The 59,095-nt window shown below is 39.0% G+C and overlaps 1 protein-coding gene across 3 annotated transcripts; it reads right to left on the bottom strand.

The window, feature by feature from the left end:
- Positions 1–1,831: 1,831 nt before the first annotated feature.
- LOC149312799 (glycerophosphocholine cholinephosphodiesterase ENPP6-like) lies at positions 1,832–50,819 on the bottom strand. 3 transcript variants are annotated; one of them, XM_089525388.1, is made up of 8 exons: positions 50,527–50,819; positions 29,135–29,314; positions 22,255–22,366; positions 20,487–20,628; positions 16,383–16,562; positions 14,229–14,366; positions 3,839–3,962; positions 1,832–2,137 (listed from the first exon to the last, which is right to left on the bottom strand). In XM_089525388.1, exons 1-8 carry the CDS (start codon positions 50,765–50,767, stop codon positions 1,932–1,934), a joined length of 1,323 nt encoding a protein of 440 aa, XP_089381514.1. In that variant the 5' UTR covers positions 50,768–50,819; the 3' UTR covers positions 1,832–1,931. The 3 variants fall into 3 exon arrangements, with proteins under 3 accessions (XP_089381514.1, XP_089381517.1, XP_089381516.1); XM_089525391.1 differs by lacking the exon at positions 50,527–50,819 and adding an exon at positions 48,772–48,803; XM_089525390.1 differs by lacking the exon at positions 50,527–50,819 and adding an exon at positions 33,810–34,014.
- Positions 50,820–59,095: the final 8,276 nt, after the last annotated feature.

The raw sequence follows: 59,095 nt of genomic DNA, 5'->3' as shown, positions 1-59,095 counted from the left end.
TTATGATTTATATGTAGTATTGGGCATGTTATGAGAGGTCACAAAGACCTGTGGAATCTAGGGAATTACATGTAAGAAGTCATGCTGACATGAGGACATGCAGAGACCTAGATAGTACAAAAATAAATGCTTAAAGGGTTTTCTGATCACTCTGCCACCCAGGATCTTTGCAATTTTTTCTTGCAATGGAGACAAAGGGAGTCCCATCCCAAAGCAATCAGAGACCATACCCTTCACCTCAACTCAGTCACCTTTCTTGCCCAAACATCAGGGATTGTCTCAAATCTAATAAATGTTTTGTCATTCCAGAACTAAAGCCATCAGCTGTTCTGGATCCCTTTTGTCAATTTCATAAGAAAACTATCAGAGTTTTTGTTACACTGCATGGTAACATCAAGCACCCTGCAAGACATGAAATGGAATATAAATATCCTCCCCAGCCATGCGACTTTGTTCACAGATAGGGGTTCTGTTCACAGACCAAGGATCTTTTCCACTTGCTCTGTGTAACTCTGTGTAACTGAGCCACTCTCTGTTTTCTGTGGGCTTCTTCAGGATTGGTAATTATTGTTCTCATCAGTTCCACTCTATGCATTCTTCCACATCTTTCTTTTTGATAGCCTTGCATGGTTCTCATGGTTGCATTGATTTTTGTATGTTTGCATGCACCCTTGCACATTTCTAAATAAAACCCTCCTATTCACAGAAACTGAAGTATTCTCTGTAGTTACTGTATATACTCATGTATAAGTCTAGAAATTCTAATCAAAAAATTAACCCAAAAATCTGACTCGACAGGTCAATATAAGTTCTGTACTTTAACTCTTATTAAAAGAAGGAAACATCCCCTGACAAAAGGCAAGAGTATAATCTATCCTGGAAACACTGACCCCCTTCCCTACTCTCTTATCCATCCAACCTTTAGTGTGCACACAAACAGTTATGCCTAGTCAAATGTTGTAAGTTCTTTGGCATTGCTTGTCTTTTGATCCTTTGTTATATGCCCCTAAATTTTACCCTTGACTTATCTACGGTCATATAAAAATCCATAATTTTGCCCCCCAACCCTGCCCTTGACTTATACATGAGGTCGACTTATAGTCAAGTATATATGGTAGTACTGATATTTAAAAGTGAAAAGATCAACAAAGGTCCCGAACAGACAGACCAAAATAAAGCTGCTTCAGGTCACTTTGGAAGCATGCTGTTTAAATGATGCATGTGTCCTAAGAGGCCGGAAACCGAGTCAAAGCCACACTTTGGCGCAGCTTCTGGTCTCTTAAGATGTGTGTGTCATTTAAGCAGCACACCTCCAAAGTGACCCGAAGCAGCTTTATTTGGGCCTGTCTGTTCAGGCCCAAAGTTACCCTATTCTTGCAAACCTCCTTTTGAGCTGTAATTTCCCTCAAAATTTTAAGGAGATGCTGACACTTATGGTGGGGACCCCCAACACCTCCATACACACATATTTTAGGGTAACAAGAGAACTAACCTAAACGGAAATCGTTTCCTAGGGAGCATATGGACCTTCCCCAGCCCCATCCTTTATATATACCTAAATGTAAATCTGAAAAATTTGCAAGCAAATGATGAAAACAGTGCCCTTATGACATGTGGCTTATTTGGTTACTGCTTGGAACATTTGCCTGTGTACTTGCAGATTGCTTTTGGACTTTAAATGATGCTGGTGAATGTTTTTGGTCTTTCTGTCTTTGGTAGTGCACACAAGCTGGCCCCTGCCCTCCCCCTAAAGGAGTCCACATTTAGGTTCTTAGGACCCATAAACACTTGACAGTACGCTGGATGTTTGAGAAATCAATTTGTATATTCTTCTCCAGATAGTATTCTATTAATGCTGCTATTCAAGTGATGGATGGAAAACACTGGGTACACTGACTAACATTGTATTGGGACCAGAGTAGCAAAGTCTGTTATACAAACAATGCAAACAGAATTAGTGCCAGCACAGAGCTGCTCCAGTGAAATATCTCTGCCAAATTGGCATTATTTTTTAACATACACTCCACCCTTGACCAGGATCCATTGTTTGGCTTTGGCTGCATCCCTGAAATTTTGCACATAACATTATAAACATCAACCGATCTGATTGGTGCTGCTCTGAAGTTAGTCTTGAAATCTGAAAGAAAATGACAATGAGGCATTTCAGACTTGAGTCATTCATGGTAGCGATGCTTACTAAACAAATAGGACTGTTCTTGGGTTTAATAGTAAGTAAATAACATAGTGCCTGTGTGTTCTGTAAGTTAAAGCAAAACATTTGAGATGAGTGACACCTTTTTATTAGGATGACTAAAGTGTGCCACTTTTGTAATCTTTTAGTGGTTTCATTAATTTTGAAAGATTGTGCCGCTCAGGTGGTCCTAGGAAAAGGTATTACCCACCCTAATTTCTATGGAATTTAATGTTTGGTTTGTTTTTGCATTAGGCCAAGCATTTGATAAAGTGACATAGCAAATAAATACAAAAATAAATTTGGATATTGCCTTCATTTAAGATTTACCTTTTTCCCCCTATGGCTTTTATGAACACTTATACCAATCTACTGTGTGAAGCTGTTTTAAACTTTCTCTGAGCCTGGCACTCTGACATCTGGATCTTGCTAACCTTCACCAGGTACAGATATACTCACAGAGCTATTGTTTAAGCAACAGTTTAATTCTGGATTGTGTCCCTATTCCTTTTAAATATATACCAGGCTCTTCATTTCACTTTTGCCCCTTTAAGCTGTTCTTGCCTCTTCTTCTAGTTTTTCCCACTGGAATCTGAATGCAGTTGGATGGATTCCGAGGTAAGAACTTTGTTTGCTCCCAACTACATTTGAGTCCTTGCTGTGCTGAATCACCATTGGAGAGAATGAGGCCAAAACTTACTTCTGTAAACTAACCTTGGCTTTGTGTCCCACATCTCCTTGTATGGCAGTTGTATGGCAGACAACGTCTAAAATATGGCTCAATATGTATCTTCAGTGACCGTAACCTTCATTTTTGTGGTTTTGTTCAGTAATATTTTATTTCATTTCCTTCTGCTACCTCAAAATATGTCCAATTATGGTCATACAATGAGATACACTATCAGAGCCTCTAAGTATAGTACTACCTATCATCATCTTGGTGTTATATCTTACTTGATAAAGAACTAACAATCTTCCCAATTATAATTAGCAGCTCTGGTTCTTCATACTAGGCAAATCAAACGCAGTTGAATATGCTAACACTACAACTGGTATGGCTCATCTGATTCAATAAACGGGAGATAGTTTGAGATGGATTGTAATACACACAGAATAAAACCTGAGACTTCATTTAAGCCTTGCATTATTCTGAGTTACTCTGGATCTGAGAAAATCAACTCTGTGCACATTGCTGTTACCAGTGACAGATTTAGGATTAAGATTTAAATAATTTAACATTAAAAATTACTCAAGAGTTACCCTTTCTCTGTGTGTGTCCTCTCTAAGAAGTGCATTAAAAGGAAGAGGCTTTATTAGTTATGTACCTTAAGTGGATTGTAATGGCCTGTACCTAGACACATTTATTGATTTAAATATTTATGTCTGGCCCGCTATTATAAGATCTCAAGGCAGCATAAAATGAAATCATTTGAACAAACAGTTTGGACATGATGGTGATATAACAAGATAAATGTTATTTGACCAAACACTTTAAAAGAAGACATAAAAACTACAAGTAGAGTAACTCCATATCTGCTTTCCCAAAATTTTCATCTGCACAGTGAACATTACCCATACGTAATTAACACAGTCCTAGAATTGCAACAGGATAATGGTGGAGGCTTATCTACTTCTCTGAATGCCTACCTGGCCCAAATGCAAGAAAGAATCCTCTCATATCCATGAGTTCATTATCATAGCCGTGCCAACCATTCTGCCAGGCATCCCTTTTTCCAGTGCCATTCTCCCAAAATGGAAGGTTTTCTCTGCTCTGCAAAAGATAGGAGTTCTGTTTACAAGGAGTATTTTACACATGCTCAGACTACAGGTGACTGTACAGTCTACCAGCTAACCATGGAAGCAGAAGAAAAAAGGAAGGAAGAGAGTAGAAGAGGTTTTGTTGTGAAAATATCCTGATGTTCTTGGAAGAACAATTTATAACACTGAATTAAAAAGAAGTACCCAATTGTTTTAACAAAAAGTCACACTGCAACAAATACAGAACACGTGTTACAGTACAATCTTAATTCTTTATCTAGAGCAGCTCCCACTAAGTGTTCTAGGAGATCCAGTCTGGTCTTCAGACCCCCAGAAGATACCCACTTCTGCTTAACTCTCCCTAGAAGGCAAAATGACTGAATTGAGACTGTCATACTTTGGAGGTATGAGAAGACACGATTCATTAGGAAAGACAATAATGTTCAGTAAGAGAAAAGACAGTAGGAAAAGGGAAACGCCACATTACAGGTTGATAGATTCAACTGATGACTGAGGATCTTGGAGGCCTCTCATTCATAGGATTGCCATAAGCCAAAGTTGACTTGATGGCAGTTAACAACAAATGATTTCCATTGACCCACCTTCTATGTAACTGAGAAATGTGACTACTTTTTAGCCCTCTAGCTCACCTGACTGACTGGTGACAAGTTGGTTTGAAAACCTGTAGCATATTTGAATGTATTACATGTGGTCACCTAAAATAAAAGTTGCTGTTTTTTAGACTGCAATCTCAGGATATATCCACATACTGATTCTGTTTATACAATAGTCTGAGCAGGGGTCATTTAATTTCTTGCTTTTGGCACACAGCTAGCTGAGCCAACGTCAACATCTAGTACTGTTGAAAGTTTTAACTTGAGTAATGCCATGCTGGCTCTAGGGTGGTTTTGAAATAGGAAAGCCTTGGCAGGCCGTAATACATTAATGGTAACAAGCATGGTAGGCACTGCCTAATACTGTCCAGACCACTGACAATTAGTTTCCTGGAACTGCATTAAAGAAAACAGCAGCGGAAGGGGCCCGCTGGTAGGAAGATCGTCCATTTTCTCCTTTGCTCATTCTGAGCCCTGTCAGTGTAAATAAACAGAGGAAGGGAAACAGATTTAATTTGTCAGCTAGAATTGTTAAATTATCTAGCACATCTGCTGACAATTAGATACAAAGAAATGTATGGACACTCAAGGGGTTCCTAAGTTTTTAAGGGTTTTTTTTAAAATGAATACAGTGCTGACAGTTTCTAGGCATGGATTCTGGTCATAAATAGAAGCAGAAAGCTAAAAAAAAAAAAAAAAAGAAGTCAAAATAGAGACCAGGACCAATGTATCGTGTTACTGTTTCAAATACACAGATGCTATATATCAGGGGTAGGCAACCTGTGGCCCGTGGGCCGGATGCGGCCTGGCAAGGCCTTGGGACCGGCCCCAGCCTGGTCCTGCCGCTGATTGCCGCCAGAGCCTTTGGCCTCTCACGTGAGGGCGTGGGGCCTTTGGCCTATCAGGAGGAGGCGGGCAAGGGGGGGCAAGCAGCAGGCAAGGGGGGCAAGCGGCGGGTAAGGGGGGTAATTGTCTATAGAAGCCTCCGAAACATACATTTATATTAACATTTTTTTAAAAATCAACAATTTTTTTTGCGTGTCCTCCATTTTTTATAAAAGTATCCTCCATTTGAAATTTTTGTCCTACATTTGACCCGGTTTAATTATTTAATTAATTTTTTAAAAATTTATTTAATTATTTATTTTTTGGCTTCAGCCCCCCAGTTGTCTGAGGGACAGCAACCCGGCCCCCGGCTCAAAAAGTTTGCCTACCCCTGCTATATATTGTAGAGGCATCATTCTTGACTAGAGCCATTAGTCAGTTGTAGAACCGTGCATCATCCATAAAGGGGAATTTGAATAGGCCATCATCAATGGAGGTGGTGGTTGTACGGTATATAACATTTTGATGAAATCATGAATCTTTCCAAAGTACAAATCTTAGATTCAACAGATGAGATAAGGACATATACACTGAGCCCTAGGTGTCCACTGGGATTTAGTCGCAGCCCCCGCCCTCCCCATGGATACCAAACTCTGTGGATGCTCAAGTCCCATTAAATAAAATGACTTTATATTACATGTCTGAGGAGCTCCACTGATAAACAGCAGTGTTTAACTCTACTTTTATGCTAATATGAGTTTCAATTGATCAATAAACATTACTTTCTTGGTCTTCTTTCTCTAGAGGCTGAGTTTGACCAGCAAGATGTAGTGGTTTGAGTGTTGGATTGTGACTCTGGAGATCAGGGTTCAGTTCCCAGCTGAGGTATGAAATCCACTGGATAACCTTGGATACGTCACATGCTCTCAGCCCCAGGGGAAGACGATAGGACACCGCCTGTGAACAAACCTTGCCAAGAAAACTCCATGTAGTTTTGTTTTAGTCTGCCGTTAAGTCGGAAACGACTTGAAGGCACACAACAACAAACCAAGAGCTTCACTAGAATAGTTTAATGTTGTCCTTTCCCCAAACAGTAAACCTGTGGGCTGGCCCAAGTATTTTTGTGATAAATGTCAGCCAAATGTGCTTTGACTCTTAAAAGGAAAGATCTCCCTATCTCTCCAGTGATATATTCAACCTATAGTTTGAAATGACATATAGACAATTATTTGTATGTTATATTAACCCATTTTAACTGGTCATCATCAATTTGGTTTAGAGTACTGGAAGCATGTGTCTCATACTGCTGATATATATTGACTTAATATTTTGAGATGCAAAATATTGAAGTGGGTTATATATACTATAAAGAAATGGTCTAACCTCCATGTTCACCTTTTCCAAAATAATGTGAGGCACTGAGGATTCAAAAACAACTTTAAGCTACTAAAACACTTCCATCAATGATGCTTTTTTAAAAAAGTAAGAAAGCAAATATAATATAGTAATGTTGGCAGCTGTTTGAAGTCATTTTGGTGGGTGAAAATCAAAATTAAATTATTGATTTGCAATTGTGATAACATAAAAATAATTTTTATTTGGTTGATAGTGAGGTTGATAATGAAATAATAATGGGGCTCCAAAAGAAATAACAGCAGGGGAAGACATTCTCAAAAGACAGAAAAAATAAAAATAAAAAATGAGGACACACACACACACAGACTTTCCAACATTTAGAAAATAAACCTTTTCATAAAGTTTGTAAGAAAGATATTGTATTCTGAGCTTGGTAATGCAAATTTTTTAAAGAATAAGGCGCGGTACAGAGCGCCAAAAAGAGGCGCCGGGGAGGCGCCTCTCCTTGCTCCGCAGCAGCACTGTAGCAACCAAATTGCGTGGTGCTGCTGCGCAGCAAAAAAGGAACGTGCGGAAGCGGCTTCTTTTTTGCGGCGCACTTGCACCGTGCCAAAGTGCCAGTGACAGCGCAATGGTGTGGATGCTGCGCTGCTGGCATGTCATCACTGTGCACGCCATCTGAATGTTACCATGCACCTGCGGCACGCCCATGACGTGCTAGGGTTGCGGGGCATGTGCATGCCCTGCCGCTGAGCAACCCTAGCACGTCATGGCCACGCCGCAAAGGGCCCATCTGTACCAGGCCTATAATATGTTAATTAAAATAGAAATATTTACATATTCTGGAATTGAAATGTGATTTCATCTTTTCCCACCAAGGTTGAGGTCCTATATTACCCAGCGCAGAGTTAAAGTTAAACTTCATAGACAGAACTCTGCTATGCCTCCCTGCTGACTACCTCCAAGACTCACAATTTTTCTGCAGTAATCCCCTGAATAGCAATTTTGTGGCAGGTGAAGACCACAGGGGAATTGATAAGGCATCCGGTTATGACTTATAGCCAGAGACAGACCGATAAAAACTTCTACTGAAGATGCATCAGAGTCTTGGGAGACGATGCCATCACTCTGTGTCTGGGCACAGGGCAAAGCTAGCCACATCTCTGATATGCCACACTCTCCACTAGCCACAGAGTAGAAGTTCAGGGGGGCTATCATTAAGAAGCAGAGCCCTCCCTCCAGTCCATCTGCCTTGGGCCAAGCCTCAGAGGGAGAGAAGAACTGCTGGACCTGATCCCTTCCCCACCACCATTCCCTTCTCTTTTTGTGTCATGTCTTTTTTAAATTGTAAGCCTGAGGGCAGAGAAGCATCTAATTAAAAATAATAATAATTGTAAGCCGCTCTGAGAGTAAATAAAATAAATAAATACATAATGTCACAGCAAAACCATTGATCCTGGTGGGGCTTTGGGTGCTGCAGAGGGTAGAAGAGAATGCTCAACCTGTGCAGTGATTTAAAAAAGGGTACTTATGGGTGAAGGTGGACTTACGCATGCAAATGTCACTAATAGGATGCCAGTCTGAGTGTGTATTAACATTTCACGGAGGAGCAGCAGCAGCAGCAGCAGTGAGGGAGAGAGGCAGCGTTTGTGGGGCTTAGCTGGCCCCTGGAATATCCCCCCTCCCACCTGGCAGCCCAGCAGCAGCAACAGAGGCAAGGGCACCGCCCAGGGCCCTTTAAAAAGAGGCCCAGGAACAGCACCCTCGGTGAGGAGCAGCAGCAGCAGCAGCAGTGAGGGAGAGAGGCAGCGTTTGTGGGGCTTAGCTGGCCCCTGGAATATCCCCCCTCCCACCTGGCAGCCCAGCAGCGAGGGAGAGACTGTTTGGTGAAATTACTGATATGGGCAATAAAAAGCGCTGTAGAACAAGCCCAGATACAAATAAGCATAACAAAGCTTCCAAACAGCTTAAAATTGATGACTTACTTGTTAATGAGGAAACTGTGAGTATTCCATCTACATTGGCAAACTCAAACTTAGAATTTACAATTCCAACTGCTAACAACTTTCTTGTGTTGGGAAAAGAAAATGAGCTTTTATCTGAACTTTTAGCATCTTCAGGGAGTGAGCCGGTTAACATTCATGAAGGGGTGTCCCTGGAACTAAATGAGTCCGTATGGGAGAAACTGCCAGATACTGAGAAGGAACAACTCACAAAGCAAAACAAGTTAAATCCTCCTGACTTTGTGACAAAACAATGCCTTTTAACAGCTCATACTGTTATCTCAATTTATGAGCGCTTAGGGAAAATTGTTAATCAGGTAGAGCTTCTCAAACATTCCTTTGAGACTTTCATGCAGAAGCAATTAGTGGCAAAAGAAAATTCAGATTATGTCAATAGAGAAATATCCAGTAAAGTGAGGATTCCCACTACCAACAACCCCAGAGGCAGTCTACCAGTAACTTCTAAGGAGATGGGGGAAAGAAACCATAGCAGGGTTTTACAAGTAAACCAAGTTATGTTGCAAATTGCTTTTAACAGTATAAATAACGGCAGATGGAGGTCCAATGGAACCATTAGATCTTCGCTGAGCCAACTTCTACAGGTGCCCTCCTACGACATTGATATCCTTGCGGTGGAATGGCTTCCTAATATATCAACTTATAAGCGAATCCTGTTAACTTTTGAACAATCTACAATCCCTCTCATGTTGTTAAAAATGAAACCTTTTTTATTCAAGTTCCAAATAATTCCAGCACAGGTTTTTCGTGATCAAATTATATCTCCTCTGTTCCCTAATAAGCATGGTAGTGGGGGGCTTGCAGATCAAAGTAATGCTCACTTGATAATTCCTAAAGGAATCCCTAAAGAGACCTTGAGTAAGACCACACCAAAGCCCAACTTAGTTAAAACCTACAACAGTATGGCAGAGAGGCAACCCACAGAGAAACAGGCCACAGATCCAAGTGACTTAATAATTAATATAGAACAACATGACATCACATCCAGAGTAGAGGACCTTAAAAATATGCTGCTTACCACAAAGGATTTGGCCATACCACTGTGGAATTCAATAACTACTGCTGAGGTCCATGAGGTGGAGAGAGCTTTAGATATGAGTTCTATTGATGCTCTCTTATCAATGAATAAAAAGGACCTTACAACTATAACTACAGTACAACCTTTGGAACCTAAGAGAGTTAACACTGTACCCTCTCTGCATGAAGCATCCAACAAACAAAAGGATCCAGCTCAAACAGAACTCTTGAATATTGATGATGACATGGACTTAACATCAGCTTGACAACTAAGCTTATTATGTTGGAATATCATGGGCTGGGGAAACAAGTTCCATGATGCAGATTTTGCAAATTACCTTCAAACTTTTAAAATTCTATGTTTACAAGAGACATGGGCGCTTGAAACTAATTTGCCATCTCTCTATGGATTTCAAGCATTTTCTGTTCCCGCAGTTAAAAGTTGTACAAGAGGCCGTGGTAGTGGCGGTCTTACAATATTCATATCTGTTGATTTACAGGCGGAGATTCAACCAATAACTTGTGCCTTTCCACATTGGATACAGGTGCTAGTCATCAAGAGCATGTGTTTTGGTTCCTTAATTTGCATAAATGTTTACTTTCCCCCTAACTTAGCAAAGAACGTAGGTCCTAACAATATTTGGGATAGCTTATCTGAAACCATATTTTCTTTGGAGAGTCAATATCCCTCTACAAGGCTTTTACTCTGTGGAGACTTTAATGCTAGAATTGGAAACGACTCAAGGCAGGTGGAGAGTACTAACCAAGGATCAACTGCTTATATTGCACCTGTCCCTAGGGTCTCAAAGGATATAATTACCAACAAAGCTGGCTTTAAGCTTATAGAAATTCTTTCTTTGCATGGCTTGCAGTGCCTTAACGGAACCCATTACGATCTGACATCAGGTCCATATACTTATGTTACCAACAGGGGAACAAGTACAATAGATTATATAATAGTATCTGCAAATCTGGTACCTGATATTTGTAAATTTGAAGTTATTAGTCGTGTTGAAAGTGATCATTTCCCATTGTCATTATTATTTAATACTGGGTCATTTCACCCCCCTTGTACTCCCCAAAATTTAAATTTAAATTTAAATCTAAATGGAATTCATATAGGAGAACAGAGAATACGGTGGTCAATTAATTTGGGCATTTCAGTCCATCAGATACTGGAGAGTATTACCTTTAAGTCCCTACAATCAGCTATTTTAAATTCCACTTCAGATATTTTACATATTTTTCAAACCATCATTCAAATGCTTAGGCCCAAATTGGTGAGTAACAAACAATTTAATCCCAACACGGTAGCAACTAACAAATGGTTTGATTTGGAATGTCGAAATGCTCGGAAAGCACTGATGAAGTGCTCTCGGCAGGCACTTAGAAACAACGACAATATCTCTCCTGACATCTTAGCCTCTATGCGGTCATCCTATAAGGCACTCTTAAAACACAAAAAAGATGAATATATTAGAACACAATGGAAACAACTAGCGCAAGCTGTTACAGAAAAAAATGAGAAACAGTTTTGGGATATTACAGCTTCTGGCATGAATAAGATTAGACCGGTTATTGTTGGGCATATTACATCACAACAATGGTATAGCCATTTTAGTAAACTCTATGGAGTTACAAATGCAGAGCATCACTCTTTTTTTGATTTAAAAACTACCTATCTACCTCAATGGCCCCCAGTTTCAGAATCTGAGATAAAAAAGCTGATTGCAGCTTTGGCATTGAATAAAGCCCCAGGAGAAAATATGATGCCCCCAGAAATATATAAAAACTTTTCTGATTGGTGGGCTCCAATATTAGCTAAGGTGTTTACCCAAATCAATAATACCGGGATAACTCCAGTAGGCTGGAAACAGAGCGTAGTTGTCCCCATATATAAGAAGGGAGATAAGCAAGATCCTAATAACTATCGGCCCATAAGCCTTCTGGACGTGGATTCTAAGCTATATAGTAGATATCTATTAAATAGACTGGAGGATTGGGAATTTAATAACCAGATTATTTATCCTGAACAAGCTGGATTTAGGGAAGGCCAGAGTACTATTGACCACTGTTTGACTCTTTATTATTTAGCCCAGAAAGGAATTGAAGGCCCTACAAAACATCTGTTTGTTGCCTTTATTGATCTAGCAGCAGCCTTTGATTCAATTGATAGAAACTTGTTATGGCATAAATTGGCCAATACTAATATAGACAACCGCTTATTGTTTTTGATTAAGGAACTTTATACCAATACAACAGCAAGGATAAGAGTTGGTACCTCTGGTTCACTAACTGATCCTATTCCTACAAATAAAGGAGTTAAACAAGGATGCCTCTTGGCACCAACACTTTTTAATCTATATTTGAATGACATCATTCCAGCACTTTCTGGCCCAGAATTTTTTCCACCTGCACTTGGACCAAAAAAGATCTCTATTCTGTTATATGCTGATGACATGGTTCTAATTTCACTTACACGTATAGGTCTGAGAAGGTTACTTTCCAAGCTAGAGGCATTTTGCTCCAAGGAAAAGCTTGTTATCAACTATAATAAAACTAAGGTAATGGTTTTTGGGAAAAGACACTCTGATTTTCGTTGTTCTATTAACGGTCATCAGATTGAACAATGCAGAGAATTTAAGTATCTCGGCATTCATTTCACAGAAAACCTCTCTTGGAAGTCCCATATAGAAGCTAGTAGAGCAGTAGCTGTGAGATCAATTGGAGCAATCCTTAGATTCTATAATCAGGCAGGGGGTCATCTAGTTGCACCTACTGTCAAAATATATCAGAGTAAAGTTATAACCCAGATTCTTTATGGTGCTGCCGTGTGGGGCTGGGATGATTCCCAAATGGTCAAACTGGAGGCCATCCAGAATATGTTTCTCAGGAAATTGCTCCTACTTCCACCTGGCACGCCCGCAGCCTTGGTCCGGGCTGAGGTTGGCCTGCCTTCCATTAGAGCTCGCATTTACTTTACTTTACTTAATTACTGGAGATCTGTTAAAGATTCTACGCTTAAGGTTTTTCCTAAGTTGTGTTTTCAATATTTATCAACCTGTAAAGTCTGGAGCTCAAGACATCAGAGGCTGCTTGAATTATATCCTGCTCTAACTGAAAATTCTTCTAGTTTGAATTCAAGAGAGAAGCTCCGTGAATATATTTTTAACCATGATGTGAACCTGGATAGGGTGGCTATTAATAATTCGAAATTTTCCAATTGGTTTAGATTATATAAATTGGACCATCAGATGGCTATGTATCTAGGGAATCTTACATTTCTAAAGCTTAGACAGGCTTTTACAGCTCTTCGCTTCCAAACAATGCCCTCAGCCATGATTGACGGTAGATATTCACATACACCTAAGGATTCCTGTTTATGTATTTGTGGAGCCCCAGAAATCGAGGATTTGCCTCATTATTTGTTTTCTTGCTCACTATATACTGGTCCAAGAACAAAATTTATGGGATCTATTCTGTCCAATTTACAGTCTAATACCATTTCTGAAAAGATTTTTTATCTCTTGTCTGATATTGATTCTAAGGTAACTTATAAGGTTTCATTGTTTGCTTCAGCAGCAAACAAAATTCGGGCAAGGGTAATAGCAGACATTGCAGTTGATTGTCAGGGGGATGACTTTATCTAAACTTTGAAGCTGTTTTTGTTTTTTTTAAAAATGTTTTTAATGATTCTTAGGTGGATGATCTTATCCAAACCTTGAAGTGGTTTTTCTTTTTCTTTTTTTTTCTTTTTTCTTTTAAAGTTGTTTTATTTAATTGATTGGAAGTATATTATGTATTAAATCTGGATGCTATTTGATGCTATTCGATGGAATATTTTATAATTCTGAATTGCTGTTATTGGTTTTATATTTTATCATGCGAATGGCCTTTGGCTTAAGCATTAATAAAGATTGATTGATTGATTGAACATTTCACATTTCATACTGCAGTTAAAATGAGAGGGGGGATTGATAGCCCAGGCAGACTTGTTGCACTGTTACACAGGCCTGCACAACCTGCAGTATACCTGCTAAGACAAACATAGTCCATCAACCATGTGTGCTGGCTCCCTAAAGTTTCCAATAAATTAATTTTGTTGCCAAATAGCAGAGCCAGCCCTAATATTAGGCAGAATGGGATCGGTGCTACATGCAGCAGATTCTGGATGTCATGAAAGGGCAAAATATTTATTGTTATATAGTTCTTAATTGCTATACTTTTTATCTGCTAGAGACAGGGAAAGATGCATGAGGGATCTTCTGTCTCCCATAACCAAACAGCATGGCCACATTTGGGTATATCAGACTCCTTGGATTGTGAAGGTAATATCTACTGCCCTGTGTCAGAAAGCAAAATGTGTTGAGGATTGCCTTCATCATTATGCTTGGTTGTGTTCTGCTGTTGAGCCACAATTGTACAGACTTAGCACAGGTGATGTACCTCTGTGATGAACCAGCCTTCTTCAGCAACAAGTGTCAAAGGAGAGACAAATTTTCCTTTTTTATAATAGAATCTAGCAGGGATATCCTCTTTCATGTAAACTGTCATATGTGGTACATTCTTCAGTTTGCTATATATCTGCAAAGAAATTAAATTTACAAAAATTCAATGGGCATCATTACAACAAGCCAGCATGAATAAGCATTAACTGTTGGTGTAAATTACATTGTCCCATCAACTTTCTCAGGGCAAGAAGAGAGAAAACTCTATAACAGAAAATCCAGTAATGTTCCCATTTGGTTCACATAGTGTGAGAAGACACTAATTAGTTTATATTCTTAGGGCAAACATCACTGAACACTTGAGGGGATCACTGGACATTTTGTAAATGTGTGGATTTAGATGAGATGAATCTTAAGTTGCTTCAGGCCACTTTAGAGATATTTGGGGTTCTTCTGAAGCAAAGAACACTTTGGAAGTCCCTCCAAAGCAATCTGACGAGAATTAGCTTGGACTGTCTTAGACTTTGAAAGGTACCAAAAATATCTGACAGATTGAAGACTTCTTGGTTAAAATGTTACATTACCCTGAGCAAGCTATATGAAGAACCTGGGGTAGTAGAAGGGAGAAGAATTTATCTTTGACTGACAATTATAGCTTCCAACCAAGGGATAACTTTACCAATGCTCTCCTTTTTGCTTTCAGTCACAGTGTTTTGGGGACAGAGATGCGTATTAGTCTGAGGCTTTTCATTTTGTTTTCTCCTTAACAATTATCTATTAATCCTAACTCTCTAAACCATATAGCTAATCTACACTTTGTCAGTTAATTGCCCATGGATGCTATTTTCATGAAAACGAAACAGGGCAAGAAACCAATCACTTCTCCCAACAGTCTTTCGCAGCTCCACATCCACAACTTCCGGCACAATCTCCAGTACCTTGAAATTCTGTGATTAACTTACCTACAAGCTGTGAAATGTGGAAAGATTAATATTTTATCATGTGAGGAGGCCTCATATATATATATATATATATATGAATCTAGCATAAAATTTTCTGAATCTATTTATTTGAAATTTGGTAGCTTCATCCACATTGAAGAGTCAATCATGTTTGCAAACATAATCAATTTCTAATGTGAATCGAAGGTTTTCATGGTTGGCATCCATAGTTTTTTTGTGGGTTTTTCGGGCTATGTGGCCATGTTCTAGAATAATTTATTCCTGAAGTTTCACCAGCATCTGTGGCTGGCATCTTCAGAGAAAGATGCCAGCCACAGATGCTGGCGGAACGCCAGGAATAAATTCTTCTAGAACATGGCCACATAGCCCGAAAAACCCACAAAAAACTATCATCAATTTCTGTTCAAAAGTGCTCTTTAAAGGATTGCTATCCCCACTACAGCCAATAAATCTATATAAGGAAGGGATGAGCAATTTCAGTAAGGATTGGGGCCCTGGTTTTTTTTAAAATCACACAGAGGTTTTTTTTAAGAGGGAGATCTGTGGGCTTTAGCTCACCCACTTGCAAAACTACTGTATATACTCATCTATAATTTGATCATATGTATAAGTTGAAAAATGATGGAATCTGATATGGTCTGTGGATAAGTCAAGGGTACAACATAGGGACATGTAACAAAGGATCTAAAGAATGAAGCAAAGGAAACTGTGCCAAAGAACCTACAAAACTTAAGCAGGCATAACTGTTTGTTATAACACGGTTTCAGCCCTTTTGATAGTACCTTTAACATTTATCTTAAAACCCAGAGGAGATTCTCTGCTCTACTGACATCAGAGCCACTAGCTTTCGCTGTTTGAGGTTATGAATACATGACTGTGAGTCATAAGTGGAACGGATTACAGTCTTCCTAGTTTCTGTTTTTCAGTGGACCCTCAACTGCCTTCCCTGATGTCCCATCATAAACAGTTTAGCAGCAATATGAAAGAAATAGTTCCCTCTGAAATCGTATTGGGAAGGTCAGAGATTCAGTTACTCATGGTTCCACTATATCTTCCTTTTCCCTTCCACATTTGTGAATGCACAAGGAAGGACAGGGCGTAGTCCAGATGAGCGGCAGAACTGGATATGAAGCAAAAAATGATTGGCACAAGGTGGATTAAGGAAGAGAAAAGGTGTCTGTTTTCCTTGCCTCAAGCTGCTTGTCTTTGACTGGCCACAGGCTTACAACAGGCCCTCGGTCCTTCAGTAGTATAACATCACTCATGTTGATACAGTTTTTCAGTTCAATCACTTTATCCGTCCAAGAAATGTCAGTCATCCCATGATCCGAGAAAAGAATCACATTCAGGTCATTCTGCAGGCCCTTGTCCTGTCAAGGTAGTAAAGACCATGATTATAGCTTGAAAAGGACATAAAATGCTTCCCCATTTCCACTTTGGTAAGCAGATTCATTTACCGGCACAGTGAGTATATGATAGGAACAGAGGAACAATGAGATGTAATCTTTTCACACATCCTCCACCACTTCCAGTTGAGTTGATGCTAATGTCTGGTTTTAAAAGATCCAGATAAAGTTACAGCTCTTCTAGACTGGTCTAAAGAAGCATGAGTTGATATGATATAGCTCTTAGAGTTTTGCTGGATTTTGCCTTTTGTTGTCACCTCCATGTGTACCAGTGTCATTATTATCAGGTGGTATTTTTTATGATTTCTTGGATTTGCACTAAAACTCTTCAAGGTTTTCTTTAAAATGGGACATGGTTTGCTGAGGTGGTCTATGAAGAGCAAATTTTCTCCTTTCTGATTCTTAATCTGCATTGGTTTTTTAAAAATGTGTTATAGTTTAGTAGTGCTATTTCCGTGTTGCACTATTATACCATAACACTAAAGAAACCTCTAAAAAAAGAAGAAGAAGAGAAGTGAGCATATGGTTTTGATATGTCTTGGTATTTTTACCCTGTCTAGCAGAGCCCTTGGTTCTATTTGAACTAAAATCAAAAAGACTTATGTTTGAGATGGAATACACTTTTCAGAGTTCAGTTTCCATAGTTCAAATGGTCTTTTATCCTTGATTACTAAAAGAAGTTGTGGACTGCCTGAGAAATCCCTGCACACAGCGATTCTCCATGTTTGAAATACAGGGGGCCCATTCACATTACATATTCACACTAGCACACTATATTTCACTAAAGGCTATGGCAACATCCAGTGTAATCCTGGGATTTGTCATTTGGTGAGGCACTAGAGCTCTCTGGCTAAGAATTCTGAATGCCTTGCCCTAAACTGTATGTGGATAGATCTTGTAGCACCTTTGAGACTAACGGCAAGAAAGAAGTTGGCAGCATGAGTTTCCGTAGACTTCAGTCTATGAAAGCACATGCTGCCAACTTCTTTCTTGCCAGTAGTCTCAAAGGTGCTACAAGATCTCTCCACATACTTGATTCTATAGACTCACATATCTATATCTTTAAATTCTCACCCTAAACTTTAAATCAGAGAATTCTACTAGATGTTGCCATAACAGTTAAAGTGGAATATAGTGTTATAATTGTATTGAATGAATAGGCCCTAGATTTGGATGGAAGTGCCATCATCAGATTATGAGTCTCTCTGCTTTTATTCTATATTCTGAGTATTAGTGGTGTGGACTGGCAGACCATGCAATGTAGTGTTCCTGATCCATGTGGTGAGATGTGTGCATTCACCAAGAACCTGATTTTGGTGGTATCCCTACTCCATCCATCCATCCATCCTTTCTTCCTTCCTTCCTTCCTTCTTATTTTGTATCCTTTTTTTCTCTCAGTACTGAGACACAATGGAGCTCACAAGGTATTTTAAAAATAGATACAGCTGAAAATTCAAATGGTACACTTTTGAAACAGAATTAAATAGATTATCTCATTAAAAGAACCAACAAATCAGACATGAGCATCAAAGGTAAAAGTCCAGCTCCCATTAAAATCTCCTTGTTCAATAGACAATCAGTTGCCCAAAGCCTGCCCAAATCACCAGTTTCTGCTCAACCAAGCCACCTGTATCTGCTCTTAGTCACAATTAACTTATCTCGTTGGTTTAACAAGACCTGGGTGTCACCAGCTTTCTCTGAAGCTGGGCCTTTATGATTGGAACTTTCTTGAGAAATACAACCATGACTTTCTGAGCTAAACCCAGAAATCCATATACTGGCTTGAGAAGAGTCACAAGAATGCTAACAGAAGGCATTCCTTCCTCTACTCATTCCAGTTTTTTTCAGTGGTTGTATCCACACTGCAAAATTATATCATTTTGATACCACTTTAACTGCTGTGACTGTATCCTGCAATTTGTAGTTTGGTGAGGCATCACCCCCTGACCTACAGCTCTAGAGGTCTCTGCAGTCATGGCAGTTAATGTGGCATCAAAGTACTATAGTTGTATCATGTGGATACAACCAGTAAGGGGATATTGAGGAGTGACTAATCTTTAAAAGGCGGAGGTGTTCGTGGATTTCTTATGTGGAAGGCTGGTCCCAAACAGGCAATAAAAGGTTTTAAAGATCAGCCAAACGTCTCTGTTGTTTCTGTAGAAACAGACTAACATTAACTTCACTATCAACTGGCAGCATCCCTGCTAACAGTTTAAGGACCCTAAAGCCAATGCAGTACTCTCTGTTCCCATATTCACTCTCTTGTGAAGAGGCAGGCAGAAGTGTCATCATGGTTTCTGCTGGTTCTGCTTATGAAATGATGTAATCTGGATTAACATGAGTTGGTTCTTCATCAATAGTAGCTGTAGTAATTTCTTTTTACAATGTATATCAACAAAGTATTTATGAGGTTCTGTCCAGCATGCAGTAGCGAGCAGTCCTTTCCTTAGTATTTCCAGTCCATGAATTTATCATTCTTTGAAAAACCATATGAGCACATATATGTACCCGGTTAGCTGAATAATCTATGTCCCAGACTTCAGACAGAGATCTTTCCCAGCCATGCTGAGCTCTCAAATGACCAACCAGTTAGTAATCTGTCTTCCTTATCTTTTATAGCATCCCTTTTGGGTAGTGTTTCTGAAAGGCTTGATTTGGCCAAAACTGGGTGGGTGTCCAAGAGGACAATGGATAGTATTAAGGAACCCCCAACTGCCCCCACTAGAGAACCACCGTTTACCTATTACTTTTTAATTAGGATCAGATATACTAAATTTGGGGATTTGGGCAAGGAAGCCTTTAGCTTCGAAGTGCTAGAGCAGATAAACAGATTATTCTTATTTGACCACCGAATTTATTAGCTCTTCCATCCACTTTCATTCTGATGTTACTGATGAGATGGTGGTCCTCCTTCTAATCTTAGGGCTTTAGTAAAACAGTAACTTCATCTGCTGGATCTTTTAAATTCACAGCAACAAGTTATGGCTTTTTCACTTGCAGAAGTAAACATGGTGCACACTGTATAATACCATACCTAGTATGGGCCACTATGATAAACATAAGTAAGACACTAAGATACTAAGTGCACATGCATGTCTCCTTTTATGTTTGAGTAGTTACATTTACACATTTTAAATATGTACATGGATTGCCAGGTGGCCCTTAGAGGGGTGGCAGGTGTTCTTTATTATAATAAATGCACCCTATTTAAGGCCTGGAAGACTTTTCCTTTTATGTAGACTGAATGAAAACCCCAAAAATCCTGTGGGTTTTTTTTTTTTTGTGAGCCCATCATAAAAACAGAAATATATGCATCATGTAATTTATTAATGTGGGCAGTATATTCATACTGAGAGGCATATATAGCTAGTTTAACTGAAATCAATACTTTCATTTGGTGTTTAGGTAGAATACAAACTTGTTAATAGCTGCTTCCTGATTGTCAGCCCTGCATACCATGAATTTCAACTGTTACTTCTTGCTATTCTGAAAATCTGGCAGTGTTAAATATGTATAAGGCACATTACCATTTCAGACATGAATGTTCATGTACTGTACCAAGTACAGTCAGGCCATCTCATCTGTGGGGGTTTGGTTCTGGGCCCCCTACTGATGGAAAAACTGTGGGAGCTCAAGGCTATATTAGTCAATGGGCAATGATGTGCACTTGTTTGTGTCAGTGCACTCATGGGCATGTGCCACTATTGACTAACATGGGATGGAGCAATTTGCAAGAGCTCCAAATTATGAATGACAAGCTTACCAATATGGCAGGCCCACAGTACATGTAGCAAGATATAAACCCCTTGATGACATTGAATAAAAGTGAGGAACAGAGGAGTATGGAGAAGATCCTGAAGGACACTGTAGCTTCTAAATGATACCTACCTTGATAAGTTTAGTCATATTGAACAAAACGTTATCCACAGCTTTTACAGTATCTTTCCTCTGAATAGATGAGGGGCCATAATGATGGCCTTCGACATCAACTCGTTCATAATACACTGCTGCCAAATCTGCTGAGCCATTTCTAAAGTAACAATATCACAAAAAGAGTTAAATGTAAAATAAGCAACCTTATAAATTAAGCATAAAATAAAAGAAGTGTAAAATAAGCATGTTTCCTCTTAAGGTGTCTTGTGACACCTGTTTTTCCTGCTATCTGCTGCTAAATATTGCAAATATAAGAGGTGCAGGCTATGCTATATCCCACAGCATGCTACCCTTTCTGTGTAATGCTCCTTTCTCATGAAGACATTGTAACTGAAATTAATCTAGATGGAGATATCATGATCTCTCCTTTAGCAAATTGCATCGTCCCATCACCAGACCCTTCCTGCCAGTGATGGCTCTCCTACATTTTACTCAGTCGGAGCCTTTAATTCTTACTCAGTCCTACCTATAGATCACTGAAACAGTCTTGTTCAGCCTTTCAAAAATAACTCCAAATTTATGTACTGATGTGATGTCAAAGTAATAAAGATGGGACTATAATTGTCAACAACATTTTGTTTATGTACTTTCTTTCTTAATTTGATTTAGAGCCTTCCCTGTCTTATAAGAGCTCAAGATGGCTAATGATCTCACATAAAACATGTACAATTAAAATCAGAAATAACAAATGCCAAAAAAATGATGAGTCTGAAATAACAAATTTTATATATAACAAAAGTAATACAAACATATAGGAACCAAAACTCTTGTGCAAATGATTATTGGATACATATAGTAAATTACACAAAATTGCACTTCCTTTTCTAAGAAGTGCTATATAAAGCAACACTTGTTATTATTGGATACTTATCAAAATGATATTTGAAAGGCCACATAAACATCACTTGACAAGCAAAAGGAAGATTGCATTGAAGCTTCATGCAACATTTGCAGTTCAGCAGTTTGCTTTTATTCTGGGGTGAACACTAAGCTAAAAACAAACAATACCCAACAATTTGCAACAGCTTTCCCCAGCCTCGCACCCCCTCACCTGCAGATATGTTGAACTACAGTGCCAGAGTTATCATTTAGTACATCTGGAGTATGCCAGATTAGACAAAACTGACTGACAGCTAGATTTCTGACTTGATAGAACAGCCTGGATGGGACTTTCAAGCAAGCAGTAAGTTTGCATTAAATAATGAAGCATCACTCCCCCTTATATGCCAAACCAATGTGAGAGCTTCCATAATGCATAGCACTAATTACATTAGAAAATGTTAAAGCATTTGACCAGATACATGATCAAATAATTATTAAGTGTTGTGAGGGATCTGCAGAAAACAAAGATAAACTAATCTGGAACAAAAATATTTTGTACTACATGTCTGCTGCTCAGTAAGGTGACACTTTCAACATCTGTTGTCTATGTTCTAGGGCCAGCTAAAATCTTTTGGCAAAGGAAACCCAACATGGAACTTAAAAGTTTGCTTGGAACTAAAGCACTATAATTTTATCCTGTACTTTCCCCCACCCAGCCACCCAATTTTCCTGTTTTCAGTTTAGCTTGATAAAGATTGCTGCTCAAATGACAAAATATAACAAAGGAAATTTGGAGTGAATCAATTACCTTTATAATGACATGGTGCTATTATTCTTATACAGAAGCAGAGTTCCTTCTATCAAATCAGTCAATCAAAGCAAAACATTTTGGTATCTTTACCTCAAAGACTCAATAGCATTATTGACAGCGTTGGAGAAATTGGCATCTGTTGGAACACTATAGTATGGTAAGCAGTAAGTAGGTCGGTGTCCAAGGATTTCAACTTCACATCCTAAAAAGGAATGTTGGTTGTTATGGCTTGTTCTGATTCCAAATGCTAAATGACAAATTGGCACGGTCTCTTCCTAGCCACCCTTACAGTTTGAATTAATAGTTCAATTAACAATGAAATACTTTGAAATCAAAATTATGATGAGGTGAGAATTTGCAAGAGGCAAAACAAAGTCCGTGTGTTTACATGTGCACATACAGACTATGAAAACATCCATCTGAGATTCAAAATTTTATCAGAAACCTTAGATGTGAATTCTAAATACGTCCAATAGCTTTTTTTAAATGTAATGACGTGTTGTGCCATTTTTATTTCATGGCTTTTGCTTTAAATTGCTTTTAATGCTATTGGTAGTTTACGAATATTTCAGTAGTAACTTTTTGTATGTCCTGGGGGAAAGGAGAAAGAATGGCGTGGGTGGTGAAAATGAGGACAGTGATGATGGTGATTATGTTATTTCAATATCCTAAACTAAACACTGCAGGATTAATAGTAACTTGATTAAACCTTGATTAAAGGAGTTTTCTTTGAGAAAAATGTGTTGAATCTATTAACTATCAGTCCGTCTATCTGTCCGTCTGTCTGTTTGTCTGTCTATCTAGCCATCCAGCTATTGAGAAAAAAAGCACAGCTTGCCAAAAACTGGGCCCATTTTGTATTTGTGTAATCCAATGGTTCCTAAAAGTTTGGTCCACCAGGTATTTTGGACTTCAGCTCTCAGAATTATTGACCAAGCTAACTGCAGACCTGAAGTCTAATTAAAATAAAATTAATAAAATTAATATTTTTACCAAATCTTTTGCATTTAGTTGCATTTCTTCCTAATGGAACTGGTTTATTGAACTGCTGAATCTATTTCCTCACAGAATCTTAATCTATTTTACGCCAGTTAACTTTTTGTCACCTGAAGCTTTTCCCAACAAAACACAATGTATGAAGCCCTAGAAACCTATGGCAAATGAACTGTGTGTATGCTCTAAACACAAGAGAACCATGTTGTAATATTAGTATTTATAGCGGTTCTGCTCAGCAACAAAATGTACAAGCAATCTAGTTTTTAATATCCCAAGGGCATGGAAACTATAGTGCTATGATATGTATTTCACTGAATAAATGAACATATAATGCAGAATAAGGATAATAAACAAGGTTTTCCTACCTAAGCAGGAAGGGACTTGTGCTACTTAAACCTGAGCATTCCACTTCCTCTTTGGGGAATGAGAAAATAACCCTCAGTGAATGCTGGTTGCATTGAAGGAAGCAAGTTATACAGCAGGGGGGAACAATTTCCAAGGGTTATTTTATTTTATTTTATTTTATTTATATACTGCCTTTGTCTCAGAACAGGATCCGAGATGGTTTACATCCATTCCAAACTAAGTACACCTAAATATATATATGAATACAATGTACTTTTCCAAAAAGGTGCAAAAGACAAGGTAACTGTCCCAGTAGTATAGTGTTTGTATAAACAATGCTTCTTTAGTGGGGAAGAATATAATAAGAGATTGCCCTATGATACTGACTATAGTACTGACCATGGACTTTATAACACGGGAGGAAATCAGGCGTTTAAAAGGCATTTTCCCAGGACATTTGCATGGTCACAGAAAAGCTTTTCTCACTCATCGTAATTAAAGAATGCTCCAGCATTTTCCCATGAATGATTTGTTGCTGAAGCATTCTTGTTTTTTTCTGGGATAGGTCCTCTTTAATCGTGACATCATGGGAAAATCTTTCCCACGATCGAGCAAATGTCCTGGGTAATTTTTTTAAACGCCCGATTTCCCCTGTGTGATAAAGTCCTATGACATTGACAATAGTATATTAAGTTCCTTTTCTCATAGAGCATAGTGCATTTATTGTTTTGCTGCTGAATTTTCATATAAACTACAATATATATATTTTAAAAAGACAAACATTCTACAAGTATTGGAGGGCCACAAAAAAGGGGAGCTGCACATGGCACATGGACTGCACATGTTCTTAAGCATACCAGTTTTGATCATTTCCCTACTGGAGGGTCTTCTAGAGTAAGAAGGATTTCAATAATTTTGGCTAAAACATAGCCATGCACAAGTTAGATGAGCAGCACCTGTGATAACCAGTATATATTCAAAATGTGTATATTATTTGATTATATACTTAACACACTACTGGGTCCATGCATCCCAAGATGGATGAACTAATGCGATATTGTAGGGGGGGTTGACAGATTCCCCAGCTGTGCTAAATGCCTGTGAGAAAATATTTCCCTAGCTGTAATTGACATTCCTTGATTTGTTTAGTTTCTGTTAAATTCAAGATCATAGGTTAAGATTGTTAAAACCAGGAAATGCTGAGTAGTACTAAAACATATGTAACAATTGAACTGCATAAGTCTGCAAAACTGAAGGTCATTGCAGGCTTAATAATATAATTTGTTTTATTTATATACCGCTATTCCAAAGATCATAGCGGTGAACAGCAAGTAAGCTAATTAGCAGGTAAGCTAATTTTGCCCCCAACAGTCTGGGTACTCATTTTAGCGACCTCGGAAGGATGCAAGCCTGAGTCGAGCTTGGGCCCTTTTGCTGGTCTTGAACTCACAACCTTGTGGTTTTGAGTGAATGGCTGCAGTACAGGCATTTAACCACTGCGCCACCAGGGCTCCGTTATCCATTAACAGGCTTGTGTTATCATTCTGAACTTTACTCATCCCTTCAAAATGCAATGCACATTGGAATATTTTTAATGTGTGCAATTCAATAGAAATGAAATTGACCCATAGTTAGGATGTATTCTGTTTTTTACAGTAGTTCTCAAAATGTGGTTCTCCAGCCTCTTTGGATGACAGTTCTCAGACACACTAGCCATCTTAGATCAAGGTGAAAGGTTCTGGGAGCTGAAGTCTAAGACATCTAAAACAGAGGTTTGGACCTTCAGGTGTTTTGGTCCTTTGGCTAACTTGGCAAACAGGAATTCTGGGACCACAAGTCCAAAATGTTTGGAGGACCAAAGTTTGGGAACCACTGATCTATAGACCCAAAGGCTGAGTACTCTTGAAACAGAGTTTTGTTCACTAAATATGATTGTAACTACTACACAAATTTTTAGAAGATGAATTAACAGGACATTAAAAGTATTTCTGGATGTTACTTGCATGAGCCTTTGAAAAGATGTTAATGGCTGGTAAAGTGGGAAAAAATAGGAAAAGAGAAAGACCATATTATTATAGGTGGATTGATGCAATAAAGGAAGCCACAGGCCTAAGTTCACAAGAGCAAATGAGGTCTCTCATACACAGGGTCACCATAAATTAAAAGTGACATGAAGGCAAAGTACAACAATGTTGCACTGTTTGTATTATATCAGTTTTAGAAAATAATTTGCAATTGAAGCTTTTTTTTAAAGTACAGCTATTCACACATACACCCCTTTTATAATGAAATGTATCTTTAAATGTTTGACACAAGGACTTGAACCTCTTCTTTTTCAAACTGCATGTCTAAATATTGGCTTAACAGCTGGATGCAGAATGTCATAACAGATTTCTTTAAAGCCTCCAGACCTGCTCAAATGATCTGGGGAATGTCTTGCATAAAGGGAAAAGGGAATGGAATTTGAATGGTCTTTATTTTATTTTCTCAATATTTCTATTATTGATCCAGACATGACACTGCAGGCTCCTAAAAGTGAAGTAGTTGTATGCTCACTTAAAAATATGACCATGATCATGCCTGAAAAAGAGAAACAGAATTTTAATCCCTTTTCTATTCTTTAAAAAAAATCTGTAATAGACCAACAAGTTGCTAACTCCAAATAGTTGTCCATGAACATATGCTGAATTTGCTATATGTTTTGGGACATCATGTGATGCATATACATTTTCCAACCAGGGTGTGATAAATTCTCTATCTAGACCAGAGTTCTTCAACTTAGCACCTTCCAAATGTTTTAGACAAGTGCTTGCAAGATTCATGACCACCGGCACTGTCCAGAATCTCTAGAAGGTGCCAAGTTGGGAAAGAGTGATCTAGATTGGACGTAGGGAAGCATATAATTCAAGATCATATTGAGTATCTGGTGCAATATGATTTTTAGTGCAATCTCTCACCTTCAGGTGAGCTCAGCCACAGTACTTTGCTCCAAGCATGGCTTGGAAAGTGTTCTTAGGCACTCTGGTGTTAATTATTTTCCCCTCACTTTATAAGCACTCATTTGCAAAATTTAAAAAAAATGATGGAAGCTCAAAGTTTTCTAAAATATGTCATTGTCTGATCTTAATATTTAGTTTCATGGTGCTAAATATTAAAATCAGGCAATGACATATTTAGAAAACTTTGAGCTTCCATCGTTTTTTTTTAATTTTGCAAATGCGTGCTTATAAAGTGAAGAGAAAATAATTAACATTTACATCTAATGCCATTATATATTAATGACTATTTTTCACCCAAGACAGATGGGCCAAAAGGGGCGTGCTGCCGCCGATACTAGGATTCAAGAGCACACATTAACTGAACCCTAGTGTATAATGACGGCAGCATCATGGCGGCGTCCCATCCACATAGACGCTGCCATCTTGATGTAAGGGACGTGCAACATATACACGTCACTGGGCATCGCTTACGTCACTGGTGCGCCAATAGCACACTCGTGATATGCACCGGGCACTGTAAAAAGAACACGGTTTTTCCAATTTGGCTGCTGTGGCATCCCTCCAGAGTTAAAATGGACACTTTCATCCTGCGGTTTTTGGGTGGTCTGTTTTGGGCCTTTATTACACTTTTAAAACCAGATATTTACTTAAAATGTTGCTACCTAGCTTGAGCCCTTGGGATGAAGCAGCTTAGCTACTGAAACAGATCCATAACTGGGGAGCAAAGTATTATTCTTCTTTAAACAGAGGTTTATAAGTGGTTGGTCAAAACAACTACTATAGCTTTTAAATTTAGTTCAGGTCTTTTGATAATAAAATTACCCCCATTTTAAAATGTATACATCTGTTTTAATTCTTCTTTACGTTGAACTTGCTTTAGTAAGAATTATAGTTTGATAACTGTAATTTGGAAACTACCATAAAATGAGATTGCATTTTGGTGGATTTGGGGATCATTTAAAAGCAGTAGCAACAGTGTGGTTGGCTAACGTACTATAATGTTTTTGTTGTCCATCATCTATCTTGTTTAAGAAAGAAAGAATGGTGTCTGTCTGTCTGTCTGTTGTTGAGACATTGCCTTTTCTATTGAATGGCCTTATGCAGCATTGTATGACGGGAGATGTGACTATATGCATATGTGATAGGATGAGATGAACCAGCAGAGAACATAAATGAGTGGGGCAGCTGCTCCATTGGCATTTGGTATGTATACGCATAAGAGACATACATATGTATTTAGTGTGAATATACAATGTGATGTAACACTATGCTATATAATAACCCCCAATACAGTTTTCATGTGGAACAGAATTTGTACATATAGGCCTCAATCCAATTGTTCAGTCTAACTAGAGAAGACCCACTTAATCAATGGAAACTTTATATCTATCTATCTATCTATCTATCTATCTATCTATCATCTATCTATCTACCTATCTCCTGGTGTGGGACCCAAGGTGGCTTACAAAAATGCTAGAACAAGAAAAGGCCAAAAACCTGAGAATAAAAAAAAGTTTACATGCAATTAAACAAGTTATCATACTGAAATACAGTTAAGTTTTTTAAAATCATAAAATCATTCAAAAACATAGCAGTGAGGTTATACATACACTGTAAAATGCACTCCTATGCCTGTTTGAATAGAAAAGTCTTTGGCTGCTTCCAAAAGGAGAGCAGGGAGGAGGCCAGCCTAGCTTCTTATGGAGGGTAAGTCATCACTTATGTAAGTTCCATTGATTCAGTGGGTCTACTCTAGTAGGGCTGACACTTTAGGCTATAAAGACTGGAATACAACTAATTTTCCTCCATTAATAGATGGCTTCCATAAGCAAAACAGGCAGGGCTGCAATATTAAGTGATTCTCCCTTTTTCAAAGGCTTCACAACACAGATGGTCATGTCAAGATGAGCAAAAGAACAGCAATTCTTCTCATATACCTTAAATAAGCTGTCTTGTGTGAGAGGGTGCCTGTAACACAGGCGCTGTGATGCAGCAACACATATGAAGATTTATTAAAACACGTGTAGAAGGAGGCTTCCTCGCATGTACGCCACCCAGAATGAACACACAAACGGATGCCTTGCCGATGTTTTTTTGGCCCCAATCCCGTTTCTCCTCTGTGAAGTGAAGTCAGTGTTAAAGGCTGAAATCCCTTCCATTATCAGTTTGGGAGAGACAACAAGGGGTAGGCTGGATTCATTTTCCATCTGCCTCACTTTACTTGCTAAACAGCTGATAAGTGGGATTTCAGCTCTGTAAAAAGGGGGCCCATCTGTGCTGTGTGTTAGATCAGAATGAGAGCATCACAGAGGCTTGTAGTCATCACTGTTAACAAGTACAACATACAGAGTTAGGCACCATACAGACAGGCCAAACTAAAGCTGCTTCAGGTCACTTTGGAGGTATGCTGTTTAAATGACGCATGTGTCCTAAGAGTCCAGAAGCCATGCCAAAGCAATGCTCTAGTCCTAAGGACTGGAGCATGGCTTTGGTGCAGCTTCCGTACTCTTAGGACACATGAATCATTTAAACAGCATACTTCCAAAGTGACTCGAAGCAGCTTCAGTTTGTCCTGTCTGTATGGGGCCCACGTCAGCAATTTAAGAGGCACTGAATTTGGCAATACTAACCAGGCCAATAGTACATAAAGACTTTCCTCTTTGCTTTCACCATAGTGACCCATAATGGCTCTGATCCATTCCACCAAAGAGGCAGGAGGCTCTCTTTAGTCACACCGATATCAAAGGACGTATTTGTAGCAGGATCCCACATGTAGTTTCCAATCATCTGATGGACCTCACAGTGGCGACCTGGAAGATGAAAAACACTTGCTTGGTATCCTCATTTTTCACTATATATCATAATACCCCCTTTAAACTGTTGTCAAAGCCCAGAATAAATCCTGATATTGTCCCTCTGAAATAAGGGAAGAAAATGTGGAGGTCATATGGACGTACTTACGCTATGCACCCCAGACATATATGAAGAACAGATGATATGAAGATATGGTACAATTAGTTCTTTACTCATAGCCTAGTTTATCCTCAGCTTCACAGTTTCCTTTGGTGAAGGAATTGAACAGGATCAGTGTTCAATCTTGCCTTTCCACCAATGCACACTTTTTAATTTTTGAAGGGCTACATGTGCATTCACTTTTTTTAGTAATCCTTTCTTTTTTTTTTCTTGCAACATTTTTAACAATTCAAAACCTGTTTAAGAACAGAGCCTACAGAATCTCTTCCTTCCTTCCTTCCTTCCTTCCTTCCTTCCTTCCTTCCTTTTGTAGAACTCAACCCTGAAGTTGAAAAAAGTAAGTTAGCTTGAAGGTTAACCCCACTGACCTACAAATGTAACATCCATAATCCACAGTAAGAGCATCTAATGCCAACACTTTTCTTTCCATGCATGAATCTTTCTTAGATATTTAAGGCCATGAATTGCTTTACTGCTGTAGATTTACTGTGTGACAAATGTGCCTAATATGAGTGTCATTAAGGCCTTTGCTGCGATTAAATTGTTTGTGAAATAGAGAGCAAAGATCAATTGAGGATGCTCAGACTGTTATTAATTCAGCCTCCCTATACTGCAAACTCAACGATGCCCCAGGTGTTTCTGATTCGAATACTACTTTCACATTTAAAAAAAGAAGTACTGTAACCATAGACTGCAGAATAAGACCTTCTCGTGGAAGCCAGAGCTCTTAACACAATGCTTCTTTAGAGAGCATTATGCTGAATGAGGTTGCGAAGGAACTGAATTTTCCAAGAAGTAAGCTAAAGTATTCCTTGCAGTTATTATAATTATATTGTTTCCTTTGTTAAAAGGTATTTTCTTTTGATTTTGGACCCCCTTGCTATGAATAATACTCATACAAAAGCACACTAGCTCCTTGGCACCTGGGCTTCAGGAGGCATTTGATGGCAAGCTCGTTGCTGCTCTCCCCTCCTGAGGTTACCGCACCATGAGGAGTCCTGGAACCAAACCCCAGTGGATACCAAGAGCCCACTATAATGTCTTTTTGGTTTCTGCTATATTTTGCTCTTTGGCCAACATGACTACCCCTAGAGATATATACGTACGTGTGTGTGTGTGTAACATTCAACAAATGGATATTTGAAAGCAAGGTGGACAATAAATGCGTGTTTTCTTACTAACCATCCTCTACAACTAAAAGTGCAGATGCTGAATTAGGCTGAGTGAAAATGGCACTGGAGGCCCAAGAGAGGAAGAGTGGAGACCTCATCAGGAAAGTAAGGGACTGTTCAGACAGCCCCAAAGGGGCAGCATGGAGCCACCCCTGTTTCAGCCAGATCAGGGCCGTGGCAACCACACACCATGGCCCTGATCTGGCCTTTCCAGGGTGCCATAGCCATGTTGCCTTGGCTTGGTGGCACTCTTTCAGCACTGCATCATATACTGTAGACGCAGCCCTGGAGGAGCACCATGACTCCACGTGTTGTGTGGAGCGGCGTATGGCATCCTGGCGTCCTGGGGGACAGAGTCAGGACATGCATCATATGGATGCAACACCCCAACTCCGCCACCAGGCTGGCCTTAATGACCAGTCTGAACAGGGCCTAAGTTAAGAGTGGTATCCCCTCATTTGTTACATGGAGTGAAGACTATAGAGGTGCCTGGTTGCTATTAGGTTTTGTTGTTACTGAGTTGGTAAGAGCTGAACTTATCTTGCTGATGGCCTTAGACAGTCATTAAACTATGCTCTTTTGGTTGAAATCACAAATACTTGTCCTCATCACTCCTGGCTGAAATTTCTACCAATATGGAAAGTTTCAAGCTATAGTAGTACTTTCGATCTGGTTATGAGATTGGCTTGAAGCTGCAGATTCTAAAGGCATTTTAAGAGCAGTTGAAAAGGGAGATATGAGAGGATTAATTGAGACTGTCTCTGCCAAATCACAACAGTTGGAGAGTATGCCTTCCTTTTGTAATAGGAAAAAAGCCCAAAAGGATGTACATCCTAAGAATATAATAGTTCAAATAAACTGAATCTCAGCCAGAAAATCTGTTGGTTTCTAGCCAACATCCCGCAAGCTGTTATTGCAGTCCTTTTACTTTCAGGCAGTCATGGCATTACTGGTTACGTGTGTGTAAATAAAAATGTATGCAGGGGATGAAATTAAAAACTCCACAAGCAAATTACTAAGCAAAACTTAAAGCTGTAGCAAATACTGGCTATTCATAACCTCCTTTGTGATTCTGTAACCCTGCATTGTTTTAGCTCAGTGCTTATGCAGTTACATAGAAGAAGCGTTGTAAAGGAATAAACCACTATAATAACAACACTTGATAACTGTCTAATACCATTTGTTAGATTTCAAAGCATTTAACATACAAGATCTCAATCATTCTTACAACACTGTAATGTAGGTTATGGTCATTATTCTTAAAGTGAATACATTTTATTATATCCCAATGTATGTATTATTATAGAAGCTGCTTTGAATGATGGAAATGCAGCTAAGATAATATATTTTAAAAATTAAGTGGCAAAAGCAGGAAAGGCAAAATCTGAATATGCAACTTTAGGGTTTGCAGCTCACACTCATAGCCACTACATTTCCTTAGCTCCCTGTCTCTGTGTGGAATCCACATTTGAGATCACACAGCTGCATACCCTTCAACTGTCTCAGTTTGGTAGGGATAGTGCCAATTAATGATCTATCATCCCACTTTTCAGCTGCTTTTAAAATGTCAGTTTTCCTCTTCTCCTTCAGCTTTCTTTCATTGTCCTCTGCTTATTTCCACTGATGCAAACTAAGTTTGTAAAAAAGCAGATAAGTCAGCAATAAGGAGAGGAAAGGTGGGGCAGAATCATGCTCTTCCCAGAAGGCTCAGACAAAAGCAAACTGCTGCAGCCTCTCTTATCTTGTGTGTCCTTCCTCATTAATAACTTTTGCCATCCTTATCCCAACCCACTGTTGTTCTGGCTTCCATCTGTGAAATGTTGGAAGGTATGGAGCTACATATTGTATTTTGCCATGGAGTACAGAAAGGTATTTTTCTCTCTCTTCAGATGATACTTTGAGATATAAATGTAAGATTTCAGCCAGTTAGGTTTTCCTGTATCAGGCAGAGGATTGTCTCAGCAGCTGTGCCAAGGAATTCACACAGCATGCTTTCTTTGGAGGCTTTTACCACACGGGTGCTAAAGAAACATTTGAGAAGAATCCATTCACATTGTGATCAGCTTCATTCATTCAGGGCTGTGCAAGGCAGAGAGAGCGTTAATCTTTCAGTCTTAACAGCTGTTGAGAATTTAGAAAGCAGCACAACTATGAGGAAAATGTGGAAGTCAGTGGGCCTGAAGGAAAATAAGACTGCAGGGCTTTGCTTCACAAAGAGTGTGTTGCCGTAATTGTTAATCTGGTCCTCATGATTTTTTCAAGTACCAGCTGCCCAAGTTGTGTGAATATGAGATTTTATGTTTCCAGCATCCACACTTTGGGGTGACAAGATGGAATAAATTCTGTATGGCATGTGTTTTCAGAATTTTCACCTATCATAACTCAAACAGAGCACTGTCGAGCGGAGAATTAATGTTCCACAGATGACTCCATTATTAGATTCCAGTGACACTTGAGGTTCTTTCAGACCTTCCTGCAAATGCAATGTGAGTTACATACTAATCTGTCCAGCTGTGTGGAAACTTGTTGCTTTGGGATATGGAAGGCATTGGTCAAGGGGGATAGGTGAGGGGGTTAAAACACTTGGTTATGTTTTGTGTTGTATTTTTTCTTATAAAGGCATGCCTCAATTAACAAACCCTCTGACAAAGAAACACGTTTGTACAAAGTCTCTTTATGGCTGCTCAGCCCCACTTTTCACCTTGTTTTCTGTCTGACTAGATGTTTTTTTAGCAGCATTGGCACTGGGAGGATGATGTGTTGGGTTGCAGCATTGTGTCTGCAGTAAACAATGCAACAAACCCTGAGCTGAGAAAGAACAGGACTCACCAGTCCTACTTTATCTGTATGTCCCTTCTTACAACAAGCAAGGTAAACAGCAGCTGCCTCCAGAATCCCTTACTTAGTAAATGTAAACGGTAAAACAGAGGGGGAAACAGAAGAGCAGATAAGCTTGCATTACCAGATAAGCTTGCTTTACCCCAGCATGTTAAAAAGCATAGATCTGTACGTTTGTCCACTAAAATGAAAATCATTTTTTTTTTCATTTTCAAAGTTGACACTGGTGAAAGAAAAGGTCATCTCCAGATACATTTAAGAAGAAGCTTTCAGATAGTTTCCAGGAGGTTCAGGTGTTTTTGTTTACTTATTCAAGGCTTACCTGACCTGGTTGCTTCATTTCATATATCTAGTTTTGGATGAAAAGGTTTGCTAAAATATGTTGAAGTGCTCTTCTCCTTCTTCTTCTTCTTCTTCTTCTTCTTCTTCTTCTTCTTCTTCTTCTTCTTCTTCTCCTTCTTCTTCTTCTTTGCGGCACATGAACCTATCCCTATTGCTTCCATGTTATTTCTGTCTCTGGTACCAAATTTTCTGTTAAAGGAGTAGTGCACAGGAACACATCGAGAGAACAGTAACTAGTTAACCATTAAGCTGAGTCATGAGAGGTATATGAAGCATGGTGAATCACCTCTTAGCATTATGATTCGTGAGAAATGCATGAAACACACTGAATGGCCTATTAGCATTATATTTCTTTTTCAAATGCAGTGAATAGGTTTCTTTTCAACAAGCCCACAGAAACACTCTAATTTTCTCAGAACTGACTTTGCTTTACCTGAAAACAATGTTATACTTGTCATACAGTTATCAGAATATAAGATCATATGTTAGTTTCTTTGTGCACTTTCTAGTACTTAACAAAAGTTAATGCATCATAAGTATACCAAAATAATCAGAAAACACATATTCACAATCCAATGGCACAATCAAATCAACTTGGACAGTGAAGAGAGCAGACAGGAAGAAAATAAGTTAATTTGTAATGTGGTGCTGAAGGAGAGTTATACAGATACTATAGACTGCCAAAGAGACAAATGAAAGCTTCCAAGAGCAAATCATTCCTAAACAATCAATAAAAGCAAAAATGACTAAATGGAGGGTATCATACTTTGCACACATCATGAGATGATATGATTGAAAAAAATTTTTATAATCTTTGGTGAAGTAGAAAGCAAGAGGAGAAAGGGAAGACCATATTGCAGGTGGGTTGAATTAATAAAGGGAGTCACCACCCTGAGTTTGCAAGACCTATGCAGGACTCTTGAACAGAGCTCTTGCAAATCTGATAGAGTTGCCATAAGTAGAATCTGACTTAATGACAAATAACAAGAAATGAGAGAAAGAGTGTGAGCTGGCGTAGCAAAAACTGTTCTAACATGATTTCTTATAGGTGAAAAATAATGCTTAAACTTCTTAGGTCCTGTGCTGCTGGTTGTGATCTTAACTGAAACTGAACAAAGATAATTAAAACATGTGGAGAAGACTGTGAATCTTTACAAAATTGAGTAGAGTGAAAGGTATTTGACAAGTAGATTGCCTTAGCCAGATGGGGCACAAACATTTGTTGAGGATCCATTTTGACTGGTGAGTAAATTCCCAAGGCACCTTTTTGTCATGCAAACAGGAAATTTTAACATACATTTTGAAAATGCACACCTATTGGTTCTTAAGAGGAAGGGTGGGGTGGAGATTGAATCAATAATAATAATAATAATAATAATAATAATAATTTATTCCTTTTGTGAAATGTTTGGGACCAGAATTGTTTTAGACTTTTTCAGATTTTGTAATATTTGCATATATGCAGTGAGATTGACTAAGAATTGTTCTTAGGGCACTAGCTGAGGTGGCAGCTCCACCTTGGGAAAGAATGAGCAGGAGTGCCATAGCTGCCATGTCAAATGGAGAAGCGGGTGGCTGGTGGGCTTCCCAGAAGCAAGGGAGCTTACCATTGTCTCTGCTGCTGCCTACACCATTTTATGCATAAGGACTTCAACATCTGATTTTTCTGGTATCCACACAGGGTCTTGGAACCAAACCCCTGTGGATATGGTGAGTCCACTGAACAGGTAGGGGCTGGGAGGGTCTTTTTTCCTTTGGGGACACTGAATAAAGTGTCTGTTGTGTCCCTTGGTTTTGACTGCAATTTATCAGATGAGTATAGGTGTGGAATTTTCCACTCACAGCTCTATGTCGGTGCAAAAAGTTTTGGATTTGGGAGTATTTGGATTAGTGGATTGGGGATGCTCAACGTGTAATAACACACATCACCATTATCCTCTCATGTAATGCACGCACACACACATACACACACACATATTATTTGAATATGAAATGATGATTGTTATTGCGCCATTCCAAGAATTTTCAAATAATTTTTATTACAATGTCCAATTGGCATACTTTGATAGTCTTAGAAACCTGTGTAGTAAGGATAACTTATTCACTTACTTTGGGAATCTGTAAATTTAGCTTTTCTGAGTGAGATCAATGTCTCCTCTTGTTTGTACCTATTCCCTTTCCTGCAATCAATTCACTATCTTGTTGATTATTTACATCATTTATTGACAGACATGGATTTATAAGCATACAAATATGGTTCAATGCAACATAAGACTATATTGTCACAAATAAAAATTACTGAATTATTTTGTGGAAAGAAGATCTCAGATATATAATTATCAAGACATTACCGCTGACCCGAATTTCTCTCCCAAGTTGCCAAGGCCTTTCTGCAAGTCACACAGACTAACAAATTTGTTTAGAATCTAAACCATCTGAATACACAGAGAAGCTCATAATCCCACTGGACCATTTCATTACCACATACCCTGTCCAACTTCAGCATCACTGGTCTTCTTTTAGAAAAGTACTTTTTCACACATCTCCCTGTTGCAGAAACTTTCCTGATTATACTTCATTGCCTTTGACAAGCATCACATGCCTGAGTGTTTCTCTCTGCAAGCATCAGCCAGCCTAGATGTAATGCAGTGCAGGTTAAAGAGCTGTTGACCCCTTACAGAAAACAGAGAAAAGTACTTTCACATTACTTTCTGTTTGGTGCTTCAGGTCTCTGGATGTTCGCCCTCAAGAACTTATTTTTAAAAGTTATTTTGTTCGTTCTTCACCTGAGATCATAATCGTCTGTGGCAGTGAGGAGGAAAATGGACTATAAAGAAACAACAGAGGAGTGGAACATGTGATGAGAAAATGCTGCTGTATTTGCAAAATATTATTACAATATATGTATGGTCATTAATGAGTCAGGATAGTACACACATGCCTAACTCTTACTTTCTGCTGTATACACCAGCCCAAGGATCTAAAATCTCTGTTGTATCATCTTTATATTACTTTAAACGTCTCACTTTAAATGTCATGTTTTCTTCTGCGGAATCTCACAAACTGTAGTTTAGTGAGGGGATGAAGAATACTTTGTAGGAGATCCCTACCTGCATCCCTCACCCTTCAGAAAAAACATATTTCCCAGAGATTTCCTAAGAGAACAAATCCAATGTAAAAATAGGATATAATGGGACAAATACAGATGGTTTTGTCTCTTATGTGCCATATTTGTGAATGAAATGAGATGAAGGAGTCTATTCTCCATAGTAAGGTGGCATCTTCCATCATCTCTTACCACAAGCTATGTTGATTAGGACTAGTGGGAGTTGTAGTCCGGGAATATCTGGAGGACCACCAATTGCCCAGAGTGCTTTACCTGAAAGGAAGTGTGTTGGGGTGTTCTTGCACTCTTGCTTAAACCAGACCTTCAGATCATAGAACCATAGAATTGCAGAGTTGGAAGAGACCACAAGGGCCATCCAGTCCAACCTCCTGCCATGCAGGAACTCTCAATCAAAACATCCCCGACAGATGGCCACCCAGCCTTTATTTAAAGACCTCCAAGGAAGGAGACTCCATTATACTTTGAGGGAATGTGTTCCACTGCTGAACTGCCCTTACTGTCAGGAAGTTCCTCCTAATGTTGAGGTAGAATCTCTTTTTCTGGAACTTGCATCCATTGTTCCTGGTCCTGTTCTCTGGAGCAGTAGAAAACAAGCTTGTTCCCTCCTCAATATGACATCCCTTCAAATGTTTAAACAGGGCTATCATATCACCTCTTAACCTTCTCTTCTAAACAGGCTAAACATCCCAGCTCCCTAAGTCGTTCCTCATAGAGTGTGGTTTCCAGACCCTTCACCATTTTAGTCACTCTCCTTTGGACACGCTCCAGTTTCTCAACATCCTTTTTGAATTGTGGTGCCCAGAACTGGACACAGTATTCTAGGTGGGGCCTGACCAAAGAGGAATAGAGTGGCACTATTACTTCTCTTGATCTAGACGCTATATTTCTATTGATGCAGCATAGAATCGTATGGGCATTTTTAGCAGCCGCACCACACTGTTGACTCATGTTCAAGTTGTGGTCTACTTGGACCCCCAGATCCCTTTCACACATAGTCTCATTCAGCCAGGTGTCCCCCATCCTATAGCTGTGTATTTCATTTTTTCCACCCTAACTGCTGTATCTTACATTTCCCCATGTTGATTTTCATTTTGTCAGCTTTGGCCCAGATGCTGATGAAGTGCAAGTTCCAGTAACCCTGTCTAGCATAGCCAATGGTGAGGAATGCTGGGACCTTCAGTTCAGCAATATCTTGAGGCCATACAATTCACAGATCTGCTTTACAGTTTTCCTTGAACCTAGCTGTGACGGTGGAAGTGAATCAGACTAGGGGACCTCTGTCAATACATTAGAACACAAGGAGGTGGGCCCAGCTTGTGTTTTCTTTGCTTCCTCTACACATTTCCTTTTATTTCCACATCACTGCTTTATATGGCTGCCCCATCCTTTCCAGCTTGGCTTATATCTTTACTGTAGAAATACCATTCAAAGCTCTCCAAAAAGTGACACTGGCAGTATTTTCACCTTGTAGCAAAGCTAAATCGGGTGACCTTATCAGACCTTTCACATTAAAAAATACCTTTTTTTAGAGCACTATACAGTCAGTCACAAGCAGTAATTTTAATAGGCAAGACTTGGAAAACCAGATAATCCACTTTTACTGTCTGGTTTAAAACAGTCTCTTTGGAGCCAGGCAGAGATCCAACTTCTTTGCTAGTGATAAAATTGTAGCACCAATAATCATAAATGTGAACTGTGATGTACAGAAGATAGGTTCAACACAGTAAAATCCAGAAAGAAAAAAGAATATGCTATATTGCTAAGATACTTTCTGGTGCAGCAGTAAATTTGCCAAGTATCTCCTTGGCAGATACTAAGCATGATGCTTTTGTAGAAATGAAACCAAAGCAGCCTTATTTTGGTTTTCTTGTTCAGTCACTCACTTTTATATCTCTTCAGTGTTCAGTAACAGTAAAATTGTAGTCTTTGTTTTTCAAGCATGGTACAAGGAAGTGTATTTTTTGCAAATGTGCCAATGTCATAGAGCTATATTGAATAGGGAGTTTCTGCTCTGATCACCCTCATTTAGCAACCACACCTCTGTTTATGATGAATTCCTTTCAATGTTCTGGAACAGTGCTGTTCATGATATCTGATATGACAGATAGTCAATCTAGTAGTGTCACTAAGGTCGTGCAGGAGGTTCAAACTGCACCAGCTGACACCGCAGAAGGGGGTGACACCAGATCATCTCCCCGCCCCACACAAGTGCTGATTGGGCTGTGCGGAGACTTTTTCGGGCAGCCAGGCCCTGCGGAGGGGCTTTTCCAGGTGCCAAGGCCCGTGGAGGAACTTTTCCAGGTGCCTAGGCCCCATGGGAGAATTTTTTTCGGGCACCCCACCCCAGAAACCCCACCAGAAATCCTGCCCCTCACACTGGGTGTCACCCGGTGTGGGAATACCACTGAGGCAACCCAGTTCCCAGGACCAAGACCATATTTATGTCATATGATTATGATATTCACATAATTTCCTGGAAACATACTGGTAAGTGTCAGCTGATGACTCAGGGATTAGCATTGGTCTACCAACTACAACCATGAAGAGCACTGTCCTAGAATACCATGCTTCACATGCTTGAAGTGGCTTGGAAGCCAAGTATATTTGTCTATGTGCCTGCACCATTCACACAATCTTAGACAAACCTTGGTTAGGGGTCTACTCTTTGCACAAAAGCATTGATAGGAGCACCTCTTTTGCTTTCCTGCATGCGGCAGTTTTAAGAATTTTCTGCCTGCCTAGTTCACTTTGAGTCTCAGAACAAAACTTTAGAAAACTGCTTTAAAACTATACAAGGTAAATGGCAATAGGGTACAAAGGGTAACCAACAGTGAGATGAGGAATGGGGATGAGTTTTGTTTCCTTCAGTGGAGCTCTCCTTTTCATGTACGAGTAAATCCTTATGCCCTCCCCCTCCCTTTACATGTGATACCGCATATATGCTCACAGCTGCCTGCCCATGTATAGTTTGCCCCAAGGCACCCACATTACCATGAGTAGTTGCCAGATAGAATCAGGTTATATATCAGCTTAGGAAGATACAGCGCAGGAACTCTAGAAAGAAATAGTCACAGGTTTGCATGTTACATTTAACTCTCTAATAGGAATGTAGATCCTTAGATGTTTCATTTTCACATGCAGGGATGAATAATTACAGTAGCTTTCTCTCCACTTGTGGATAAAACAAATATTCCATCACTGTATGCTTGTCATATTGAAATATTCCAGAATTCACAATAATTCCTTTTCTACACAGAGATCATTTTTATGCAGGAAAGAAGGGTTTCTCTCTCTCTCAAAAACATGTTTTTCTACCCAGAATACAATACAGTACTCAGATAGCTCCAATGAGAAGGGAAAATGGGAGGTGTCCCAAGAAACCAGGATGGATGACTAAAGAACTTTCAACTGAGGTAAGTTTTAACATATATAAGAAATGAGAAAAGGGGAAATCACCAAAGAGTTATTCAAACAAATAGCTAGCACCTGTAGGGGGAAAGTCAGAAAAGCTAAAGCACAGAATGAGCTCATGCTTGCTAGAGAGGTTAAAAGTAATAAAAGGGGTTTTTTTTTTGTTATGTCTGTAGTAAAAGGAAGGAGGAGGAAATGGTAGGGCCATTGTATGGAGTAGATGGCAATGCTAATGAGAGAAAGAAAAGGCAGAACTACTCAACATCACCTTTGCCTCAGTCTTCTTAGAAAAGAAAAATGGTGCTCAACCTGAAGAAAATAGACCAGAGGATGCAGAAGAGATAATGCATCATAGAATAAATAAAGAGGCAGTACAGGAATACCTGGTTAATTTAAATGAATTCAGATCTCCAGGGCCAGATGAACTACATCCAAGGGTATTAAAATAACTGGCAGAAATAATATCAGACCCACAGGCAATAACCTTTGAGAATATCTGGAGAGCAGGAGAAGTCCCAGCAGACTAGAGGAAGGGAAATGTTGTCCCCATCTTCAAAAAGGCAAAAAAGGGGACCCAAACAATTACTGTCTGGTTGGCCTGACATCAGTTCCAGGAAAGATTCAAGAGCAAGTCATTAAACAAAAAGTCTATAAGCATTTATAATGGAATGCCATAATCACAAAAAATCAACATGGGTTTCTGAAAAACAAGTCCATGCCAGACTAATCTGATCTCTTTTTTAAATAATAAAATTACCAGCTTGGTAGATGAAGGGAATGCTGTGGATATCACATATCATGATTTCAGTAAGGCCTCTGACAAGGTCTCTCATGATATTCTTGCAAAGAAGCTAGTAAAATGTGGAATAGACAATGCATCTGTTAGGTGTATTTATAGTTAGATGACCAGCCAAACCCAAAGGGTGCTCAGCAGTGGCTCCTCTCCATCTTGGGAAGAAGTGACTAGTGAGCTGCCACAGGGTTCTGTCCTGGGCCCAGTGCTATTCAATCCTATTTATCACATGGGAGGAATTTATCTTAATTTCAAATGAAAAGAAAGTGGGGCCAGAACGCATTCACGTGAATTCACTAGTTCAGCAAATTTACATGAATTCAAATTGCATTCGAACAGACTTCCCACTGCCCAAAAATAGCTTGCCATTGCCCGAAATTGCGTATGGTAGTCTATCACTCAATAACGTGAAACCCCATGATTGTGTTCAGATTGCCATTGGATTATACTTCCAATTTCCCTTGTCTGATAAACTCCAATATCTTTATCAGTGACTTGGAGGAAGGAACAGAGAACATGCTTATCAAACAGCTGATGACACCAAATTAGGTGGAGTAGCTAATACCCCAGAGGACAGGATCAAAATTCAAAATGGCCTTAATAGATGAGAAAGCTAGGCCAAAGCTAACAAAATAAAATTCAACATGGAGAAATGTAAGGCACTTAGGGTAGAAAAATGAAATGCACAGATATAGGATGGGGGACACCTGGTTTGACAACAATGAATGTGAAAGGAATCTAGGAGTCCTAGTAAACCAAAAGTCAACAGTGTGAAGCGACAGCTAAAAAAGCTAATGAAATTCTAGACCGCATCAATAGAAATATAGTGTCTAGGTAGAAAGATATAATAGTATCACTCTATTCTGCTTTGGTCAGGCCACACCTAAAATCCTGTGTCCAGTTCTGGTCACCACAATTCAAAAAGTACATTGACAAGTTGGAGCATGTCCAGAGGAGGGCAACCAAAATGGTGAAAGGTCTGGAAACCATGCTCTATGAGTAGTGACCTAGGGAGCTGGGTGTGTTTAGCCTGAAGATGAGAAGGTTAAGAGGTGATATAATAAATAATAATAAATAATAAATTGTTTATTTGTTGATAGCCCTGTTTAAATATTTGAAGAGGTGTCAAAATAGGACACAAAATGATGGATTCAAACTAGAGGAAAAGAGATTCCACCTAAGCATTAGGAAGAACTTTCTGACAGTAAGAGCTGTTTGATGGTGGAACACAATCCCTCGGAGGGTAGTGGAGTCTCCTTCTTTGGAGGTTTCTAAACAGAGGCTTGATGGCCATTTGTTGAGGGTGCTTTGATTGTGTCTTCCTGTATGGCAGAATGGGGTTGGACTGGATGGCCCTTGCGGTCCCTTTCATCTGTATGATTCTATGATTCTACTTTGAGATATTTGAATATGGAAAGAAAATTGCACAAGATTTTTGCTGCTCTGTTATTTTTCCTGGTGAGTTTCCCAACTTTTAAGAACTCTGTTTTTCAAGCTGGAATCAATACTAGCAAATATATCTTCCATCCCTATTTCTGGCCCATGTAAGTTTTTTTTTTACAAAGTATCAATTAGATAGAAATAAAAAGTTGAATAAAACCATCAAGCCTAAATATTTCCTTTTTCTGAACTCCCAGATATCCAAAGACATCTGAGCTGGATGTCCAGATATGAAGGTGCTCAGCCTACGATACTGCTCAGCATTTTAAAGATATTTGTAAGGTTTTAGCTTAAGCCTTGAAAGATATTATTGGATGTGAGGGGGGGGTTTTGTTGTTGGTGGTTTGACATCTTCCTCCTTTTTGATTGCTAGAAGAAAGATAGTTAGCAACTGTTGGCTTACCATTCATTTCCTAGCTGAATTGATGATTAACAGTCCAAGAAGGCTTGTTGGTTCATCAGTGAAAGCTCACACTTAAAAGAGAATCTCTTGAAACATTATGATAACTTTGTCTTCTTCAAGGAGATATCTATCAGAGCCTGGAGAAGGTGAAACCAATTCCAGCAAAGGAGAAGGGACAAATGTATGTGAAAAACAGGGGCTTAGTAGTTTGGAAATTATGCAGAAGATACTGCAGTGCATCTTAAAGCAGTGCTGACTTCAAGTTGGGGGACTGAATAAGATGTTCTTTGTCAACCCACAATCTCCTTGACATTGTCATTTTTGGTCATTCTGCCAAATCTTCACAACTACCAAGCGGAAACGTAAGAATGAGAGAGAGAGAAAATACATGGAAAAGCATGTACATATTAGATAGGGAGGGTAAACAAGCAGTGCTGCCAAATTACCTCCAATTGTCTCTATACCACCTTCTTGCCTACTTAGAGTTGCCCAGTTGCCTAGGGTAAGCAAATAAAAGTAAGGATAGACAACTACGAGAGCCAGCATGACATAGTGGTTTGAATGTTGGACTACGACTCTAGAGACCAGGGTTCAATACTCTGTTTTGCCATAAAACCCATTGGTTGACTTTGGGCATGTCAAATGTTCTCAGTCTAGGGGAAGGCAATGACAAACCTCCTTTTGAATCTTGCCAAGAAAACCCTATAATAGGTTTGCCTTAGGGTTGCTATAAATCAGAAACAACTTGAAGGCAAACAACAACAACATAGTTGACTATCTTTCTCCTTGTTGCATTCTCCTTGCCTACAAAAGAGAGACACTTCTATCTGTGGAGGTTTTCCATGCAATTTAGAGCCCTCTGTTTTGAGAGATCCCAGGGAGTGGCCCCATGGTTGGTCTCCTCTGCCTACAGTTACTTTCCACATGTGGGTGATGGCTAGAATGTGTATGTTTATTCCCTCCTATTCCTCAATTGTAAAGCCTGCACAACTGTTAACCACCCACATAGGCTTCCTGCTATTCACGTATTTAGAGTACCAATCCTTTTGTGACATCCAGAGAGCCCCAAAGATCTATCCAATGACGATTTGTCCCTCTTTTCAGAGTGTTTTTGACATTCTCAAAATGTTGACTCTCCATCTTGACAGGTGCCTGAAGTAGTTGGAACTGTAGTTGCAGACCTGAGAGGCTGTGCAAGGTCAGCTCTATGGATATGCCTTGTGAAATGCCAGTTACTCCTTGCTTTTAGCATTGTAAATGAAGTAAATATTACAGTCACACATTAAATCTCTACTATTCTCTCATCCAAAATAAGGTAAGCCTGTTAGTACCATTCTCAGAATTTTTCACTACTTTCAATGTAGAAAATACATAACAATATGAACAAAGAAAGGGGAAACTATCAATTTCCCAGATTATTATTTTTGAGTAATATTAAATACGTAGAATGTGTATAGTTTCACGTAATCCGTGGAGACAAAATATTACACACACCATTTGGTACTTTTAAACTAGAGTTCCCTGTAGACATTTTGCCCTGTTACATACCAATAGCATTTCTTTAAAAATATAACTCTCATTTGGTCTGTAGCCAGCACCTCTCTTGCAACCACTGATTCAGAAGTGGAATTATTTCATCAATCCTTTGAACTTCCCCAAGTACTTTGGGGGAGTGTATTTGGAGAGAGGGATAGTGGCAGCACCCAGGATGAAGGGCGCTGTGAGATGACTCTCCAAACAAAAGGTATTTCAGTGAAGTTAATACATTACTGACTTTCATACAAAGCAAATTTAGATCTGGAGCACTACAGAAAAAGGAACATGATGTTTGGACTGTGATGGATGTTCACATGGTCCAGAGCATATAAAACCATTTAGCTGAAACATTTGTATGAATTAGTCTTATGCCTGCTTTTATCAATGCAGCTTTCTCATTTTATTACCATGTACCCTAGAAACACCAGATCCTGTCTGATCCAGGAAGCTAAACAGGTCAGCCCTGGTTAGTATTTGAGTGGGAGACCACAAGTGAATACCAGGTCCTGTAAACTATATTTCAGAAGAAAGAATTGGCAAAACCAATTCTGAGTATTCCTTGCCTTAAAAAAACTTTGGCGGGTTACAAACTGCCATAAAATACGTATTGACTACGTATTAGGGTTAGGAAGGGGCGGTGCTTCTGCACCCCCCTAACCCTAGTACGTAGTCAATACGTATAATATGGCGGCGGCCGTTCCACACGTCCGCCACCATATTGACGTAGTGGACGCTGTGCGTCCGCACGTCGCGCGGCACTTATGACGTTGCGAGTGTGCCATTGGCGCCTCGCGGCGTCATAACCGCGCCGCAGGAAGAAGCTCCATTTTGGAGCTTCTTTTTTGCTCCGCGAGGGAGTCGCGCGGTTTGGCTGCTGCGGCTCCCTTGCGGAGCAAACAGCAGCAGCGGTCTGTAACGCTCCTTTTTAAGTCCTACAGCTTAAAAGAGTATGGATATTAGGAACATCTCTGCTCCTCCCTACCATGGTGCTTGTCATTCCATAGATGCAATAAAAGAGGCAAAGCCAGAATCCTTCTCTCCACCTCCATCTTTATTATGCAAGTTTTTGGTACAGCCTTCTTTCAGTTCCAGGATTTAATGGGCCAACAGTTTGGGGCTCTTCTGACCCATTTGAGGCAAGTAGTGCACTCAGCAGTGCATCTTCTTGGTGTTAACCAAGTTTTGGGGGATGCAAGGTCTCCTTAATCATTCTTAAGGAGCCATTCCAGCCTTCTCTGACTACTCCAATGCTTGGGCCTAGCAGTTTAGGCCCACCCTTATTATTTAGACTTTTTCTCATATAAGAAGAGGAAAGGAGGGAAAGGAGACTAGGCAAGGTTAGTGTCACCAGAGGAGACAAATCAAAGAAAGGGCCCCAGACCCTCAGCTGTCCTTAGACCAACCAAACTCTGCTTTTTCCTCTGGTGACAGTTAGGGTTGCCATAAGTCAGGACCTCCAAACCGGGACAAATGTAGGATAGCATTTTTAAATGTAGAACACTTCCCCCCCCCAAAAAAAAATGGAGGACATGCAAAAAAATTTGATGATTTTTTAAAAAATGTTAATATAAATGGATGTTTCTTAGGCATGATCAAAATGGAGGACATTTTGGCATTATTCCTAGACAGATGGCAGAAATGTACTTCCCTTTCTGGCCAAACCACCCCAGTCCATTCCAAAACACACACGACATCACATTTGGGCATTTCACATGGCTTTACTTAACATGGCTATCATTGTTAAAACAAGGCAGACCTGTTAGCATTAAAAGCCCCAAAAATACACAAAAAAGACACTTTGGGGGGGGGGGAACCTTTGGAAATGGGCACCCACCTCCTCCTCCTCTTCTTCCTCTTACTTCTTCCCCCTCCTCTTCTTCATCCTCCTCCTCCGTCTCTTCTTCTTTCTTTGGCGCCATGCGCCAAGAAAGGGCGCTTTTCCCTCCCCCTGGCTGGCCCAGAGTCTCACTCCTCCTCCGAGGCTCCACCTCCCTCTTGAGGCTGGCCAATGGCAGGCTGGGGCTGGAAACAGTCCCGGCCCCGCCCTTCTGCCATTGGTCAGCGAGCCTGAAGGGCTCCCTATATGGCCTCGCACGCAAGCGCAAGCTGGCGCTGGCCACAGCACCAGGGAAATGCTGCAGGCAGCATGGCCGCACAGAGGAGGAGGAGGAGGTAGGTGGGCTGTGCGGTGCGTGCTGTGCGCATGCAAAAAAAAGGAGGAGGAGGAAGAGGGTGGGCTGCGCAGCTGCGTGGCCATGCAGAAGAGAAGGAGGTGGGTGGCCGCTGTGGGAGCGCGCGGAGGAGGAGGAGCACCACCCGGTCCGCAGCGAAGGCAAAATCCAGGCTCCAACCCCTGAATTGGCAGAACCAGACCGGGACCGGGCTGGTTCAGTCAAAACCGGGACAGTCCCGCCTGCAGGCGGGTTATGGCAACCCTAGTGACAGTGCCAAGCCACATTCATGCAGGAATTCACGCAGTTTGTTGGCCAGATTGGAGGTCATGAAAAAGCAACGTGGAGTAGGTAGTTCTAGGCCTGCAAAAAAGATCCTGGAGTGAGCCACTAAAGTTTCTTCAAAAACTTCTGATTATTTTTTTCTGAAGGAAAAAATACTGCTTATTTGCTGAAAGAGGCCCAGCAGAAAGAACGGCTCCCAGTCAAGCCAGAACGAGTGCTTACTGGTAATACCAGTTTGCAGCACCTTTGAGACAGCCAAAAGATAGAAGTTGGTAGCTATTGAGTTTGTGTTACTCTTCTGATCCTCTCAAAAAGACACAAAACAATGCTGGGAAAATGTATGGGCATTACAGATTGATACAGAAGCTCAATGTACCTCCACCATTACCACTACAAATGTAGGGAGAAAACAACAGCCTAAAGCTGAAGACAACTGTGCCTGGAATTTCCATAAGCATCCTGAAAAAGACTAAGGATGACTGAAGAAAAATCAAAAAGGTGAGTTTTTTTAAAAATCTCTGTAAGCAATTTTAGAACTGTCCTCTGGAAACCTGATGGAAAACCATATATTTGGCTATCTATTTGAGTGTTTGTGCCTCTGCTATGCTCAACTTCTATATTTGCAAATAAACTCATATTACAAAATGCCATAAGCAACTGGTGACAACCTTTCAAAGGAAACTATCCTGCATAAATCTATGCATCTAGAACTTTTCACTGTTTCTAGAAGTGGGATAAGGGTAACAGGAAGAATGCAAAGTATTGCTTCTGTGGGTCATTTTTGTGACCTCCCCCCAGGGCCAAACATATTTTATTTTTGAAATTTTTTGCATGCAATTTCCATTTCATTGGCTCCAGAATGCCCCCAAATGTATTCTAGGGGTGTGCGAATGGCATTTCCAGCACGTATGGAGGCCTCTCACCCCCTTATAAAATTACCCCAAAAATGTCCATTAGAGAGTATGAGGTGCATTACCCTCTGCGGAGCCCCTGGGCTAATTTAGACTCAGGAAAGGCCCCTTTCCTCTTGGGCAACAACCCTAGCACACGCACACGCACACGCACACACACACTTCTTGATATTAGGTGTACTGTTCTACTGCAAATTCAAAACAACCAATCTCAGTTGCTGCTCCCTTTGCACCCGGTCACCCTGGGTGCAGCAACTGAGCAACTGCCTCAGTTGCCCATGTCATCCTTGCAGCAATAGCTGGCGCAAGCAAGAGGCTTTCTGGTCACTGTTGAACCAGCTACTCGGTTGCTGCTCCCCAAGTTTCGCCAGCAAGGAAGGACTCTCAATCCTTCTTTATCAGGGTAGAGAAGGGCACAGCCAGATCCCCACATTTCTCCCTGGTGTGGAAGGAGTCTCGATCTTAGAGAGACAAGAGGCAAAGGACTCTTTCAAAGAATCGAAACTAGGTACTCTCCTTCTTTCCCCAGAGACATGCCTTCCCCACAGAGCTTCAGATTCTTCCCTCATACACACACAAAAACATTGTTTCTTCTGCTACCTCTTCCCTCTGCTTGTCTGACGAAAGAAAGCAGGAGCAGCAGCACAGCTCCAATTGGCCAGCCAAGTCCAAGCAAAGCTTACAAAGCTTAAGCAAAGTCCCAAATGTGAAAGCTCTTTTTTGCCACTGCTGCTCCCCTGCTGCCACATGCTCTAACTTTTCGCTCCAGTGAGCCTGTCCCAAAATGGCACAGCGGCAGTGAGCTCATGCAACAAGGCTCTGCAGATGGTTTTAAGAGACCCTGAAAAGAGAAGTTTCATGCTACCTTCAACACCACCATCGTCCTAAAGGCTGCTGATTCCTCTTGTCTTGCTTGCATGCCAATACACTGACTGAAAGTCCCCACCGCCAACCCCTTCTTCCTCACCACCCCCCTACTGCCACCTTTTCTTGAACTGTTCCCCTGGATCTTTCAACTTTCCCAAGTGGGACAGTACCACTCACTTTGGGAATCGCTGTTTTAAAGCCCCTCTCCTAGCTTTGTTCTTACACAGTGTATAATATAATAATATAATATAATACAATATAATATACACTGTGACCCTCACCTACCCTCTCCATTGGACAGGGATGATGCATAGTTTTCCTCTACTTATCCTAAGATACATTCTTACCTTCTGGGTGGGTGATTAGCCATTAGAAATGGGCTTAAACTGTTGCATATGCCTGATAAAGTTGTTCCTTAGATCATACAAAATGTGCCTTTTGATGTTTAAGTTTTGAGTCTGTGTAATTCCTGGACACTTTTCCCGTTGTTTATATTCTTTCTTGTGCATTCCTGCTGAGTTACTAGATCAAGCAGTACAAGTGAACTTTGGAAACATTACAGAAGCTCCCATGAATAAACTGTTGATTCTGAAGATCAGTTGAAGTAAATAGGGCATCTCTAGGATAGGTCATTTGAATGGCCACCCCAAAAAGTAGTCTGCCAATAATAAAGGCTATTATACCATCATAAGATACTATGTACCTACTGTTACGCCAGCACAAAGTCATAAACCATGCTGTTATGCCAGTTTTACAAAGTATTTTTATTACACAAATGAGATACTCATGAATGCTGGCACAAATGGTTAGAACTGGAGTCTGAAACATTAAAGGTATTCTAGACAAACATACCAATGACATTTTCCTAAGGATAATAAGTTATTGCTTGTGGCATATGTTAGAATCATCATGACTGCTAATTTTTAGTGGGGAGGGACACACATATATATTAAGGATATATCACACTATGTACTTAAGTACCCCCCAGATTTATAGCATAGGCATCATTTACTGTGTAAATCAACCATGGAAGCATTTGCATTCTTGAATAAGAGAAACACTGACAAAAAAGGAAAGCAAGATAGTGGGAATGACACTTTTTTCTCATTTTTGTTTAAGCAATTTTTGTGATTAAAGACTGTCTGATCTCTTGAAGAAAAGGGAAACACTTGAATGTCCATGTTCAGCAATAACTGAATATATTTTAATAAAATATTTTTGAGAGATGAGGAAGAATGCATATCATAATGTAATATTCTAGTGGTGGGATATGAACAAGCCAAGAAAATTATTCTTTTTTCCTTGAATCTTTTAATTACTTCTACCAATGTCAGCTATTCTCCCCTGAGAGGAAAATCCAAGTTAGTGTTTGATCATTTGGTATTGGGTCATTACAAGTGATGTTAGGAATAAAAGTTTATTTAAAACTTGACCTTGTTGCATTTTTATACTGCGAGTTTTTGAAACAAGTGAACAGGCTCCAACTAATTGACAGGACTATTTGGGCACAAAAAGTTTCTTCTATGAGAATAAAATGGAGAAAAACATGAGGGATTTTTTCTCATTGCAGTTCATTCCAGACATGGTTTTCAGCTTTTACTGAGGATGAATGTTCATCAGAAAGCTTTTGTCTGTATAGCCATCCCTACAGTGTTAAGAGTCTGTGGGGAACCAAGTGACCCTGGGTGATCTGCAGCAATTAAGGCTATGGGATGTTAAGAGCATTAGTGAGAAAGTCAAAGAATGTACTCACCGGTCATCAGTGTGTAATAGTTTGGATAGGAGAGGCTGGGAAAGTCTGGGGTCAGGTAATCCACTTTCACTCCCCTGTTCACTATTTCTTTGAAGCCAGGCAAGGATTCCAGGGCTTCATCACTGATATAATCATGACGAAACCCATCAATCAAGAACAGTAGGAGCTTTCGACGTGCAAGGGATGAGTTTACCAGGATGAGGACAAGCAGCAAGAGTGAAAGGGCTACATGTTTTGCCATGTTGCTGGATGGAGTCTAGCCAGGGCCGTGAGCACTATATCAGAGCTGCCTGTCCCTGTGAGCAACTCTGAATCTGAAGCTGCTCTTGAGGGCTGGACCTCACACAGCTTGCTCTCACTTTGCTGGTTTGATTCCAAAGTTTAAAGGTACAGCAGCAGCAATTGAACTCATCAGACTATAAAAGTTACTGACTAACTACTGTCATGCATTACATTCAAAGATGGGGTAGGGGGTCACCAACAAACCTGCTCCACTTTAGTGAGTTTCAATTATACAGCCAACAAATAGAGCACTAAAGAGCGGGACAAAGAAACACAGTCCTGCCTATTAAAGATAATGTTGCTCCCTGAGTATGAAAAGGGTCAACGCAGGAAATAATAGAGCCTTTTACATTCTGGTATGTCACATTTTCAGTGCACTTGAATAATGTTGAAAAATTTGTAAGGAAAAGCGATGAGTTTCTTAGGAGGAAAAACATTTTCCCTGAAAGACTGCAAGTCTGTATAATTTTAAAAATGATGGGGGTCACTTTTATTTCTCCTTCTAACTGGCAGAGTCATCTCGTAGCAGGCTTTTTGCAAATTTACAGAGATATTTGTTAACTAGTATACAACATTCCCCTATAAGTAATTGACTCCCTGAATTTAAAATGATTTCTTATATTTGATGTCAGATATCTGACAAACATCTTTACATTTTTCTTGTCATTTTCTTGCTGTGCTGTCATGCGTATATACATCAACGATACAAATCAAAAGTAAAATGTAAAAGCAGTGTGTAGAGGAATGCAGGCAACAGTTTTAAGGAAGCAGAGAAATGCTCCTCGACTGGATGGGATACGAGATCTGTAGCCCCCTTTGGTTTGGACACTAATCTTTTTGTAAACTGGACCTATGTTCAGATGCCACTTTTTGCTGTTATTTAAAATCATGTATTCCCATAATTTTTTAAGAGATTCCACTTAAGCATTAGGAAGAAGTAATGGCTGTTTGCCAGAGGAACACACCGCCTCAGAGAGTGGTAGAGTTTCCTTCTTTGGAGCTTTTCTTGGATGGCCATCTGTCAGGATTGTATTCATTGTGATTTCCTGCATGGCGGGGATAAGACTTGATGGTCCTTGTGGTCTCTTCCAACTCTGTGAGTCTATGATTTAATTATTGATTTATTGGAAATACAAATATTTCCTATCAAGCAGAGCCTCTGTTGCCAGGAAAAGAAGTTACTCTAACATCTAAACCATAAATCATACCAACTACTCCACTCCTCCCGCCCATGCTTTTGTACTGTTCTTTTAAATTGTAAGCCGCTCTGAGTCCTAATTTTGGAATAAAATGTAGAATAATAATAAGAACTACTACCATGACTACTACTGCTCTACACTAAAATTGTTTGTCTCCAGGCTAGATTTCCATCAACACCTGCTGGTCAAACTCTAGCACATATTTATAAGAAGTACTTCTTCCAATAGTGAAAGACATCTGCTTGTCATAGCTTGTGATTTCACCCATCTATGTATTTTATAAGGGTGTCTATCTGGGGCAAATAGATGCCTCTCAGAGGGAAATGTATACCTTTTATCCCATTGATCCGGATAGCCTCTTTGTAGCAATAGGTGGCATGTGTGCTGTTCTGCTTCACCATGAGGCATGGACACTTTAATCCCAATGTGAAAGAAATACAAAATCATCCCATGGATATACTTACCTTTTATTATTTCCTTAAAGTACATTTGCTTCTTTTCCTTATTGTGGTTTTAGGCTGAAGCCTTAGAATGCTTTAAGGATTCCTCTTCTAGCTTTACACAGTGTTCCAGGATGTATAATACCTGCAAGGCAGAAAGGCATTCATCAGATGCATTTTTCCCCTTGATCCTTAAGAACTATGAATGTGCTCTTCTCCCCTTCTCCCCTTCACTCACACTATTCCCAAGAAAGCTGTTTTTCTTTTCTTTAACTTAATGGATTGCCATAATCATGCAATTGTGCAAAAAAATAAAAACAAAAATAACTATAGACTGAAAGGCATGCTGGGAAGGACACAAGGCAGAGGCTATGGACACCTACATAAGGAAGAAAAAGGCCAGGAGTAGCACCATGGTAATTTGAAAGAACTGTGTGATAATGACTGTCCTTAACTTGGTATCTTTGCATTTCTTAGACTAATGGGTTTGTGGCATTTTATGAACCTGATGTTATGAAGTCCTTAGTGAGAAAACCTATACAGATGAAGAAAAGGCTAACGTATAGCTGAAGAGTTTGTCAGTTTCGTTTACATTATACGTTTTTTTAAAAATTCCATCTTAATATTGTAATATTATTTCTGGGTTTTTTTTAATCTGAATTATTATGCTATTTGAGGGACTGATTTGGAAAAAAAAGTGTGATAAAATGTGATGAATAAATATAAAAGAATCTAAAATAATCTTCCTTAAAATACTACAAATAAATTAATTAGAATAATTTATGTGTTATTATTAATAAATTTATTTATAAAAAATAAATTCATCTCACAGCTCCAGAGGCTTTCTAAATCATGAGATGATTGACATAAGAACCTGAAAAGCATTCAGGAAAAAAAATTAAGAGCAAGTCAGAAGTAATGTTAGAAATATTCACGTATTAAGGAAGATTCTGAAACTGTATGATTTGAGGGAAGAAGAAACTATACCATGATGTGTTGACCATGATATCATACCAGGATGTGGTGGAAAAGACGTTGTGAACAAAGCTAACATCCATGCAATAGGAAAGGGATACAAGGAGAGTACAGTTCCCACAAGAGTGATTTCTTTATGACATATGGAAGGGAGGACACTGTCCAAAAACAACTGAGATATCTGTTCTGGTTGACTGCAAATAAAAAGGTTTCAAGATGTTATGGGGCTGTGTTTTATTATTAAAAAGCCTGATGCATTTCACCTTGTAAATATTTTAAGGACTTCTTCAGGAGTTCAATTAAAAAGTATAATGAAGAAATCAAAGGCTGATTATTTCAAACAGATGGACGTCTTCAGTTACATCCGGTCCAACCACCTTTATTAGGAATAGCATCGTAATGCCTCTGTGTTGTCATATTTTTCCATTAGGTAAATGTGTAAATTACCAGCAGACTTTTAGAAGATCAGCATTTCTTAAAGGAAATATATTAGAGAAAACAGCATGAGCATTCTTCAAGGAGAGGGACAGTACGTTGTTATGCCCATTATCACTGGAATAGTGAGGCCAGATCCTTGCTCAACTATGAAACTCACTGAGTGATTTTGGGATAGTTACTTTCCCAAATTAGCACACTAACAAAATCCTGCTGGGAAACGGGGTTTAAAATGGAAAAAACCACAAATGTGGGAAGTTTATCAGATGACGTTACTGCCAAAGTGAAATAACGTGAAATGAAAGAGAAAGAAAAGGGAGAAAAAATGCAGCTTTTCACCATCGGAACTTCCTGAAAGTAAAAAGCTTTTCTCCCTTTTGCCTTTGTTTTAATTTCGTGTTATTTCACTTTGTCAGAAATGTGGTGTGATAAACTTCTCGCATCTGCAGCTTTTTTAAAAATTTAAATCTAGTTTAAATCCCATTTCCCAGTGGGATTTCGCTAGTGTGATAAGGTGATAAGGTGGAATGCCCTTTCTGAAAGCAGAACATCAGCACAAGGCTTATATTCCTGCATATCCTTTTCTTTTCACTAGTTAAGGACCAAAAGGAACCTGGTTACTTATTCTATATTTCTGCTTTCAAAAAGACAGTAGGAGGTCCTGATCCCACTTCTGCCCCAAACAGTATATCCATGTCCCTCAGTTGTCATAGGAATAGTAGCATATTACTACCCGTTCTTTTCACTTACTCACACTTTGGAGCTTTGCAAATTTCGGAGACTGGTACAGGACCTTAGGGCATACGAAGATAAAGTTTAGGGACTGTATTTATTTATTTATTGAATTTATCACCCACTTTATATCCCAAAATGGGATTCAGGACAGTTCAAAATATTTTTTATTTTTTTATTATTTTTTTCTCAAGTCTTTTTTATTTATTAATGAAATAATAATTACATATTACAAGTACATATATAATACACGACATAAAATATCTCCCGTTTCAGACGGTCTCGTACCACAATATTTATACAAAGAGCTTATTTTCCCATAATTTTGCAACCGCTTTCCATTTGGCTTTATAATCCTGGACCATTCTATCATTTTTGGACATTGAGATCATGTCCAAGATTGCTAACTCGTTCAGTTTCAAAATCCATTCTTCTAATGTTGGAATAGAGTTGACTTTCCAATATTTGGCAAATAGAATTCGACCAGCAGTTATTAAATATAATAAAACACTCAATTCATCCTGAACTAAATTGTCCCGGATCCCATCAGTAATATTTAACAGAAATAATTCAGGGGTAAACAGAATTCCCCCCCCCCCCCCCCATTACATTTGTTATAGATCTGTGTATCATTGTCCAATACTTTTTAGTCGATTTGCACCACCACCAAAGGTGATACAAGGAACCTCCTTTTTGATTGCATTTCCAACAATAGGAAACGCCTTGTTTAGTCATTCTGGCGATCTTAATTGGGGTCAAATACCACCTAAAAAATAACTTATAATAATTTTCTCTTAACTTAATACATTTAGTAAAACGGATATTTCTTTTCCATACGTTTTTCCAGCTGTCCAGAGGAATAACTATGCCAATGTCTTGGGACCATCATATCATGTTAGACTTTACAATTTCTTCCATCATCTCCATATTCAACAGAAATTTATACAATTTTGTAATTAATTTTTGCGTTGGACCTCTAATAATGTTATTAAAGTTGGTCTCTTTACCCTCTATTCCATCTTCAGAATGATCTCTTCTCCAATTATCTTGAATTTGCCAATATTTAAACCAATTTACATAAGGGTCTATCTCTTTTAATTCCTCTTTAGTTTTTAATTCTTCTTTTCCTCCCCTCCTTATTAGAATGTCATCATATCTCAACCATTTATAAGACCGGGAGTATTCTTTCTTATGAAATGCCTCTTGCGGGGAAGTCCATCTTGGTAGATGTCTATAAAGTAATTTTTTATATTTGGTCCAAATAGAGAACAAAGCGTTTCTCACAACATGCTGTTTAAACACTTTAAACCTATGAAAAGTATTATAACACAGATATGCATGCCAACCTAATTCTAACCCACAAGATTCTAAATACATCATTTTCTCATCAGATAATAAAATCCAGTCTCTAATCCATGACATGGCACAAGCATTATGATAAATCTCAAAGTTGGGTAGACCAAGCCCTCCCCTGTCTTTGCTATCTTGCATAATCTTAAATTTTATTCTGGGTTTCCTGTTATGCCACAAAAATGTTGATATATCTCGTTCCCATGATTTGAAGATACCCTTAGTTGTCACGATTGGTAAAGTCTGAAATAAAAACATCATTCTTGGCAGCACATTCATTTGAATAATAGCAATTTTCCCTAACAATGAAATGTTTTGTGAATCCCACCTTTTTAAATCAGCTTTAATTTTCTCCCACATTGGTATATAATTATTCTTGAAAAGGACAGAATTATCTTTTGTCAAATTTACACCTAGGTATTTAATTTTAGATATCAGATGGAACTCCGTTAATAGATTTCAGTTCTTCTTCTTCCTTTGCCGTAAGATTTTTAACCAAAAGACCACTTTTTTTCTTATTAATTTTAAATCGCGCCAGAGTACCAAATTTTGTTAGGACTTCCTCAGGTTCTTTAATTGTTTTCTTAGGGTTTTCTAATATAATAACAAGGTCGTCTGCAAAGGCGCGAAATTTATAAGAAAATTTAGTAATGTTTAGACCTTGAATTTGATTATCGTTTCTGATCCTGTCATTTACTACTTCCATTACCATTAGGAAAAGTAGGGGTGACAGGGGACATCCCTGTCGCGTACCCTTTTCAATGTTAATCATATCCGTTTTTTCGCCATTTATATTAATCTTGGTATATTGTTTGTTGTATATTCTCATTATCCAGTTCTTCATTCTACCTTTTATACCCCATTCATCCAGTAAAATATCTAAAAAGTTCCAATTAACATTGTCAAAAGCTTTCTCTATATCCACAAAAGCCAACCCTATCTTTCTTTCTTTGTAAATTTCACCAAACTCAAGTACGTTCAATACCATTCTAATATTATCTTTGAGGTGTCTCTGTGGGAGGAAGCCAGATTGATCAGAATGAATATTAATAACTAGTAATTTTTTCAGTCTTTCCACTATAATGGATGCATATATTTTATAATCCAAGTTCAATAGAGAAATTGGACAATAATTCTCAATTAATTCAGGGTCTTTGTTTTCTTTTAGAATTAAAGTAGTTACCGAGTGGGACCAAGATTCTGGATAATTACCGAAGGCAATCTGTGCTATAGTTTCCAACAGTGGGGGAATAAGCTCTTCTTTGAAAATCTTATAGAATTTTGCTGTAAAGCCATCAGGCCCTGGGGCTTTATTATCTTTTAATCTTTTAATTGCTAGATCTAATTCCTCAACAGAAATTGGTTCATTCAAAACTTTAGATTGTTGATCTGTCATACTTACATTAATTACCTTTTTATATATTCTCAGATCTTAACCCTTTTTTCATCTGTAATCTCTTCCGCTTTATATAAATTCTTGAAATAATTAGTAACTATATCCTTTAATTTATCTTGTTGGGTGGTGGTATTAGTTCCCGCTCTTAGTCTTAATATTGCTCTTTCTTCTTTTTTCTTTTTCAACTTCCATGGAAGCCATTTCCCCACCTTGTCAGCATTTTCAAATTCGTTAAATTTAAAATATTTAATTTTGTCCTTCGTTTCCTGCATTATATTTTTGTTAATTTTATTTTTAAGTAGCTGTAGATCCTGAAAAATGCCCTTATCCTTTGGATTTTTCTTAGCCTTCTGTTCTTTTTCTTTCAGCATTTCCAATAATTCTTGCTCTTTTTCTCGAGTCTTTTTTTTCTTAATCATATGCTGTTGCATTAATATCCCCCAAAAACCGCTTTACCTGCATCCCAAATTATGTGCATCGGCATTCCATCTTTAATATTTTATTGAAAAAATAATTTTATCTGTTTCTTAATTTCATTAATTACATCTTCATCCTCTAAAAGGTAGTTATTCAATCTCCATATAAATTCTTTTGATCTTTGATGCAACATTAAAAGGACTGGGCAATGATCTGAAAGTTCCATTGGTAAAATTTCAACTCTATTGATATCCTTATACATGAGTTTAGATTATATTATCATGCTTATCCTTGACCAGGATCTATATCTATTTGAGAAGAAAGTAAAGTCTTTATCCTTTGGGTGAAACGATCTCCATACATCTATTAAACTTAAATCCTCTACTAGGTCAAAAGCAGATATAGGAAGCTTACCCTGTTTTTTCTTAAACTGGCTTAACCTATCTTCTTTAATATTCATAACCCCATTCCAGTCTCCAGTGATAATTATATTTTCATAACTTAACTCCTTAACTTTAGCGTGCAATTTCTTAAAGAAATTAGATTTATTTTCTTGTGGCTCAGACAAATTAATAATCAACAAAGGTTTATTTTGAATATTTATTTCAATAGCCAAGTATTGGCCTTGATTATCTTTAAAGATTTCTTTAGCTCCTAGATTTTTGCTTACATAAGTTGCAACCCCTTTTCAATTGGACTGCAAGCTGAAAACAAATTGCCTAATCTCTTATTCTTCAACATTAAAGAATCTTTCATATGTATATGTGTTTCTTGTAAGCAAATTATTGAAGCTTTCTGTTTGATTAGGTAATGAAATATTTTCTCCCTCTTACTTTTAGAGTTTAGTCCATTAACATTCTATGAAAACAATAGATACATCAGCTCACAACTGGACTCTTAGTTAAATAATCAAAAATTAATTCTTTTTTCCCATACTTTATTAAAATCTTGTTGTTTCCCCTTTTTCTTTTTTGTTGTCCCCTTGTGTTTCCTCTTTGAAGATTTCCCCCTAAGTGCTGTAGCTCCTTTAGCTTGTTCTCCTAATGATTCTTGTTCAGAGTCCTCATCGGAAACTTCTGATGAGTCACCAACTGCTCTTTTCTCTCCTGATTCCTGTCCCTCTTCTGACGCAACTTGGTCTTGTCTATTTATATATTAAAAATATTTTTAAAAGACTAACATTAAAACACTGTATATTATTTCTAGCAACTAAAGAAAGAAAGTGTATTATGTCCAAATTATTGCTAGAATTTTCTTCAGTCTTCTGTAGATTGTTTATTAGCAGGTGGTGTTTGTTTTTCTTTCAAATGGGATTTTCAAAAGAAAAAAAACTAGTATCAAAA

Source organism: Sceloporus occidentalis, unplaced genomic scaffold (genome assembly GCF_023333645.1).
Source record: "Sceloporus occidentalis isolate IW3139 unplaced genomic scaffold, rSceOcc1.0.p SCAF_5, whole genome shotgun sequence".
Lineage (NCBI taxonomy): Eukaryota > Metazoa > Chordata > Lepidosauria > Squamata > Phrynosomatidae > Sceloporus > Sceloporus occidentalis.
The sequence above is the reverse complement of the archived record's forward strand: the minus strand, read 5'-3'. Positions and strand labels throughout refer to the sequence as shown.

Excerpts from the sequence above, each read along its gene's own strand:
- LOC149312799 (XM_089525388.1), bottom strand. The coding sequence starts at position 50,767 with ATGGCAAAACATGTAGCCCTTTCACTCTTGCTGCTTGTCCTCATCCTG. Across the intron at positions 20,629-22,254 it reads AATGCTATTGAGTCTTTGAG|AAATGGCTCAGCAGATTTGG; the intron begins GTAAAGATACCA and ends TTGTTACTTTAG. Across the intron at positions 3,963-14,228 it reads AAGGCTGGTTCATCACAGAG|AGCAGAGAAAACCTTCCATT; the intron begins GTACATCACCTG and ends TATCTTTTGCAG.